This window comes from Erithacus rubecula (assembly GCF_903797595.1).
Source record: "Erithacus rubecula genome assembly, chromosome: 1".
NCBI classification, from domain to species: domain Eukaryota; kingdom Metazoa; phylum Chordata; class Aves; order Passeriformes; family Muscicapidae; genus Erithacus; species Erithacus rubecula.
The window spans coordinates 108053305-108125393 of NC_136658.1; the positions used below are offsets into that span (position 1 = coordinate 108053305).

Genomic DNA, 72089 nt, shown 5'->3' on the forward strand with positions numbered 1-72089 from the left:
GAAGAGCTTGAGAAAGGTGTGGAGAAATGAGTAAAAAAATTCTGTCCTGTGGTAAGAACCACCTGCATAGCTTTAACAGGTAGTTACAGGTCAGGCACCTAGGGAAAAATGCTTTTTGTATGTTTTGTGTGGTCTCCTTATCACACATAAATTTCTTCTGCATGACTCTGCAAATCCCTTTGTCAACTAAAGCTACACATTGAGAATTTACATATGTCTGTGGTAAAAAAAAAATAGGATATATTGTGTGCAGTAATAATGTACCCTGACAGGACATGGCAAGTCATTAAGCTGTAAAATATGGCAGAAATGATAAAATACTTTAGGAAGTTTAAACTTGACATATAAGTATAGGCACAACAGGAAAACAACAACAACAAATAACAAACTACTAACTACTAAAGCCCCAAACCATTTATTGTTTGTCAGGAAAGAATGTGAGAACCTGTGCTATTTTTGGGACATGGTTACAAACTACTTTAAAACAGTTATTTATGTGTCTTCTTCTGCTTGGTAGATAAATATAATAATTTGCCAGGTTGCTGAAGAGTTCTCAGTGCAGAATGAAACCCTGCACTGAGATTGAAACAACACTTCTGTTTCAGATCCTGAACAGCTTCCACCTTCTGCTGGGAAGGAAAATGCATCAGTGCCAAATCATGTGACAAGTAATGTGACAAAAGCACTCTGTCTCCAGGTAACTCAGTCCTGGCTCACCTTAGCTTGTGTAGTACAGCTGCCTCCCCCTGGTTTTGTGATTATGAAATCTGTGAAAGGAAAGGAGGAAATTGTCTTTGCAGTGTAACACAACAGGGCAGGAATTAAACATAGGAGATTAGTTTTAGGACTAAGAATCATAGATTCATTCTTGGTTTGGGTTGGAAGGGTAAAGTTCATCTGTTTCCAACCCTCTGCCATGGGCAGGGACACCTTCCACTGGGAGAGGTTTCTGAGAGCCCCATTCAGCCTGGCCTTAGACACTTCCAGGGATGGGGAATCCACAGCTTCCCTGGGCACCCTGTGCCAGGGCTGAGCACCATCACAGCATCCTCTGCCTGCCTTGGGTGCTCCCTACCACTGGCACCAGCACATGGCAAAGCAATGGCAGGATTAGCAAAAAATTAGAAAATAAAATATAAATATAATAAATGAATAAATATAAACCCCAAACCCTGCTGGCAGCAGGGAAAACAGTTTCTCTGTGAAAAGATAGAAGGGCTGCCTTCCCTTCAGCAGGAGGAGCCACTGCTGCCAGCTCAGGGGTCAGGGACTGGGTGGCTGATGCTCAACCAGGGCATCTCCAGGTGTGCTTGGTCAGGTGTGACCTCAGGGAATGGTGTTTTATCAGCTGCCAGATTCCTGGTCTCTGCCAGTTCAAATCCCTCTGTGAATCTATTCCAAACAGCTCCTTACAAGTGTACAGCTGTGGAGGGGCTGCTTCTGGTGACTGCAGATCTTCTCCTAGCAAAGCAGAGGCCAAAGGCACCTCTGTGAGCTCCCAGGAGAGAGCTCAGGAAACTGGGGAACAGCTACAGAACATCAACTCACATGGCTGTGCTGAGTGAATTAGTCAAGGCTGTGTTGGCAGGGGAAAATGCAGGAAAACTTTCCATGAGATTTTACTTGGGCATGTTAATAATGTAAGGTTGGTTTGCAAGGGTACCACAAAGCACTTATTAACTGCAACAACTGTAATTGCAGATTTTTGTGTGCAACTAGACAGAAAACCTGAGTAAACCTGTGTCAGTAAATGTGCAGAGCATGCCTAAGGGATTCTGTCAGATGTAGGTTAGCAGGGTCCCTCTGACTCCCAGAGGGAGTGCTGAAATAGAGACAAATCTGTTTGCATCTTTGTGGAGAAAGAAAACAAACTTCAAGCAGGTGTCTTTAGAGCACAGATACAGTTTGTTCAGCTGACAGTCATTAATGCCTGTTCCTGAACAAACAAAAGCTGTACAGTCACAGAAACAATTTAAGGCCTTGTTTTATCCTTTATTCCATCTCCTGCTTCATCCATCATCTGCCAAATGCAGCAGGAATTCCAGCAAGAAGCTGCCATGAAGATTTACCTCAAATATCAGCAACTTGCACAAAGGGAGGTTGCATTTTCACTCAGCACCCCACTTTCAAAAAGCCCAGGCACCATCACATTAACTTCAAACTGTATCTCTTACTCTTAATTTTGAATTTCCTTGAAAAAGTTGAGCAGATGCCTGCACAGGCCTGAATGAAGGCTGCTGTGAGATAAATGTCACATCTTGCTCTCAGGGACAAATTCCAGAGAAAGTCACAGCAGCAGAGTGGATTTGAGTGGCACTAGGGAATTCAAAGCAGGAGGAGCAAAAATGCAGCAGACCAAGACATGGCACAAATATCAGTTACATTGATGGGAAGACACTTCTGTCTGTGCTTACAGCAAAGGAAGGCAGTGAGTCAATAGCAGAGGCACCCAGGTGTTCCTTTCCCTGGTGTGTAGGGATTTATCCCATGAAAATCCCAGTATCAGTTTAAGAAATGGAATTTTGGGAGAAGTGCTAGAAATAACAAACTTGGAAGATGCCAAGCATGTATTTTCTCAGGGAGACCACACAGCCTCCAGTCTGTACAGGGAGTACCAGAAGAGGTACACAGGAGCATAACAAGTGTGAAATCTTTGGGAGCACTGTCTCACAAGAGAAGTGCAGGACACAGGACACCCAAGATACAGGACAAAGACACAGCATGGACTTCTGGCATACTGACTTTGGCTTTCCTAGAACTCAGGTGAGAGTTAGATGTCCTTTCAGGGAAGAGACTAAACTTCACAAGATCATGCTTTTCACAGATCTTTCAGGAAACAGAGGTGCCTTTCTCCTGTTCAATAATTCCATGTCACAGCTGTAGCCAATCAAGTGAAAAGGAGGAGAAGATGTAGTCAAACAAATGCTAAGAAACTCAGGAAATTTGCAGCAGTAATCTACCATCTCCTGTGACTAAGCCAGCTGATTTTTATGTGGGCTACAAAATGTAGTCTCAAACAACTTATCAGCTGAAAATCTTTCAGGGACAATAAAAGCATGCCCAGAAGCAAACAGCATCATGTTCAGCTGTAACTCTTGATGTATTCCTTACAGACACACACAAAGGTGGGGCCTCAGAGCTGCTCTGTAAAAATGAAAGTTGGATTAAGTAAAAATGGCATTCTGAATTCATATTTTCACATATTTGGCTGAATAACCCAGTGGACAACTTTGCTCACTGGGCAGGTATGATACAGAGGATAATTCAATGTGCTGGAATAATCCTGAGAGGACTATTCATATGTAACACTCAGTAATTAGCCTCTCAAGGTTGGCACAAGAACAAACACATGACCCTTCTGTCTCCATGTACCAATAATAGCTGCATTTGTTCAAAATATTGCTGTGAATCCCTTCCTTCATCTTTTCAAATTGCCAGATGCCAAAGGCAGCTACTAAATGAGAGCACTGTTTGTGGCCAACATTCCTTATCAAAGCTGCAGACACTCTGAGAGGCAAAGCCAGACAATTTCTGAGTGGATTTGCAGTTTCAGTATTACTAAGCATAAGCCATGAAGAATCCACACTGTCAGTGGTGTTATTAGCTGCCAGCACATTCCCAAGGATGCAGTGACATTGCTTGCTGGAATAATTATACCTAAATGAAAATTCTACCCAAATGTCTCAGACAGCAAGGCAGCCTCTTCTTGGAATTCAGAGTCACCTCCACAGTCCTGAAGGCAGCAAGGTTTTTTTGGGATGGATTTGTGTCAGCCTGCTGAGGATGCAGCTCCTCATATCCCTCTGAACCATGTCTGATCTGCCTCCAAACACCAGGGAAAGCAGCTCCATAATGCCACCATACCTGGAGATCTCAAGCACTCCTCAATGCTTATATCAGTTTTTTCCTTGGATTCTCCCAAAGGTTTGATCCAGGTGAGGAAAGAGTAAAAGTCCATGCAGCAATTTGCCAAATATTCCTTGCATCAGCAATAAAGTAACTAAAGCTTGTTTTCTCTTCTCATTTTCCTTAGGTTCTGGTCCTCCTCAGAGTTACAGAATCAGACACCCAACAACTCAAAGAAAAGCAGCTGCCAAATGATTCTGTTCTTTATGGAAGAGAAATGCCACTCTCCTTTTGAAATTAGTTACTCCTGTACTAAAGCAGGAAAAGGAGAAAACCACTGTTTAAATAAAAGTTTATTATTTCACTTGTTCCTACAAATACTTGTAATTTTCCAGAAGGTATTAAATATTAATAAAGAAAATTACCTAGAAAAAAAAACATTTTTACTAATATTTCCTCTGTAAGGACAGGGACAGGAAAAGGGAAAAAGATGAGCTCAAATTGATCTCTCTGCACTGTAAAATTGCAGTATTCCTAAAAGTGCTTAGCTTTCTCTAACACACACCTAAACACACAAAAAGATAGTTGGATAAAACTAATAATATTCCTTACAGTTATGATTTCACCAAATCTAGTTTCTAGATAGAAATATTCATTTACCCTGACCATCCTAATTGTTTTAGCCTTCATCATGGAGAGGATTGAACACCAGATGATTTGAACAAAATATTGTGAGTGGATGTTTTGAGATCCACTGCAAACACTACACCAGTGTCTGATTAGTGAAACTTCCATACAGAATTTGAACTTTATTACTCTGATCTTTTCCTTGCCATCTCCAAATATTCTGGCTCTTTCTTGATTCTTCTTTTACACTTGCACTAGGATTGTTTTGAGTGTGTAAATATTTGTGTCAGGTCTCTGAAGCTTTTCCTTCTGTGGATTTCAGAGGAAAAATCATTGGGGAAAGGAGGGCACGAGAGGCAGGGAAGGGAATTTTCTGCCTGTGAATCAGGGAAGCCATTAGGAGGCTCTCTGCTCTAAGCTTAGGACTAAATCATAGTCAACATCATGGTTTTACATCAATTGCAGCCACATTTTTTCAGTTCCTTTGTTTCCTTCCGCAGCCTGCAAGAAACCTTTCCAAACAGGCATTAAAACCTGTCTTGTTTATAGATTAATGGATGAGGAAATTTTCCAGTATCTCAGATTTTTCCCAACCCCACTGGGACCAGAATTTGCCAGCATTATAATATGGGGGAAAGGAATAGTGATGAGTGTTTTGCATCAGGGGTCAGCAGTGAACAATGGGGGCATTAGACATGCACAGCACTGGCCTAAAGAAGTTCTTAGGAAAGTGAGAAGTCAAAACTAAATCTTGATTTCTATATATTTTTTCACCCATTGCTTTAAATCATTATTTAGAGGCAGTGCTTAGTTGAAAGAATAAAAAATAGGCAAAGCTAAATTTTTGTCTTTGAAAAAAGGAAAAAAAGCAATTCATGAGGCTCTTGGACACAATGAGGCTAATTTCTTAATCCAGGTGATAGTACAAAAACAGAGGAAGCATTGCTACACCTCTTACTTACCAGCATAGATAAAATAAATGTTGGGGGCTTTTTTGTTATTTATTTATATGTTTATTTATTTACATTTATGTTTTTAAATGGCAGAAATGTCAACATTGGCAGCAGCCTGGGCTGCAGTGATCATGCCCTGGTGGGTTTCACAAGCCTGAGGAATATAGGTCAGGCAAAAAGAATACTGAATTTTAGAAGACCAAACTTTCAATTGTTTAAGGAATCAGTGGATGGGACACCCTGGACAACTTCCTTCAGGGGAGAAGGAGCTGTGAAAAGCTGGCCACTCTTTAAGAACCTATTGATTCAAGCAAACAGCACTCAATTCTTCTTATGCAGCAGCTGTCAGAATTGTGCAAATTAAACACCTGGGGAGGCTGGTGTGACAGTAGTTTCAGATTGAATCAACACATTGCTGCAATAAATTGGACTGGGAATGCTGAATGCTCTTTTGGTTGTCACTGCTGAAAAGGATGAAACCAAAGTAAAGATGAAGAAAGAGACCCTGAGGAGGTACAGCTGTATAGTTGGTGGTAACTGCAGTCCACTGGGGCTTGGATAAGGTCCTGTGTCATGTTTTCTGTGATTTCTGAACATTACACTGATACTAGAACAGATCAGAATCTGCCACATCCACCAAGTGCACATCTTTAACACCTGTGACTAAATCACACAGGAAAACATAACAGTACAGAAATCAACAATAAGTTACAAGGATGCTTTTATTAAGATACCAAAATTCCTATAAACAGACTCAGTCACAAATAACAATTTCTGCCAAGCATGCAAGGTATCAAATGCAAGCTACTGATTCATATTTCATCCTGAGAAGTAGTGCTCAGCTTTTGAAAATGGCATAGCTCCACCAAAATCAACAGGCAGATCTCTAATCCTGTCCCCTCCAAGAAGTTCAGGATTGTAAGTACTAAAAACTAGAAAAGTGTTTGTAGTAAAATAGCTGATCCTGTCACCGAGTGCAGAAGAGAAACACATTTCACATTTGACAGCAAACTGAGCAAAAGTTAAGAGACTCCTGCATAGAAAAAAACTAATGGTTATATTGTTGTCCCAAGAAATTGTGGACTCCTCATGCCTGGAAGTGTCTAAGAGCAGGCTGGATGGGGCTCTGAGCAACCTGGGATAGTGGAAGGTGTCCCTGTCCAGGGCATGGACCTGGAGATAATTGGTCTTTAAGATCCTCTCCAACCCAAACCATTCTATGATTCCATGTTCATCATACTAAGACTGTGAAGATAATTTATAGTTTCACCACTTACAACTAGATGGATTTTTTTTTTTTTTTAAGATCAGGATCTGGTAACTCTTATTATTTCCATAAGGAAAAGACAAGTGAAAGTGTCTTACTCCTTACAGACTCACTTGAATCTAAAGCAGAATGCAAAGGATTACTCTGAAATTTATTGATATATTTAACAGGTATATATAAAAGCTCTAAAAATCAATCAGTACAGCCTTTTGCAAAATGTGGAAATCTTTTACCCAGTAATCTTACTACCTCATAGAAATTGGACTAGGAGGATAGAAAAGCCCCTTTCCTATGCTATTTTGTACCCAAAGATCACCACCCCAGTGCCATCCAGAACTGCTAGAAACATTCATGACTTCAAGCTAAGGACCAATTTCCACTAAAAGTGATTTATAATGGTGTCCATTGAGCTTAAGGAGGAATTTCTTTTTATAAATTACCAGATTAGATGTGACCCAGGCACAGCAGATTATCCTGTGTAGGAGGAGTGACTGCAGCAAACAGAACCAGGGGCTGGTGGGACAAGTTACTGACACCTCTTTGCCTCCCAAAACACTGACTGAGGTGAGAGATTTGGGACAGCAGAGAAGAGCAGCCCAGGAAAGAGCCCTGCAGGAGATGCTGACTGTGTGGAAGAGATTTTTGCTCCAGTTTATCCAGCTGAACAGACTGTTGTTGTATCCAATGGACTGTGTAAACTGAGCCTTTGCTGCTGCACTGATGGTCTTGCAGCCAGGCAAAATTCAGGTCAAATTTACAACTCTTCATTTGCAATTGGAGAGCTCTCACTTAGGTGGGCAGCACTGTGTGCTTGGCTGCACAATCATTAGGATCTAATTAAGCAGAATACATAGGCACCAATTGATTTATCTGGAAAAACATGGGCTGCCAGCAGCAAAAATAGTTTCTTTTTTTTTTTCTTTCTTTCTTTTCCACTGAATCCTTGTCTACTACAGAATGAATCAAATTTAAAAACTCATGCTGAAGAACAGCCTGAGTAGGTTAAACCCCAGATCCACAGTGGCCCTTCCTTAGTTGGTGGCAAATCCAATGTTTGTTCCCCAGTTTCTGTATACTTAAGGCATTGCACAATTAGGTCTTCAACGCCGTTGCAGCTCAAAGTTTCAACCTCACCCTGAGTAAACAGCAAATTACAAACTGAAAAAGAGATCTCTCTGAGGGTTTGCTGATTTACTTCCTTGAATATCAATGGAAACATGCAGCTTGTCAATATTAATGGCACAAGTGATGCTAAGATGAGCACATAGTGATATGTCACAGTGAGAAAATAGATCTTGCAACTTGAAGAGGGAGCCAGATGTCTTTGTTTTCTTCCCTTCTATTTTATCAATGGAAAAACTGTCAAAATTCACTTCAACCTGGAGCTGTTGTCACAAAGAGTTTTTAGGAAGAACCAGATTGCTAAGAAAAGGTGGAAGGGAGAAAGGGGTATAGAAGCCTTTTATATATTACATTAATTTGAAAGAGTCAGTGTTGTGTAAAGCAAGAAAAGCCAAATGTTGAGTGAAGACAACTTCAGTTCTCCATGTGATGAGATATGATCCCACTAGGAAAAGAAATATAAACCAAATTAATCAGGATTGAGCCAGGTAATCAACTCCCTTCTAAATACAGTAAATGCATAGGAAAGAAGAGCTGAGTAGTTCCAGCTCCAAAAAGGAGCTATTAACTGAGAATCCACCCTGATGTACAAGTGCTCTGAGCCTGATAGTATCCTTTATGCTACAACCTCTTTGCACAACTCCAGAATTCCCATTACAACGAGGCATTGCTCATGCAAGCAGAATGAGGAATGCAAGAGAAGCCTCTCCTTGCTCTGTGGAGACACTCAGAGATTTCATGTGTAGATTTTGATTGAATGAACCTCGATATGCCCTTTATGCTGGCTGGTGGGATTTGTGTCCCTGATGGATCTACAGCTGCTGGAGTTGTACCAAGGAGTCCTGGGTACCTTCCCTTGGGACTCCTGACACATCCAGCCCTTGGGAAGCCACCAGAGCATCACCCTCACCTGCAGCCATCTCCCAGGGGCTGCCCAGAGATGGAAAAGGTGGGATGAAAGACAGGGAAATACAGCTAAATGTGGCCACTCAAGACTTAAACGAAGGAAGCTGGGATAGTGTTGCCTGCCTTTGCCTGAGGTGTATATTGAACATTACTGTGCTCGGTGGATTGAAATTAATTATCTGCAAATGCCATCAGTGCACTTAGTGAGGCCATGGCATTGTCCTGTGGGAGGATCCCTGCCCCAGGGAAGGGTTACTGACTGACTCTGGCAATAATGGCAAATAAACCGTTTCCAGGAACAGAATTTGATCCACAGCAAACATCCTTGAGCTGTGAAGTGGTGTTAGGTGTTGTTTCTCTGCCTGCCAGCTTTCTCACTTCTCTCTCCTCCTCTTAAAAAGACAAGCACACAAATGATGCTGAGCTGCTAATTTCACAGAAAAAGTGCTGAATCTTGTGGTATCCTATGGTTAATTCTCCTCAGAGCTGTGTTTTCAGCCTCTCTGCAGGCACATGTGGGCACTCCTTATGCATTTCAATATTTCAAGCTCTTTATGTTTAACATCCTACTACTTCTCAAAAAAAAAAAAATTAAACCTGAGCTTTTGCAGAAAGGGATAACTTCTGAGGAAAATTTATAAAGAGAGTGGTAAAGTTTCTCTCCAGTATTACACTAGTCACTGGTTCAAACCTAAAAATTATATGACTTTTTTGTGGAAATGCTTATTGGTGTTTTCTAAAGTTATGTGCCATTTACTCTGAGATCAAAGCCATGAAAGAAGAGGAAGGACCAAAGCTGTCTTCCTCCTCTTATAGTTTGCATAATTTGAAAAGAGGGAAGGACAGTAGGAATTTCTTTATTACTTATATGGCCTTTACCCACAGCAGGTTCAAATAATCTCATGTAAAAGATGTCATGTACAAGTATTTCACCCTTTTATGAGGAGATAAACAGCAAAAATTTCAACTGATCATAATTCAGTACTTACTGATGGTAACCTATGAATCACTAATCATAGAACACTTGGTAGCTGAAGTTGTCAGACTTGATCCTGAGGTTGTATCTTCCTGTCTTTCTCTGGTACTGGAAAATGAGAAGGGTCACAACTCCCAGCACAAAACCAAACACAGCAAGGGCTATGAGGATGATGGATCCAATTCCCATTCCAGCTTCCTTCTGTCTCTTTGAATCAGATGCTTAAAAAAAAAAAGAAAAAAAATCAAGGAGTGAAAGAAAAAAACCTGAAATTCCTAAATCTTTTATTGGAGAGAGAAACAAGCCCTGCATATCAATTAGCCAACATGCCAGTACAGAACTGTGCTACAGAAGTGTATCAGCCTTCTGGGGAGGGTGATGCTCATGGAAAGGGTGTGAGGACAGACCATGTTCTCATTTTACATACCAGTGTAGAGGCCTTGCACACAAGAGTGTGATTTTCAGCTAAAGTAAGAATTAAAGAGTTAATACTGGTGACTTAATGCTGCCTTACTTTCAGAAATACTTAATAGGTGAAGCATTCCCCTATCTTAATCCTGCCTCAATTCATCTATGATTATAAAAATTATTTGATTGGCTTTTATCATATATGTAATTGTTCTTCAAAGACAGAGTATTTGGGGAAGGATTCTCTGTGTGTGCTGGGTCTCCAAGCTGCCAGCTGAGCCAGCAGAGACGTGGCTGGGGTGGTCAGTGGAGTGACACTGGCTTGGTCACCAGGGCTCAGGGCTGCACCTGAGCAGTCATTTAGAGCCAGCTGAGCAGCCTGAGGCTGTCTGCAATGTCTGCACAGATCTGGCAGACAGGGCACAGGACCTGCAGCACATCTGTGCTCTGCTGGAAGAGCACCCAGACTCAGAGGGCAAGGAAAGAACAAACCAAATGCCCCAGTGTGGGCATTGCCAACTGCCTCCCAAAGCACCACAGATCACAGACAGAATTATCCTGGTTCCCTTTTTGCCACTTCCATATATTTGCCCAAATCTGCAAGCAGAAACCCCTGTCCCTTTATTATTATGCCTCTCTTCATGTTTGTACAAGTTCCTATAATTCCTTCCTCCAAAGACTCCATGCACCTACAAAAACAGGCATTTGTTTGCTTACATTTTCAGCACAGCACTTGTTTTGTCAGGCACTTGTGTGGTACCTGAGGTACACAGAAGATAAATACCCCTGCACACATGCCTGCAATTAAAGACAAGATTTTTGGCCAAAGGGCACTGCTGGCAACCACAGAGGTCAGTAAGAGCAGTGTTCAAGCCACGGAACACCCAGGGCATCATTCCAAGACAGGCCAAAGCAGTGCTGTGGAATGTATTCAGTCTCATTTTTGAATTTCAGCATAAAACAAAGGAATAAAGTAGAACATGCACAGTGGAAATTGCAGCCTGTAGCCAGACACAGAGCAGGCCCTCCTGAGGACATGGAACAATGGCCTTTGCCAAAACATGTACCAATCTTTGGCAGAGCAGGTAAAGTTTTTTGTGTTTCACTGCAGCACTTATATTACCTGACATCATAATGTTATCCCCTTCAACACAGAGATGTAAATCACTTAAAATGTGGTGTAATTATCCAAACTAGAAATAAGAGACAGCATCCAAAAGTACCACCTTAGACTAGAAATCAATTTAGCACAACCCAAAGAAAGCTCCCCTCACTAGAGGCCCTTTTGGAAAATGGCAATTTTTCAAAATTAGAAATACATCAGGAACTCCAGATGTAAGAGCTAAACAAAGAAAGCTGCAATAATTGCTTCATTTTTTTTTTTTTTTAATAACTAATTCAGAAATGAGCACTATTTGAACTGACCATTTAATGGAAGAAAAATACATCTTTATTCTTCTAAGTCAGAGTCAGTTCCTAGGTCCAAAAGAAGATTATGAACTGTCTATCCATGGTAGCCACGAGTTAAGACTCTGATATTGGTGAAACAAAATACTCTCAATGAGTGTTTTATGTTAAGAAGTTATAAATATAAAGCTGGAGGGGGACAAATGACTGAAAACATGAGACCACAGGTGCCCTTGAAAGCATCATTCAGTTTAAAGACAGGAAAAGCAGGTGCATAACAAATTAGACCTTGCTCATCCCTAGTGCTGGTGTTCACCCTCAATTAAGCTGTGCTGCACCAAATTAACCAAGGGTGCTGTGCATCAGCATTCCCCTCACCATGGTAATGAAGTCAGTACCAGGAAACCAAAGGAAATACAATAAAATCTCTTACATCCTTTAATCTGGTACTTCAGAGCCCAAAATAATTGCAGACTAACAGTAGTGCAAACACTGAAAACTGATTGCAATCCAAAAGATCGATTCCACTTTCACACTTTACAATTGAAATAACTGTTTGATTTGTGGCTGTTGCACTTGTCACTCTGTGCAAACAGCCACACAAAAGCACTTTATCTTCCTTTCTACATTCCCTTGATAACTGACACAGTCCCTGCTCTGAGGAGGGCACCTGCTTCTCCACGTGGCTCCAGCAGGAACACCTGTTCCCCAGGAGTGGAGAGGGGCACAAAATCCCTGTGTGTCACAGGCCTTCAGTTCCTTTGCCAGCACAAAATAACCTTGGCATGATAATCTGTTCACAACTCACCAGCTGATTTCCACAGGGGTCCCCAGGATGTTCTGTGCAGGGCCATGGTTTCTCCAGCCTTCAGGAGCTGAGCCCTTGCTTGGCATCTCTGCAATGACCAATTCAAATTCCAACAAGTCAGGTGGATTACTAATTCAAAATACAAAGCCTTCTGATGAGCCTGTGGATGCCCAGTGCTACTCTCACCATTGGGCTTTTGTTTCTTAATGTTATGCTCTATTAAACTGAAATTAGTACCAAAAAGAAGTCCAAAAGAAATGGCATCAGTATAAAATCTGTAATTAGTCACACTGGAACACTCTGCTGTGAACAGACATTTCACACAGACACCTTTTCATTAACTTTCAGTTTATTTTAGAGAAATGTTATGGGAAAATAAGTTTATCACTAATGCCAGGGTTTTGCAAGCACTTTTGCTTGAATGTTTCTGCTGCCCATGGCAGGCAGGGCAGATACTGCAACCAGAAAAAGCAGCAGCAGCAGCTTTCAAACCCTGGTGAGTTGTGTGTCATTCTGAAGCTACCCATAACCTCAGTGACATGTGAACCACTAATCTGGGAGCTACAAGGGTGGAATCCCTGTCCTGTGGGATGCTGGGGATCAGCTGCTTTAGCTCTGTGTGAACAGTACCTGCACAGGCATTTTCTGAGCACTTCCCTTGTTTTTATTTGCTGCCTTTTTCTTTTAAGTTGCAGCCTAAAGGTCCTTGATAGGAACCAAAAGTTACTAGCATTATTCAAAGGGTACTGTGGCTGTCCTGGAAGGGCATAAAAAACCTCAGAGAAATGGCAGCATCATACCATGATCAGCAAAATCTTGTTTACACCAGAATGTCTCATCAGTGTTACCAGTTTGGCTGCACTGGAAAACCTGTACAATCTACTGCCAGCAACATTGTCTTCAGCTGGGCCAGTCCCCAGAAAAAAACCTATGTATTTATTTATGAGTTTGGTCTCAAATAGCTTTCCCAGGTGGGTGAAGCCATTAGAGAACACATTTATGTAGTTGTTCACTGGTGGCAATGAATTTTTGGTTCCACATGGCCATGGAGCAGCCACATTCCCCAAACATCTGCTCAGTGGTGGCACATCACTTCTCTTCCCATTCAAAGTAATTTTTCTTACTCATTTATTGCTACTTTTCTCCTCAGCCAGTCCATTTTTTTTTTCAGCTCTTAACTTTAGAGCACCTTACTCTTTTCCACAGAGGAAACAAGGAATAAATAGACTGAGCAAAAAGAAATAACACAAGATGCAAGTATCAAGTGTGTGGGTGAAGAGCTGAGTTAAACCTGTCCTAAAGCAAATCACTGTTGCCTAGAGTAACAGATCAGGGGGTCAGATCCCAGACCCAGAGCATTTTCCCAGCCACCTTACATTATTTACAAGTATACAAATATATTTACAAATGTATTGCTCATCTTCCTTGATCTTTGCACCTTCTGCAGCTCCTCCTCCCTTCTTTGTAAAAGCCATTGCTCACTCTGTGTAGATGTGCCTGGTACTTGTCCTTCCCATATCACAATTTAGCCTCAAATATACTGAATTCATGACTTCTCATAAGGGTAAATTTTGCATAGGAGAAAGATCAATGCATCCTATATATATTTATATTAATATCCAGCTGCAAAAACTGGAGCCATCTTTGTCAGTCATGTTTCCTGTCCCTACTGTTTTTTTATTTTTTGTTTCTTAATCTGAAGGAAGACTTATACTTTGAGAAAGGAAACAAGCATCTTCTGGCATCCTTTTTAAGTCCTTTAGGAAGAGATCATTTGCTTTATAATGGGTTTAAACTGTGTTATTTAGAGCTAAAGGAAAGTGTTAAACAATGGGGGAACACCAAACTGCTAATGAAAACATCCTTAATAGAAAAAGAGCCAGGAAGGTTGGCAGAGGAAGAGGAGAATTCCCAAGAGTCTGCTAGTAAGAAAAAAAGAAAAAATAATGTTTAACTGGTGGCTTATTTCTGTGGTGGCAATGCATTTTTAAATAAACTGTGTATCACTTACTTGCAAGTAAAAAGACAATGCAATGCTTTGTAGCATAGACAATTAAAAACTTCAGTTCTTATCAGAACATGGCTTGGTTTATTGTTTTAAAAAGCCATAATAAACTCTATTAAAATCACAGCCCTGACACTGAACTTCCCTTCCTGGCACCTAAACTCTCAGTTGAAGAAGCAAATCTGTAGGGGATAAGGAAAAAAAGGACAGAAAAATATATAAATTTACTCAGGCATTCTTCTGACACTGCCACTCTGGGAGTTCCTATTTTGTGACATATCCAGCTGAGCTTTTCTACCCAGCCTAATTTCATTGCTTTTTTAGTCATCCTTAAAATGAGTGAAAGGTCCAACTCTGGTGTGCAAGCTCCATGCTTTTTTCTAGGAGGAGGAGCAACAGAAAGAAAAGGTAACACTTCCATATGGTTGTAGTGTTTCCTCACTCCTCTCTGTTCTCAGCAGAGAACAAAGAAAACCTCAGGAGTTTTTTTTAAACCTTGTTTGGAAACATTACTCCTTCCATTCCACTGCAGGACTCCATATGGCACTGAGAAAAATACATTTTTGGGGATGGGGAAATAGGATATCAGAGCAAAACACTTACAGTCCTGCAGGTGCTTCCTGGTGACTCCAAACAAATACGAATTCTGCAGTGTAAGTAAACCACAGAGGTGTTGACAAAGGAAAAAATTTTCATCTTAAACTGAGCTTTGCTTGAATTCCCATTTTCCAGCAGCATGGTGTAAGTATTTGGGATGGGACAGCTGAAAAGGGAGACAAAAGCCACACAGAGCAGGTAAGGCTAGAGAAGGCAGGTTTTGGTTATAGCACAGAACTTGGGTTTTAAAGCTTTTTTTCCTTTAGGAAGCCACAACCAGACCCTTCATGAAGTAGCTCTGGCAGTGCAGTGGTGATAAGGGGCTGTTTGCTGCTTTATTCTCACAGTAACCAAGTAAAACAGGAGATTGAGAAGTGGGTAGAGAGTTGGAAGAGAAGGGAAAGACTAACAGAAAGAAGGATTAAAACTTGGCTTCACCAAACACAAATTGAAAAAACTCATCAAATTTAAAGGACTAGATTTTGTTACTGAGCAAAATTATTATCCTCTATTTTAAGGTGGCAGGTGAGCCTAAGAAAAATTACATTGGGGTGAGATCAGGGATCCAGACATGAACAAACCTCCTCCTTCACCAGAGGCTGCTTTAATATTGTATGTGAGGAATTAAATAACATATTTCTTTGTTGACAAGAGGTACATAAGCTCTTGATAAAGCTGAAACCACAGAGAAACCTCTGAACTGTAGAGAAGGAGGGAAAGCATCCATTTCTCAAATGCTCTTTCACTACTGACTGCCAAAATCAACTTGAAGTGATTTCTTCAGGTTAAAAGCAGAATTCCCTCACAAAACTGTAAGGAAGACAACCAAACTCAAAAAAGCTTCCACATGGCCCTTTGAAACCCCTTTTCATATCTACCTTTCTTGTTCAAAGAAGGTGTAACCAGGCCAAACAGAAAGGATGAGATGTGTTCTCATCCTGTGAATGATGAGAACACACATAAAAGGCATTTATAATATAACATATTATTTGTCAGTACTAGTGTAAGACCTAAGGTATGGCTCATGGTATTTGCAAATGGCATTGCTGTACCTGTTGCTGATAAAAACAAATGAGAGGGGATCCACTGAATTATTGGTTGGAGTGGCCCAGCAGTCAGTGAGAACCACCTTGAGCTTGTTGTCTGCCCTCTGCATCCCCACTTGGATCAGCACATCCTCACTGGCAGAGATGCTGAAATTTCTGGGGACTGGGGAGTTTCCAATGAATAGCTGCATTTCTGTTCTGAAATGTCCAGATCCATGCAAATCCTCAAAGATGGTGTAAAGTCTGAAAAATCAATTATCCTTCTTTAAAGACCACAAATTTGACTGTAAGGTTCTGCAAGCCTTAAATTAGTTCCTTTCCCCACATATTTAAACAGTGAAGGATTATCTACAGTACAGGATGGCAGGACACTGTTCAAAAGGAAAGGTGAAAATGCATTGAGTTTTCATGTGGGAAGGCAGAGAGCATGGAAACACAAGTGGGAAAATCCAAAGGGAAACATAGGTGGGAAAATCCAAAGGGTAGTCTCAGCAATTCAAACAGGGCAGAGAGAAATACCTGAGTGAAGCAGGAGGGCAACAAGACTGTGAGCTCTCTGAAAGTTCAAAATAAGGACAGTGAAAGCTTAGTGCAAAAGAGAAGAGCCAAAAAAACAAGACAGGAAAAATATGAACAGAAAGTGAAAGGCATGAGAAAATTATAGAGCTCAAACAAAAGAGGCCTGACAAGACTTTGCTGGGGAATAGAAAGGCAAATACAATCTCTAGACAGAGCTGGGAAACAGAAACTGGATTTGGTGTCAATAGTTTAAGCACAAGGATAGGAAAGAGAGGAGGTGCACTTGTATGAAGGGAGGACACTCCCCATGAGAAAAAGGCTTGTGCTGTCACATTTTCTGTCAGCACAGCCTTGATTTTCTGTGAATTGTGGCTCTGATTTCATATTTCTTGAAGGTGAGGCCTGCCAAACATAAAAAGTATTTGCATGATGTACCTTCTGGTTTTTCAAGTTGACCAAAAAAGGATTTGTGAAGGGATAAAAACTGCCAATCTCAGAAGCAACCTGCCACATAGCAATCTGCAGGTCCACATCAGCTGGAGAGATACACAACTGATATGATCCAAAAGCAGGAAAATGCTTTTAGTGCTACAAGGGATTGCCCAAGAAACAATGAGGAGAGAGGAATTCTGACTGCTGAACCAGCAGTTCTCAAAGGTTTGTTTTCACCTGTGGTTTAGCCAGGTAAAGACCAAGCAGGTTGGATCTACAGGCACATTAGTTGGAGTAGGAGAGAAGGAGATCCCTGATACCTTGGACTGGCTACCTGGAACACAGGCTGGACAGAGTTAGAGAATAAAGTGGATATTTATTAAAGGCCTTTAACAGATACACCTTGGGCAGCATAGGAGCCTGGTAGAGGCTGCAAGCCTCAAGTTTTTTGGGCAGGTATAAATTTGATCTGTTTGCATACCAGAGGTTAATTGTCCAATTACAGCTTCAGGTAATGAAGTCACATTCCCCTGGTTTGCTTCCCCATAACTTACTTTTGTTTATACTTTTCAGGCCTGAGGCTGTGATGGTGACCTTGGCTCTCAGGCCTGGCAGGATTGTTTTGTCTGATCAAACTGTGAAGAGAGCTTGCTAACACTCTATATGGAGTTCAGAGTTATACACTAATGCAGTACAAGATCTGAAAAATAGAAAAGCTAAAACTTAAGGCATCATTCTGAGCCCAAGACTCCCAGCATGGCAGACTCTGCCAGTGCTGTCACTGTACCCCTGGGGGTTTTCCCAGTGCAGCACACTCAGACACTCAGCACAATTTCAAAGCAGAGAGAGTTGTTCCTCACCTTTCTGCAGTGTACCCAGAGGAAGTCAGGACATCATTTTGAAACACACAGTGGATGAGACTGGCAACATTCAAGTGGTGGATTACTCCCTGAGCAGAAGCATCATTCCAAAGGGTGGTTTTCACCACGGTAGTAGTTGTGTTCTGCAGCACAGAAAGGAGAAAACACATCACTATTTTCAAGGTTGTACCAGAGCTTTCCAGCTTCAGGGGCTTGGGTTTCTCCTGACAGCAAAACTCAAACAGATTAAACCTCCAGCATCTTTAGTGCTGTACAGGGAAGCAAAGAAAATACACCAGTCTTCCTCCTTTTCCTTTTTGTCATAGCATAGTATCATAGAATCACAGAACAGCTTTGGCTGGAAGGGATCTTAAAAATCATTAAATTCTAAATGCCCTGCCATGGGCAAGGACACCTTCCACTAGACCAGGTTGCCCAGAGCCCCATCCAGCCTGGTCTTGAACACTTCCAGAGATGGGGCAATGATCATTCCTTAGCAGTGGTCATTGCTCCATAGGGGAGTTTCTGTTCTTTGGCATGGTCTGAACATAGCCATCAGTCTGGGATCCAAAGAGTGCTCTCTCTCTTTTTCCTCACTGCAGGTAGCTATTGAAGTATTTGTCAGCATGAGATGGTAAAAATATTTTTAATAAAAACAGCTGCAAAGGGAACCCAGAAGAGGCATGGGAAGTGACACTCAGTTTGGAGAGGCCCTTGAATTTTTCTGCCTGACCACAAAGATTCCCCTTCTCTTTGGTGTGCTTCTCATCACACACTGAGAGATAACTCAGGAAGGGGATTTCTTTCTCCAAAAGAAGTTCATCAACTAATACACTGTACACCTAGCTAAGGATCTGCCACTGCCTCTCCCCTCCTGAAAGAGAAATAAAGTGCTCCAGAGTTTGTTGGCATTTCCTTGATCAGAGGACTTACGGTCTCAACTTGGGTGCCACAGTCTCTCCAGCCCGCCTGCAGCACCACGTGGGTGCCATTGCTGGTGCTCACATTGCAGCCAGGCTGCCCCAGGAACAGGGAACTCTCTGGGATAGACTCCTGCTGCAAGAATCTCTTCTGGATGGCAAGGATGATCCTCTCAATTTCACAAAGCACACTCAGTGCCTCTTTGATGGAAACCTCTTGGGCGGGTTTGGCAAGAGGAGCTGGAGAAGCTCGAGGGGAAACATCAGGAGCTGCCATGGGATCTGTGGGGAGAGGAGTCAGCACCGTGCTGGAGAACTTGCTGTCCTCCAGAGCTTTGTGTTCAGCAGGAGAAAAGTCCAGTGAAGCAGGGGAGGAAACATGAGCAGAAGTTTGCAAAGATGTCACAGGTAAAACTGTGCTGTGCACATGTTTCTTATCCATCAGTGCTGCCTTCTGGCTGAAGGGAAATGCTGAAGAGGGACAAAAATAAAGTACTGTTGTAATTTACATGTTCAGATTGGTCTCATCAGGCAAAAGCAAACTCTTAGGGGGAAGGAAACTCACAGTTACTGGCAGGAAACCAGCTACTTTTGTGCTTTTAACCTGCTCTACGTACTGCCAAAGCTGGGGGTTTTTTAGAAAGGAGCCCATGAGGCACATGAAGTGCCCATCAGTAAAGCTCAAGTGCTTTATTTCCTGGCAGCTGCAATAATTAGTGTGTAACACATGTACATACAGCTTTTGGAAGATCAGTGCTTGCAACTGGAAGTTGCCCAACAAGTGCTTGTATGTTTTTGCCTGGAGCTGTAGGAGACTGCCCAGTTCTGGCTGGGCACATAAACAGGAGTTTGATAAAAAAAATCCACAGGTCCCATTTGTGATCAGTTACCACCCAAAAGATGGGACCTTGAGTACTCTGGAAAACTCAGTTTTGGGGATGCAAACCTCACGTGGCAGCCCCATATTGCACGTGTGCCCTGAGAGAGATGAACAAATTCATTGCAATCTGTAATGGTTCCAGGCACAAAAAAGTGGGGGAAAAGGGAAGAAAAGGTTCAGATCAAGGTGTGTTAAACACCCAACATTCAGCACAGGTCTGATGTTACACCCTGACTATTCACCCACCACTGACTGAAAGAGAATCAAGACAATAAATTCCATTTGCAGGGAAGCACAAACAATGTGTCTCATTGCACAGAACTTCTCTTAAATCATTTTAGTGGCTTAAACATAAAAATACCACCTATTTCCTGAGCAAGATATAAAATCTGTACACATGTATAAATCTTTATGGAACTGCTCAGCTTCCAGAAATGCCTCAACTGAAAAAGTCACTGATTTGCACAATAAAAGAAGGAAAATAAAAGTTGGAGCTCTTCCAGAACTGGATTTCCCAAAAGGTTATTATCACATTAATATTTCAGTTAAAACTGAACAAAGGTCGCTATCAATTGACAAATCATTGTGACTTCAGTTAAAAATGTTCCTTATCATTGTGGTTACAAAACCAAAAATAAATTACAGAAGAATAAGCCTAAGAGAATTTAGGAAATTAAAGACCCATCATACACCAGCTAACAAATGACCTGAGGAAAGAGAGAAGCCAGATGAATCAGCTCATACAAAAATGTAGTTTGTAATACCAGCATTTCCTCCCTGCTGCCTTACAGAGGTCAAGACACCTATCAAGTACTTTCTCTTATTTTCTCTGTTACCTCTTCTGTCCCCTCTACTACTGCTAGGGAAAATCACTGAGAATCTTGATAATCCTGTCTAATTTTTGTGGCAAATATGAGAGATAGAACTGTTAAAAGAACCTTACAACATTAAATATAAATATAGTACATTTCCAGTCCTAAATTGATCAACTGCCCAAGGGTCTCCTCAGTTTTTTCCCCATTTCACAATTCTGAGATGCTGAGTAAATGCCCAGCAGGCTCATGTGACTGGTTCAGACTGCAGTCTTGTTGCTGTCTTAATTTTTATCTGGCCAAAATTTTCATTTTTGAGAGAAAATACCATGCTTTTATTTCTCTTTCCGAAGTCTAAAAACTGGAGCAAACATGACCCTCAATGGGACTCAGAAAGCAGCACCAACCACCTGCTCTGTGGGGACCTGTCCCTGAAACAAATCCTTTTAGCCCAGCTTTGAGGAGGGCAGGCACTCTACAAAACATTACCACAAGGTAGCTGTGATCCTATTAATTAGCAGGATATGTAACTTTCCAGATTTACAACTGTGAGTGTAACAGGCAAAAAAACTATTCTAGAGTAGAGCATAAGTGTTTCTGAAATAATTTTGCATGAGATTCTAATTGACAGTTTATAACAACCTTCTTTGGATAAATGGATCATGTCAGGGACACATTATTTGATATTTTATTTCAGAGGTAACTTGTGAAACAGAATTCAGCTGCTCTTAGTCAGGAGGTTAATGTTTTTTGTTACTTACTTCAATTACATTTAAAAGAAGTTGTACAACCAGCCATCAAGCTGGGCTTGGCAAAGTGTGGGCTTTCACCTCAGCTCAGCCCCACAGGTGTGTGGGGAAACCAACTACTCCCAGTGAAGAACTCACATGTTCATTTATTTATTGGGATTGCTATTTCATGGGAAAATTATCAGTGAAAAGCCAAGGGTAATATGTTCTTAAAGTATTTCAAACAGTGCAAGTTATGGCTGTGTTCAGGGACACATTTCCACTGGTATAAATCCCTCAATCCATGACCTCTAACATCTCCTTACTTTTTTCTCTGTAAAACTGATTCTAGATATTGGTTTTGTCCTTTGGGATCAGTGGTACCTCACTTCCTATGTCATCTGTGGGTGTTCTCTGAAAAACTTACTGGATGGATAAGCAGGAGCAATATAAGGAGAGAGGAAGGGTTTTCATCCATGTGTTTTACAGATACTTTCAGCACAGAAGACACAGATTAATGACCACAGATTAATGATTTTATCATCTGTCTGGCTCAGAATTTTTGGGGCACAAACTGCTCCTCACCTTGTATGGAGAGGCTGCTCCTGTTGATGGTGAAGTAGGAGCTGTGTTCCAAGGCCTCACAAAAACTGGTGATGACATGGTGGACATCCACTTCTTCTGCAAGCAGCAAATTGAAACTCACCATTGTGCTCCCATTCGTAACACCCGTTACCAGCACTTTAATCAGACCAGCATCCATCTGCTGGAGCACCTCAAGGGGCAGAGATTTATGCACCTGGAACAAAAACAGAATGTACATGGGGATGGGCAGATGGAGCAATTACATTTCAGGCTGTGTGCACTGCTCAGAAATGAGTGCTGGGCTTCCTGCTCTGGAGGAAAGCAGCAGAAAATTGACCTTTTGCTTTGTAACATTTTCATTCCAGAGCAGCTGAAGGATGTGGTGTATGTTTAACCATGAATATTAAACAAGCCAAGTGATTAAGATATCTGTCATTTGGCACAAGCCCTTGCCTCTAGTAACGGAAAGGGAGGGAGGAGAGTGCAGGGAAGCTCCCATGTTCTGCCTCAAAATGCCTCTGGGGAGAGGAGCAAACCAATACAAGGAATTGCAGGTGGAAGTGAAGGTGCTCCTGAGACTCAGAGGGCTCTTTCAGCCCAGGAATGTTGCAACTTGGAGCAGGTGACCTTCAAGCTTTGATTTACAGCTGATTTCTCACCAGAGCCAAGAAAAACCCCTTTCCAAATGCCCAGACCAGGGTATTAAGGGACCAGGTAGGGGCTATACTGTGGCCACTTCCACCTGCATCTTCCTCTCCCTGATTTCTGTAGGAAATATCTGGATCAGCAGGGCTGGATTTCAGCCATGAGTTTAAGCCACAGTTTATTTCAGTGTGCAATGCTCAGGGATGCCAGCAGTGATTCCCACCAGGAAGAGCCCAGGGAAGAGGCAAGTACTGGGAGCCACCAGAAGAAGCAGCCTTGTTTGCCTTGCACCCTGCACAGAGCTGGAGTGGATGCTCACAGCTTTTGTGCCCTGCCTGCTGTGCATTACCCAATCCTGACTTCCCCACTGTCTGTCATCCAGCCCTGCAGATGGTTCCAGGATTTGCAGGTGTCCTGCAGCCCTTTCCTGAGTCACCAGAGATGATGTGCTTCTTGTGCTGTGTGCCAAGGCAACATGGCACAGAGCAGACCTTGGAGTGCCCCATGGAGCACAGGCAGAGCTGGGAGGATGGAGACAGCTGGCTGCCCTCTAAAAACCTGGGCAGGACATAAACTGTCCTTGTCAGACCCCAAAGCTCTCATTTCAAGACAGGGCCTCCTGGGTTCCTTCCAGTCTCTTTCTGTTGTTTCACAAGCAGCTACTGAAAGTTGAAGGTCAGACCTCAGTTTTCAGCATTCACAACTTTTGTCTGAACTTCTCAACATTAAACATGGACACATAAGATATCCTTTTAGCCCACCCTGATTTCATCCTCTTTCCCTATTTGAAAATTTTATTTGTTGTTCTTTTTCACAGAACCACAAAAGCACTGAGGTTGGAAAGACCTCCAAGATCATCAAGTCCAACCTGTGACCAATCCCCACCTTGTCCCCAGCCCAGAGCACTGAGTACCACATCCAGTCATTCCTTGAATACCTCCAGGGATGGGCACTCCAAACCTCCCTGGGCATCCCCTTCCAAGGCCTGATCACCTTTTCCATGGAGAAATTCCTCCTGGTGTCCAACCTGAACGTGGCCTTGAGGCCATCTGCTCTTGTCCTGTCACTTGTTCCCTGTGATCAGAGCTGACCCCCCACCTGGCTGCAGTGGTTTTTTTTGTTTTGATTCTATCCTTATTCCTATTTTTCCTCCCAAAGCAGGACACAGAGTTCGAATGATGTCAGGGCACATTCACAGTATTTGTATTTAGCCACTAGGTGACACTACAAAACCCTTTATCATAGAGACTCCAGGATTTCCCAACAGGTACCACACCCTGGGTTATCAAAACAATTCTTGATGAAGCAGGGCTGGGAAAAAAAGTAGGGGTGGGGGAATGGGACTTTTTGGAAAGAAATATTCAATATATAATACCCTTGAGTACAGGGATTTCTTACCAGAAAAATTATCTTCAGGTCTGTCATTGCATCTGCAATTTCTGTAGCACACAAAGGAAACCTAAGTAGGGAATGCACTGACAGTCTGGGAACTGGGAATAAGTAAGTGTAATGTACAGTAATCTGAACAGAATATTGTTTGAAGGCTGTTTTCTCACTCAGATTAAAAATAAACCCTTCCCCACTGTCTGAAGAAAGTACCAGAGCACCTCTGCACATCTGCCCAGTCACCATCACCAGCAGCTTCCAGGATGTGAAGGTGGATAAACTCAAATAAACAAAATGGTGAAATTGTACTGGCATAGTGAAAATTCCTTAATCCCTGTTCCTACATTCATTCCACATTCATAGAGCTTCAACTCTAATCATTTTGGGTGCATTCAGCTACACAAACACAGGCTATGTGCCTTCCAAATGAGGGGGTCACCTTCATAAGGCATTATCATTTATTGCTTTCACACTTCTTGTTACTCTGCTAAATTTAAGACACCCAAGTTCAAAACAAACTTTCCACTTGGGAATTGATTGCACCTCAGTGAATGCATTTTCACCTCAAACCTTTTGCTTTCCCAACTGATTTTCTTGAGGACAAGCCATGATATCCTTCTTGGGGTGCTGTAAAACACAAGCTGAACAAACCCCAAGACTTAAATACTTTTTTACCTTTTGCTATGTTGTTTTTTAAGTGGCATTACAAGAAAGGTGGTGGAACTGACCTGGACAATGACAGTGCAGCTTGTCACATCAAATTTTTACCTCCTTCTCATTATTTAAAGGATGATATTTCCATTTGATGTCCTGCCAATTTAGCCACATGGCACTTAAGTGCTGGGGCTAAGGAACATTATACACATTAGGATTTATAAATCCTCTGAATTGTAGATTGGGAATCCAGACAGGTTTAAAAAAAAATCTCTGGCAAACTGTATTTAACTGGAACCTGAGAGTGCTTTTAAAGCTCATAAAACTTTCCTCATTTACTTTAAAAGATCCATTTCTGGTCCTCATAGCCTGAAAAGAAAATATACAGATCCTTCTGGTCTCATAAATTTTCTCTGGCATCTAGAAATACAATATTTGTAATATTATTTACAGTAGCTATGCAATTATAGCCCATTTACAGTGGCTCAGAGGTGGAAGGAATCAACATTAACATCTCTCTAGCTGATCCACAAAACCAGAGTGCTGGGAAAAGGTTTCTTATAATCACAAGTGATAATTTTCTGCCTGAAAATCTGAGACCCAGATAAAACTGACACAAAACTTCATTTTGTTCCTTTATGCAACCATTTTACAATTTTTCCTAAATATATTAGTATCTATGATTTTCTGGACTAAGATATCTGACTGAAAGAAGAAAATACATTAATTTCAGTCCATTTCAATACTGTGCTGTTCTGAAATAGCCTCGGGCAGAGTGTGGTGCTGAATGAGAGAGAGGTCAGTGGAGAATTGCTCCCTTTTCACTTTGCTAATCACATCACTCTCGTTTTGTCACAGTTTTTCTGATGTGACAGCTTGGGGCCAAAACAGCTCCAAGGAAAGCCATGCTCTGCTAACACACCCAGAAAGGTGCAAACCAGTCGTGACACCAGTGGGAAGCTGATTTGGTGTCCAAGAAGGATAAATGGATCACCCCTTCCCTCCCTGCAGCTGTCTGTGCTCTGTGCCAGCTGTGTTCCAGTGGCACGTTGTGATTCTGTCCCCAGGAACTCTTGGGAGGCCTCTGCAGGATTTAAAAATCCATCAAATTGCCAGTGATGGATTTATCACCACACTTATCAAGGCCTCTGAAAACACAGACAGTGAAGGGGAGATAAGGGAGGCAATAAAACAGCCCAGCATAACCAGTGATTTTCCAGGCATGGGTGTGTTTGAGGAGCACCAGAAAGAACAAACTCCTGACAAATTCACTACAGTATTAGATACTGCCAAAGGCAATGCCCAAGAATCCTGAGAGGGTTAAAGGCACAGCAGATATTAATGTTGTGCTTTGATATCCTGCACTCTCATTAGAAGTAAGGGCAGAGGTGACTTTTCAAGAAACCACTCCCTTTCCAGATATGGGGCCACAAAACCCAGGATGATTACAAGAACTGTCAGCCTTGAGGCACTGCTACAAAGGATAATAACAATCATACAGCTAATTAGCATATCAGAGCACTTTGCTGCTTCCATTAACTTTCCACCACACCCCTTGAGGAGATCAATATTTCAGTATAACCAGGAATGATAAGGAGAGGCCATGGAGGTACCAGAGAATCCCAAAATCCTCTAGAATGTTCCTGTAAAGCACAGCTACACACTTATCCTGCAGCCTCAGGCAGACAGGGCAAGCCAAACCTTACAGGTGTGTCAAGGGACACACATGAGTTATAAAGGCTTTGGGGGAAAAGACCATACACAGGTTTTTATTGAGACAGATAACAGATCACGTCCTTCTTCACCACTTACTTCATCAACAAAGAGCTGTGCCAAGGTTTGATATTCCTCACTGCTTGTATTGCTGAAGCCTGGAGAGTATTCCATGTTTGTTATGTGAACTGTGCCACTAAGGTTCTGAAAGGCTGCAAGGTAAGAAAAAAGACAATTTCTATACATGTTTTATGGACAGGTGTGTCCCAGTGTCCAGCATTCCTGGCCACAATGCAACAGCTCATAGCAGCAGAAGGCCAGCTCTCTGAAATATGGCCCAAACCCCAAAAGTCTAAAAATCAATCATGCAGCATCTTAGTCTGCCCTGTCTGAGCCCCAGATAATTCTCAAGAAAGGCACTGACCTCCTGTGGGTCTCATATCTGCCAGCTCTGCCTTGGATGCTGGGGGATGTCTGGAATGTTGCTCTAGTCAGGCACTGGAATTGCTCTCCCAGGCTCAGCTGGTTGTCCCACCAGTCCCTCCAGAGAGAAACCATTTTAGCACTTAATCCTCCCTGCAGCCTCAGAGGAAGGCTGGGCAGCTGCCTGAGCTCAGACATCTACACTTTGGACAGCTGTGGTGGCATGAGATGAATCCCAAGAGGGTGTGCAGTTCCCCCCTAGCTCACATCTGCTGAATGACATTAAGGCAGACTGAAACATTTGAGTTTATTTCCTGATTTTTCTGTGTTTCCAAGGATCTCTGGGTTTAGCACTGTTATTACAGACACTGAAGTGATCAGAGAAAGGATTTCTCAAGGCATGGTTTGTGCCCCTGGCATCCATTTAATGATGATTGCAATCATCCAATGCTGTGACCATTACCAACAAATTGCCTTTATTCTAACAAACCATCACTCCTGGCACAGCAAAACTTACTGTTTCAATGGCTTATATAAATACAGTATAGTCTTCACCAAAAACTTCAAGAACTTCATCATCTGGCTAAGGATTGAGTTTAAAATTCTGAAACAAGTTACCAGTCCTTACTTTCTGGTGTAGCAACCAGCTTTCCTCCCTGCCCACACCCAACTGCACCACCACAGGATATCAGGCACCAGGTTCCAGCTCTGACACTGTCAGACTCCCATATTCAGTTTTTATCTGTAATTTTAGCTGCTTTCTTTGAAACAGAAGGGATTATAAAGTTCTGCATAAACTCTGTGGACCACTTTACATCCAAGCTGGGAAAATAATCACCTGGACTAGGACAGGTGCTGGAGGAAAAGAAGTATTAATCAGGTAAAGCTTTACAGGGGAGGGGAGAAATGCCTGCTTGAAGCAGGCCACTGAAGGAGGGCTCCTTTACCCAGCATAATTCTGATCCCAAAGGAATCCTCACCACCAGATCAAAGGATTTGGGTTTGCTTTTTGCCATTGTCCTGTCATGTGAACACAGGTATTTAGGGGATAAAGCACATACAGTTGTCTCAGGTGAGAGGGGAAAGTGTTCTGAACAATTCCCAAATAATAATAAAAAAGCCCACTGGTATTTAAAAGACCAGACTATGAAGAGTTGGCTGAGGTTGAACCTCCAGGTCAGAGATGATACCACAAGGAGGAGCTGCATATGAAACTTCAGCAAACATGGGCTTTTGCCCTCTAAATTAATTGCCCTGAGCTAGTGAGATGTCACTGTGATGGCTCCTGCTCTTTTTCCTTAGGCATAAGCTCTTTACAAGCTTCTTTCCCAGCAAAAGCACTTTGTGAAATATTTGATTCATCAGGAATAAAAAATAAATTTTTATAAACAGAACTTTTTTTTTTGTCTAGAATCCTTCTGGCTTTTTTTTTTTTTTTTTTCCAGCTGGGAACAGCCTTTATGGGGCTTTTTGTCAGTTAAAAATAGCTAATTTTATACTTTAAAAAAAATCTTTGTTTTCATTTTAAAAAAAAAGCAATCATCTTTCTAAGAAGAGAAGACAGCAGCTGAACAGGCATTGGCACAGCTGCCCAAGCCAGGCAGGAGGGGATATGTGGTGAACAGGGCTGGGGGGACAAGAGAGGCTGGAAAAACAGTAGAGCTGACCTTACATGGCTGAAAAAGGGATTTTCCAGGGAGAAAGGAATAAGGGAGCACCAGAAGTGATGGGCAGAGACAGCAGCACTCCTATCCCAAACAAAATTGTAATTTTAAGACCAACTCTGTCTCTCTGAAATATGATTCAGCTCCAACCAACAGAAAAATCCCCTAATTAGCTGCAACACATCTGGCCAAACCCAAGCAGATTAAACCTTCAGCAGCCTTGCTGCTCTCAATTACAGCTCTTGAAGCAGTGTCTCTCAGGTTTCCAGGCAGCTCCTGCCTCACAGGGGATTTGTGGAGGACTCTGACTAATCATCCTCTGCTGGGAGGAATGGCAAGGCAGGTCCTTTTCCTCCCTAAATTAACTCCATAGACAGCTGCTGCTGCCCTGTCCTGGTGCCAGAGGCTGCAGGAAAAAAATCAGGATGTGTGGGAAAAGGACAAGCAGTAAATATTGCCATGAGCCACACTCAGTGCACTCTTATCTGCTTCCTCCTCTTGGAGCTGAAGAAATGTACTATCAGTAAAAGCAACTGCTAAATTGCCAGGAAGATGAATTGCTTTCACAAGCTGATTTAGCAAAGACAATGTGCCAATTGCTGCAGAAAATAATACTGATGTAGAAAAAATTGCAGGCACCAAGAAAATCATTTTGGCATTTGGCATTTGGCATTTGCAGTTATATCAAGATGGACACAGCTAGTATCACCATCAGCCCTTTAACTGGCATCCCCACCAATCCTTTATTTGGAAAGCATGTAAAGCTATCTTCTCTTAATGAAGATCTTTAACTCTCACTCCTTCTTTCATAGACCTCTCCCAGGTAATTCTGACTCCTTTTCTTATAGGCAGCTTCACACAGTACTGATTCCTTCTCTCATTCTGCAAGACTGGCTAAACTCAAGTTGTCTCTTTCCTGGCCACATTACCCTGACTCACACAGCATCTTCTCACCATATCTGTCCCTTGCATGACTTCATGGCTCTTAGCTCATCACAGCCAGCAGACTCTGAATCTTAAGCTGCAAATGCCTGTCTCTAATAGCCAGCTATTATATCTTTTATATCCCCCAAACTCATTGGGCAGACACAGATGTTTCCATTCCTTGGGAATCAGTACAGCTGCGGGTCATTGGGGAATATTCCCTCCTGCACTGTCCTTTCAGCGTAGCTCTCCACAAACACAAACACCAAAAAAAAAAAAAAAAAAAAAAAAAAAAAAAATTTTAGGTGCCTTTTTTCCAAACTGTGAGAGAGGCTTTGCTTGTCCCAGGTGAATTCCCACCCGTGGGATGTGCACTCACTGTGTTCTGGGCTGGGGGCTGCAGAGGCCCCTGGCAGAGCTGGTGACCCCAAGGCTCCGGCGTGTCCCTCAGCCCAAGAGCTGCTCTCCATTGCCACCTCTGCACCTGCTCTGAGGGTGGCAGCAATGTCAGCCTTCCCTGTGGCCAGCAGAGCAGTGCCAGGGCCACCTCCCGAGCTGGCCTGGGGCGCAGCAGTGGCCGTGTGATTTGGAATCAGCCGCACTGAGCTGAGCTGCTCCTGCCATGGATTTGTGGCCTCCGTGCCCACGGCCAGTGCCCTGCTGGGGGTGGCCCCCGTGGCCATGGGGCTGCTCAAACCCATCTGTGGGGCCAGACTTTTTTCCCAAGGGGTTGGAGGAGCACTGGTGGGACTGTGGGAGGCTTGTTTGTCACCCAGGGCCAGCGCAGCAGGGAGCAGTGTGACAGGGCCTGGCCCGGGGCCTGTCTGGGTGGTGACAGTGACAGCAGGGCCTGCAGGGCCTCCTTCTTCCACAGCAGAGTCTGTGCTGCTTCTTATTCCAGGAGCCATGGTGCCAGTGAGAGGATCCACAACCTCACCTGCAACACAGCAAACACACCCTGAAACAGGGCCTGAAACTGGATGGGGACAGCAATGTCACATTTGTCTTTACAAACAAGCTGCGGGTCTGCTGGTAGATAAGACCAGCACTGAGAGATAAAAGAAACAGTGGGATGGGTTCCACTGATTGATGGATGGAAAAAGAGATTTGCCTTTACAAACTGTAGGTTCGCTGATAAATGAAACTGGATATTGGAAGATGAAAGAAGCAATGGGGGAAACCATGAATTCCATAAGAATTAAAAATTGAAAGGGAGGGTTATACATTAGAGGGGAATCTCAGGTATCAGGTGTTTGGGAAGTCTGTGCCTCTCAAGTACCTCAGCTAGTGGAGAAGAGAGAGGGAAATGAGGCCAGAAAATTAGGATAAAAGGAGGCTGTATCCTCCAAAATTGGAGAGATCTCAGGGGAATGCCCCATGGCCTCTCCCTTTATTTGAATAAAGCAAAAAAGACTCCTCTGTCTCCTTTTTGGACATAAACCTCTGGTGTTTGTGGGTTAATTTTCCTGACAATGGGGAGGCACCAGAGCCTGACCTGAAAATGGCAGCAAAGCCACTCAACCATCTACAGCAGCACTACAAAAAGTTCATGAACACGTAGTGGAATGTGATTTTTATGGGGTTGGATCTGGTTTGTGCTGACACAAAGAAGCAGATTTGATTCCTGGGTCTGGCAAGGCCATGGATCGACTTGGTGAAACTGGCCAGAGACATGGCAAAAGAGGGAAAAATACTCCTTGCAGTTATCAGACTCATCAAGGAGGGTCTCAGAGAGATTTCACTTGAATTAATTAATTAATTAATATATAATATAAATATATATATAGAGAGAGAGAGAGAGAGAGATACATCATATATACCCCTTCAGCCACAGACAGCAAGGGTGCAATTATACAAACAAATGCTACAAAAGCACAACTTATTCCAATGTTTCATGGCAAAAAAAAACCCAAATCACATGCCAGCCTTTTTCTCACCCTCACAGTTCCTTCCAGGTCGGGATGGATTGGTATCCATGCTTGTCTTGCACCTGCACATGTAGGAGCCCATCAGATTGATACACTCTGCAAACACAGAGCAGTCATTCTCAGCTTGGGAAGCACATTCATCCCAGTCTGTGGAACCAAAACAAGAACAAGGTTCAGAGAGCCTCTCTGCTGGCTGCTTAAGATAGAAATAATTATTAAGTAGTCCTTTTTTAATTTACTTATGTGGTTTTCCTTTTTCATCACTTATCTGTCAGCCAAGCTCTGAGTGATGCAGAACACTCTCTGTTTTGTTATTCTCTTGTTCTTGTACTCTGAAAAGTATTTTCTCTGAGTAAAGACTTTTTAAATAATTTCTTTTTGAGGTAAACACATTTAAAGTGAAAAACTACTGTAAGTTTGTACTACATTTATATCAAAATCACTCACTATACCAAGTTCTGTGTACAGCACCTCCAGATACATCAGGTAATTAATAGATCTGTTACCATTAGCTACCAGTAGTTACAACATTAAATGGAGACTTAATCCAAATAATCTTCTGCTTCAAATAAAAAGTAAATGCTAGTAACTCCCAGGGGAAGCACTATTCTGTTCTTAACAGAGGAAGTGCTAAGGGCAAAATCTCAAATCTCTTTTTATACAATTTATCTTCTCAAAAGTAATGATGTAAAACTGTGACCCTCTTTGTGGTAGCATCAGAAAAGACATCCTGATTCATCACTGCATGAAGAGGCTCTAAGGGTGTTCCTTATGTCTGATTTCAGCTGCTCTCAATCAGTTAGAGATGCCTCTTCATGCAGGTATCAACCTATTTTATTGCTGAGTCTGTTCTCTTTTGAGGCATTTGTATCTGGAGTCTTGTGTTGCCATTCACACCCTGTTCCAGCAAATCTGCAAGGGCTGAGTTAGTCCTTTGGGCAGGAATAACTCCAGTGAATCCCAGGTGAGCCCTCCCTGTGTGACTGCCTCGTGCACTCACCTTTGCTGCCTCGGCCCTGAGAGAGGAAGAGCAGTAAATGAGGCTGAAAACTGTGTCCTGTGACAAATAATTCTGATCAGAGGCTGGAAAATTGGTTTGAATAACAAATCAACCTAAGTGCTTGTTCTGCAAACCTGCAGATTAATGATGGTGATTATTTCTCTGAAACAAAGGAATGCCCCATTCCATGTGCATGCACATACATGCACTGATCTTTCTGCTTGCTTTTCCTTCCTTCTAGCTAATATTTGAATTCTTTTTACTTTTTTTTTGTCATTGGGTAATTGCTGTGTCCATGATAGTCTCCATTACACAATTTCATGTGCTATGGCCAGCAGTTGCTATTGTGTTCCAGCCTAAGCCACTTAGAGGGAATGCAGAAGTGTGCAGGATTGACTGAACACCAGAGATGAAATCTTGTTATTTCCTAACTGTGCTATGAAATAATTGTGACCCTTGGTGGCTTCCAACACCATCTGAGAGATGCTAATTGCCAAATCACTTACATTCACTGCCTCCATTGTCTCTGAGGGTTTCCTTTCTCCTCGCTTAGCACGGCTTTTTAAGCAAATTCCTTCACCTCTGATGGCCACATTCAATCATTCATCGGGTCAAAACACTGGCACTGGCTGGTGCATCACTTGTGCACGTCCACACACTACACTTTTTTCCTCTCTAAGCCATCACATCTCAGCCAAGGTCTGCTCTGAGCTCTCTTTCTGCACTCTTGGCACCTCTCTGGCCTTTCACTTTTGGCACTTCCCTACACACACCTCAACCAACTGTCCCAGTCCAAAATTTATTTAAAAGCCACCTTTGTGTTCACTCTGATTACCTATTATGCACCTGTAAGGGGTACATGCAAAGGGTCAAAATCTGTGAAATTTCTTGCCAAATGATGTTGAAGGTGCTTAAGATTTATTTGATTTAATGGGGAAGATTCATGGGGGATAAACAAACAGTAAGAAATCCCTCGGGATTCAGGGAGTCCTGGATTTGGAAATAGTTTTTGGCTAAGGGATTTTTAGTAGGAGGTGATGCCTTCTCCAGGAATTGGCTCCTGGCTGGTACTGAGGCAGTGACATTGTGCTAAAAGGATCTTGGGCCTGACTCAGCACATTTCTCTCCTCCTCTCTCCTCCTCTCCTCTCCTCTCCTCTCCTCTCCTCTCCTCTCCTCTCCTCTCCTCTCCTCTCCTCTCTCCTCCTCTCCTCTCCTCTCCTCTCCTCTCCTCTCCTCTCCTCTCCTCTCCTCTCCTCTCCTCTCCTCTCCTCCTCCTCTCCTCTCCTCTCCTCTCCTCTCCTCTCCTCTCCTCTCCTCTCCTCTCCTCTCCTCTCCTCTCCTCTCCTCTCCTCTCCTCTCCTCTCCTCTCCTCTCCTCTCCTCTCCTCTCCTCTCCTCTCCTCTCCTCTCCTCTCCTCTCCTCTCCTCTCCTCTCCTCTCCTCTCCTCTCCTCTCCTCTCCTCTCCTCTCCTCTCCTCTCCTCTCCTCTCCTCTCCTCTCCTCTCCTCTCTTCCTCTTCCCCACATAACAGATTTTATTGTCTCTGTTCATCATGGCAATAAACTTAATAATTTATGGATCTTCAAAGAGATCTGGTCCACTCCCTTCAGTTGTGCTGTCCCTTCTGACTTGTCATCCCTGCTTTTCACAGCTGAATGGACTGTCACTAAACCAAGCATAAAGCCTGATGGTGGCCAGGCTATGGGGAAGATCCAGGGGACAGGACCTGGCTGGGCTTATTGCCAAAAGTCATGTCCTGGGGCTCTCTGGGATCAGGAAGCAAAACACCCCATTATACAAATCCTTCCTTCGTGTGTTTCACTCCTTGTTTTCCACTTAGGAAACTTATGCTGAAGAAACTCTTCTTAGGGTAGAGCTAAGAAATAAACCCCTTTTCTCAGCCCCTGAGGAGGATTGGAGGTGTTGGCTGTGCCCCTGGATAAGTGTGGTGTTACTGGAAGTCTTTCTGCAGCTCAAGTGACAGTCCAGAGCTATCCCCTTTTTCTCCCTCAGTCTTTTGCTCCCAGGCTCACTAACATTTACAAAGTATTTTGGCACACATCAGCATCTTGCAATTCAGTATCAGCTGCTGCTGTGATACTTGTCTCCTGAATTTTTCCATCCTGTTCTCCTTAACTTCCATGTGCTCTGCAACTCCAAATGGAGTTTTTCCTGCTCAGAAAGGCTCAATACACCAAGAGAGAAGAATAACCCATTCTGTTGGCTTTGGCAACTTTCTGAACTCTGCTTCTCTGCCAGCTGGGAAACCTGAGGACAGAACTCAGTCCTTTGAAGATAAAAGTGGTGATTACTGAAGATCAAACAAAGGCCTAGTTTAACAAAAATTCCATGCGTGTTTCTTGAGTCCTATTCACAATAAGGACAGTTGGGAATTCTTTTGGCTGGATTTCTAGAGTGAAGATGTTAGATTTCTTAAACCTTAGCCCAAGTACAGTCCTCCAATCTTGGAGCACAAAATTGTCTAGAGGGCATGTGTATGTAGAGGCTACAGATATTCCACAGTAATCTTGTCTGCCACTCAGCTCAAGAAAGACATGGCAAACTTCCAGCTGGGGACAGAGAGGAAAGGGAGGAAAATGAATAGGGAAACCCAAGGCTCCACTTGGGTTAAACACTGTGAGGAGAAGCAGTGCCTGCAGGTACCTGGGGACAGCCAGTTCTCCTTTGTCTGACCCTTCTGGGCTAATGGATAAAACCTATGGAAGAATTCTCACATCATGGTTTTCTCTTCAACAAACCACATCCTTGGTTTCTCTATTTTATGAAGAATATTGGTGATACTACATGTGATCAAAACAAAAATGCTGCTTTCTTCTTTAAAAAATTAATAATAGAAATTACCTTGCACTGTAGTGTTTTGCTGATCCACCACAAGCACAGAGCCATTGTGCAGGTAGGAAAGCACTGGGGCAAATGTGGAGGCATCCACTGGAAACTCAGGATCCTGCATGGTGATTCTGAGCCTCACAACAATGCTTCCTGCTGCCAGGGATTCTATCTGCACTCTCAGCTTCCCAGATTTGTACATGGCAGAAATGTTGGGTGGAAATGAATTTTCAAGCTGAGCAAAGGAAGAGAAGTATTGACAATTAAGGAGCAAACATGTACCTCTTTAAATATTCATATAAGCACAAGTGTAAAAAGAAAAGTTTCAAAGTGTTTCAAAAATCTCATTTTTCAGAGATTATTGTAGCACAAAGTAATGTGATGGGTGTAGGGTGGTGCAGCCCTGCTGAGAAGGACTTGGGGGTGCTGGTGGATGAGAGGCTGGACACATCCTAGCCATGTGCACTGGGCCCAGAAACCCTCTGTGTGCTGGGCTTCACCAAAATCAGCATGGGCAGCAAGAGAGGGACAATTCTGGAGGTGAGAGCTGCCTCCAGCCTTGGGGCCCAGCACAGGAAGGATGTGGAGCTGCTGGAGCCAGTCCAGAGGAGGCAAGATCAGAGCAGCTCTGCTGTCAGGAAAGGCTGAGAGAATTGGGATTGTTCAGCCTGGAAAGCAGAAGGCTCTGGGGAGACTTAATTGTGACCTTCCAGTACCTGAAGGGAACTTACTGGAAAGACTATTTACAAGGGCCTGGAGGGACAGGACAAGGGAGAATAACTTCAAACTGACAGAGAGTAGGGTTAGATTAGATATTAGGAAAAACTTTACTGTGAGTGTGGTGAAGTCCTGGCACAGGTTGCTCAGACAAGCTGTGGATGTCCCATCCCTGGAAGTGTCCCAGGCCAGTTTGGACAGGGTTCTGAGCAGCTTGGTCTGGTGGAAGGCATCCCTGCCCATGGCAGGAGTTTGGAACTGGAGCATCTTCAAGGCCTCTTTGACCCAAACCATTCTGTGATTATATAATTCCATGATACCTTTGAAAACTGTATCCATCTGACCACTGGTCTCACAAACCAAGTTCCAAATTTTGGCTTAAGGGAGCAAAATTGCCCCTGGCTCTGTTTGCCTGCAGCAGAGCTGAACTGTCCTGGTAAGTGCAGGCAGCAGAGCCTTGATGTTATCCCTGTATGTCACACATGCATTTTGTTACACCTACAAGTGTGGGCATGGCTTTATTTCCCAGGGATCATTTGAAACTCAGTTCAAGTTCAGCCTGCAGCCGAGTCAAATAACAAAGAAACCTCAGGATGAGAGACAAGAAAAATGGGGGTGGATAGCTTCAAAAAAGTGTTTGAGACAGCCAAGCTTCAAGGCAGTATCACAATTACATCATGGTTAATTACCAAACCACTGAGCAGTCACTTCAGCTGAACAAATGGCATTGCTGTGAACATTGAAGCTGGCATGCTGCTGTCAATATTTGAGCTGTGCAGGAGCTGGCAGGTTTACCTTGCATGTCTAGAAGGCAGCTCCTTGCTTGAACCTTTTGTTCCTGCATACACCTCAAAGCGTGCCTTTGAGCACAAATAGCAGAGCCATAAATCAGCACAGCTCTGTTCCCATTCAGGCAGAGCTTGCTTGAAAAGATTCCTACAAACAAGCAGGTTAGCTGGTCTAAGCTCACACCAGGGTAGAGAGGCAAGAAAATGAGGAGAGAAGAAATGAGAGGGGAATGTTGTGCTCACAAACACCCAAGGAGGCAGAAGCAACACAGATGGGCCATGCTCCTTTTTCTTCCCAACCCATTGAAGACAATCAGATCTGCATTAATCTCAGAGAAGACTCACTCCCCAAAATCTTCCTGCACAACAAAAGTGAACAATTTGCAACTGTGGGAAATAAAACCATGTGAGGAGGTTCAACTAGCAATTTCTGTTGAGCAAATGCCTCTTCTCTGCTGCCCTTGAGCATATAGCTCCATTATTGTTTTGGGTTTTTCTCTGGCATTTAAATTCACACGTGATTATGAGTCACCCTTTGTTTTGGGGAAGCCTTGTTTTGGATGGAGATCCCAATTCCTCTCTATGGGCCCTGTTCTGTGCAGCAAAACTGTAGGAGATTGCTCCTGAAACCTCCCACTTTTTTGGGAAGCTGAGAGCTGACACCAGAACTTTGTGACTCAAGTTTTGTTTCTGGCTGATGACACCTGACTGTGAACAGTGACAAGGAATGGGGCTGAAGAAGAAAGCCTGATCCAGCTACTTTTCCTGAAAGAAGAAAGAGCTTTGAGAGGATAAGACATTTATTGAGCAGACTGTGCTGAAATGAATGCCAGGAATGCCATTTCAATAATCCATTAAAAAGCCTCAAGTTAATTTACTGTGAGTTTATTGCCAAATTAAACATCCAAGGAAAGGAGCACCTGTTGCATGCCTGCATTTATAATTCCTTCACTCTTTCTGTAGAAAATTCTCACTGGCTTCATTTCTAACAAGGCCAAGGGCTTGATCTGTCTAGGCAGTTGAATCTTGTTGTAACTATAAATAGTTAATAGGAAATAGTATGCTGGTTTTGAAGGAATATTTCATTCAGGCCTAAAATCCTCTATTAGATTAAATAAATTTTACATTGAAACAAATATAAGTTACTCAGAGATATGGTCATTTTACCTCTGTAAGCAACAGTCTTGAAAATTCCTCATATGCTGAGCTGCTGGAATTATGGAAATCATCAGTGAAGTTGTAGTTGAGAATCCTCATAGTAACATCAAATATCTTGGCCTCTGTAGGACACAACATTAAAGCACATTGACAAAGTAGGAAAGATTCAGTTAAAACTGATGAACCTGGGCCAAAATCTCAGCTGATGGAAGAAAGGAGAACAAGATTGAGAGAGTTTTGTATTAAATAAAAACAAATAAAGCAAATAGGCTCCTACAAGTTTCTGATACATTGAGAAGATGCACTTATATCAGGTCTAAAGAGATATTTTGTTATTTTTATATTTTGATATTTTGATAATTGCAACTGCATGAGAACTGGGTGTGCACATACTTTATGTGTGGGTTTATACCTGAGCCTGGTCCTACATAACTCCTGCCTCAAAGTTACACCCAGGGTTGAATTGCCTGTGGGCTCATCTCTGGCCCACCAGTCAGAGTTTTTATTTATTTATTTTCCTGATCTTGGTAGTGGGGATAGTAAATATATTCTTCAACTGAAAATACAACAAAAAGCTGTGCATGTGTGTGTGGTGAGCCCTGACAGATACTGTACAGAGCACAGGAGCCAAAACCAAGAGCCAAGGAATCTCTAACTGCTTTGTCCTGTATAAACACTTTGAGGCTGTTACTCCTTGAACTGATCCTTGGAAAACTTCTTTTTTTCTCAAGGACTCCAACTTCATATTCTGAAGTTCAGCCCTCTGTTTTCATAACCACTAGACCTCCTACTTTCCCTCCACAAAGGGAGTCATTTCCTTCTGACCCAAACTGGAGTCATCCCTCATCTCATCAAAGGGAAGGCTCTTAGGGATAAACATGAACAGCAGCATTCCCACTGTGGTCAGTAATAAATAGTTCACTGCCTGCTCTTTGGAAAAAGGGAGATTTATTTCTTTATTTGCATCGAGGCTTAGGAAATAATTTAAGACTAGAGAAAAAGAAAAATTATGTTTGATCAACACACTAGGGCCTCAGGAAGCTCCTACCACCAGTTAATTGAACAGAACTGGGCAGGTAGTCTGCAGCTTTATTACTCAGTCCTTGTAATTCCCTTTAATCCTTTCTTCAGCAGAATCTGCCCTTCCTCTGGGCACTCTTGTTTGCTCAGCTTAGCCCTTGACAAACCAGTTGCCTGCATTTCCCACTGGCCACAGCCTTCAACCAGGAAAAAACGAGGCCTGCTGGGGGATGGGTGGCAGCAGAAAGCAGTGCCAGGCACCAAATAAATAAATTTGAAAAAAATAATTACAGCTTAGCCTGATATCTGTAATAGTCTAATCAGCTCCAACACTGCTTTATCAACTAAAGCCAAACTTATATCAGTCTGCTGCCTGATATTCTGGGTTAGATAAATACTGGAGTAGATGAGATAAAAAGTGCTGAACAAAGTGGGAAGTGTTGTTCAGCAGGGATCAAAGGATCATTGCTGAACTGCAAGTGAGTGGGGAAGGAAGGAGGAGAAGGGAGGAGATAGAGATATCCTATATCATATATATGTATTTCAAAGTGTTTCTTTACCTGTTTTCACATTCTGACTGGAGGTGATGGTTTTTCCACACGTTTCATAGCTGATCTCTACTGAATACAACACACCTGCTTCCAGGTGAGACACATCCATTTGCATTTCCTCTGTCTTCAGGTTTTGCACAGTTTCATTGCCCTTGGACACTCGAACTTGGAAAGTGTGGTTCAGAGTGGAGCTGACAGCCCAGGACATTTCAAAGCTGCTGCTGGTAACGCTGAGGATTCGATGGTTTGTGACTGCAGAAGGATCTGCTGCAGTCCCAGGAAGAGTCAGCATAGAAAAAGCAACATTTCACTTTTAAACCCTTGTGCTGTTCTAAATTCACTATGGACAAGCACTCTGACAGGCAATAGGGTAAGGTGCTCTCTACATCAGGACAGAATCTGCCCCTCTCACACCAGCAGATCCCCTCATCCATGAAACCATCCCACTAGAGTGACTGATTTAGTGTTTAACCTTTTTATTTCCTTTTACTATATGCATTTCTGTTGAAACATAGAATCACAAAATACTTTGGGCTGGAAAGAACCTTAAAGCTCATCCAGTTCCACCCCTTGCCATGGGTAGGGACACCTTCCACTAGACCAGATTGGTCAGAGCCCCATCCAACCTGGCCCTGAACACTTCCAGGGATGAGACAGCCACAATTCCTCTGGACAATTAATCTCCAGTCACATAAACAATCAGCCAGTGAGCTACAGATGCAAACAACATGAATAGGTTTGGAAAAATAACTCTGGGTACTCTACATGTGCTGACACTTGCTTCACCTCCTGTCACTTTAATCACCAAAATGCACCCATTCAGGCAAGGGTTGCATGGATTTATCCTGGAAAACCCTCCCCAAAGCCCAGCTAGCAGAGGCTGGGGAGAGTGGCATGCAGCACTTCACCTGTTATTCCACTCTAGTCCAGTGCAATCATTGTCATGTTAATGGGAAAAGCCAGGGCCCTGAGGGATGATTCCTGTGCTGGGAGGAGGAGCTGTTTAAATTGGGTAGGACGAGTTGCCCTGCAGCAGAGCCAGTCTGTCTGGCAAGAGAGGGAGACAGAGCCCAGCCAAGACACCTCTGCTGGGAGAACTGGGGCCAGGTGAGATGAGCATCACAGCCCATGCTAGCTCAGAGACCATGGCATGCTGCTGCCAAAGCTTCAAATCTTCCATGCTAATGGTTAGATTAAGGAAAAAAGGTTGTTTTCATACATTTCTTCAGTAGAACACAATTGTTTCCAGCACTCTGAGCCAGGTGGCTGCCAAACACCCCCAAACCACTCCCCCTGCACTAGAGGGGCCTCAGTTTAATCCTCTGGCTTCAGCTTCAATCAGGCTGTGGAGGAAGATCAAGAATCTCCAGCCTGTCTCTCTGAACTCTCAAAGAACATCTTAAATCTATTTCCTCCCACAGAAGAACAGGGTGTTGTTATAAGGATTGTAGTAACACTTGCCTGAAAGGGCTGGATCACCCATATAAACACAAATTTACTGAGCTTTGTTCCCATCACAAATCAAGAAAACATTTCTTAAAATCCAAGGTTACTTACAGCACCCAGCATTTGTAGATTGGTTGGTTATGGACAAGAGACTTGATTTCCTTATAGGAGGAGAGCTACTGCCAGTGTTAACAGCATTTATTGAACTTGGAGTAGATGCTACAATGTCTAGGGAAAAATCATATTATCAAACAATTAGAGTATTTCTAAGAAAGCAAATCCAAAATAATACCACTCATGTTTTCCACATGAAAAGCATCAATAGAAGTAGTAGTAATAGAAAATGAAAGTATTATCATATCACAAAAGCACAAAGTAATACATTATCCTAACTTTTGGGATTAAGGGATTGTAGAATTGTTTTCTAACTAAAGCATTGAATCTGCAAACAGTTATTCATCTCATTATCTTAAAGCCTATTAGCAGGCCCATTGATGTCTGTGGGCTGTAAGTATATTTTGCTGAACTGGTACCACAAGGAATTATTTCAGCCAGTGCCAAACTCCAGCTGCTTGCAGCAGAGGGCTCAGCAGCAGTGCAGCAGCTCAGGGTGGGATCATACAACCACTGAGTCCAGGCAAAAGAGGAAAAAAGAAAATTGTAGAAATAATGCAATTGTTTCTCAAGAGGCTGAGGAGATGCACTGATGGCAAGTGATTTACTCTGAGGAGCTGTAGGGTCTGAAGTTTTAGGTTTTGGCAGGTGAGTGAGGACAGCTGAGGGTGAAATTGAGGAAACAGCAAGGGACTGTGAAATAAATACTCTGCATTTCCATCAGAAAGAGGTAACAGGTTTATGTGGCTTTTTGTCCCAACAGGAGGAGAAGGGGCACTCATGCTCCAGAAATTCCTGCAGGTGACTCCTGCAAAGGAGCACAAAGCCCTGCAGGAACATCCTCAGCACTTCCCAAGGTGAGCCCTGCATTTCTTACCTTCCTTCCTTGGGCTCAGCCAGGGAGGGATGACAGTGGCATGTTCATGCTGAGGCTGGCAGCTGTAAGAACCCTCCAGGTTTACACAGCTGCTTTCCTCAGGGCAAGCATTGAGCTCAGCATAGGAGCATTCATTGACATCTAGGAAAAACAACACACCTTGCACAGATATTGGAGGCAGCATCAAGATTGATCTCACTGTGTGACCAGGCTCTGGCTATGATAAATTCAGTGTAAATCTGCAGTAATGCTGTTCAAGCCATTCTGGATGCTATTACCTGTTGGAACCCTGAACACTGATAATTTTAAACTTTCTATGCTGACAGGCACTGACCCCCAAGAAAACACTGCATTTGACCTAAAGCTGTAAGAAGGTTTCCAAAATTAAATTATAGAACCAGGATTATAGGTGTGTAGGTTGAATAAAATTATGTAAAACCACAAGGTTTTATAATACAGTAATATATATAAAGCAAAATGGAAGTTTTTTGGGTGGATATTTGTCTTTCTTCTTCACCTTCTTCTTCATAGGTTTGAGTGATCTTGTTTAATTGAATAGACAAGTCCACATTGAGGGCCACGAGTAATTAATTATTAGCTGAAAAGTAAAAATAATTTAGGTGCCATTTCTTAATTAGACAATTGGCCCTTAAAAACCTTGTAGAAAGAAAGATACAACTCCATTTTTAACTTGTTAGCTTGAAGTGCTGTAGAACTTGAAGTGCTGAGACTGTAATATAAATAAGAATTAATAAACATCTAATCAAAAAATACTGTCTCATACATTTAATTCCAACCTAAACAAAAAAAAATTTAAAACACAATTATCACCCTATCAATTTTTACCCCAATTCTTTGGATTTATGGGGCAATTAGGGGCAGCTCCAGCTTACACCTGTAGGTGCCATCCAAACCTGAGATGTCAGCACAGGAGAAGGAGAACTATCCAGTTATTTCACTGAAAGCTGGACTGAGTAAACACAAAATAAGGAGCATTGAAAATACTGCTTATGATTCATAACTGCAGAGCAATAAGTAGGTTGGCATAACTTAAAATTAATATAATAAAATGTTTATGTAGCATTTAGAAAGTGTACAGTAATATGCTATAATAATTAACACTATAAATATTAGTTGTTTCATCCAAGCTACTGGAAGTAACATGGCAACAGAATATATCTATTTCTCAAGAAAACAGGTTTTTTAACAGTTTGTTTAATACAGCTAATCATTGTGGTACAAATAGGCACATATTTGCTTTTTCATCTGAAAAACTACATTATTGGGAGAAAATAAATTTGAGGGTTCAGAAGCATTCCCTTCCAAACTATTCACTCCAAAATAACCATTAACTCTCCATCCTCTTACAGAAAGGTCAGGGCTGCATTTGCAAAGTTCACAAGATCCTCTGTGCTATGCTTGAAAGCAAATTAATGGTTATATAAATGAGACCCCACTTGAGGAAGGGTGAAACCCCCTAAAATGTGGATTGCAAACCTTGCACTTGTGTGTCAATCACTTGATACACACGCTTCCCCATGGCCTCCAGGGAGGAGGAGACCTCTGCCAGGGCAGCTGGCTGGTGCAGCCCGAGGAGAAGCTGGGATGCCACTGTCCCTGTGTGAATGTCCCCACGGCTGCTCTGGATGGGGTGCACGGAGGCATTCAGGGGCTGCAGTGCACCAGAGATCTGGAAAACAGGGCAGCAAACACTGGAGCACCTTGGGCATTTCCCAGCAGGTGAATTATGCAATGGTTGTTATCATCATCTGAGTGCAGATTTCAGAAATTCAGAAATTCAGAAAGCATGGCAAAGTGGTAACATTTAGATCTATATTTATGCAAGGTGAGTTCTTATTTTCACATTTCATGACAGATTTATGTTACAGAAATGCCAGGTTAAGAGGGTGTGGAGCTGAACTCAAAATGCTTTGGCAGAAGGAATAACCCAGGAAGAGGTGAGAAAAGTCCTGTTTTGCAAAGTCTCAGTGGATTACAATGCATTTCACAGGCCATGACAATTCAGCTGCAATAAAGCTGTCCAGCACTTCTTACTCTGAACAGTAAATGGGCTGCTGGCAAAGGGAATAGGAAGGAAAAGAGGAAAAGCAATAGACTCGGGATGAAGGGAGGGATTAAGAGCCACAGAGAGACCCCAGAGACACCAAACCATCCCAACTGAGAGTCAGGAATGGGAGAAGGGATCTGCTGGTGGGCTGAGCATTAGGAGTCAGTGGAACAGAGAGCAGGACACTGAGTAGCAGCTCATTGAACAGCTTCACCTCAACTGCCCATTTCTTGATGTTTGACTTTCACACAGCTTGTTCTGCACCAAGATATAAAAGCCTTGGTGGATCCCTGCCCCTACTCCTTACTACACAGCAACAGGACCAGGGTTTCTTTTTTTTTTAGGATATGAGAAGGGGAAATCTGATAGGAGGAAGAATTACACCCATGCTGTTGTTATCATTTCTAGTCTCCTGTCCATCAGTGCCAGCAGATTATGGCAGATAGGTTTGTCTTGGGAAGGTTTAACTTAAAATTCTGTATCAGCAAACATCAGGCTTTGAAGGTCTTGAAGTCTGGTCCTAGTCTGTCATAGGCCCAAAATTGAATTGAGACAGAGCTGGAGCAACCACTACTCAAGCAGGAAAACCCCCTTTTTTTCAGTATGTCTTTAAATTGCCCTTGGAAGAGACCTGAAAAATGTGCTAAAGAATTGATAAATCAATGTTACTTGAATTGCTTCAGAAATACAGAAATAATCAGATATAGGACCAAAAAAAAATAAAAAAAAAATCAGAACACAGGGGGAGCAAAGAGTAGCCTTTGAGTAAGAGAATCATGGGCACAAGGAGGGAAGAGTTCAGGTTTGTACATACCATGGAGTGCAAGAGGCGGGAGTGATTCAGAAGGTGGGAATCCACCCGGATTAATTCATTAAAATCCATTTTCAGAAGCACTGTCACATTGTACCAGAACATCCTCCCTGCAGCACAGGAAATAAAACAGCCAAGTCATCTGAGGTCTGGTGCTACAGAAGGCAACAGAGCTTCAGGGAGGCTCTGAGGAAACAAAGCAAGATTTAACTTGGCAAATGTGAGGGGCTGGGGCCCCGTTGGCCATATGGCACAGGCAGAGGAGGCAGCCAAGGAGAAGGAGCCAAGGAAGGTTTGCTGGACCCACAGCACCCACACAGCACTCAGTGCTCAAGCACTGAAGCTGAATATCCTGGAATCCACCCAAGGCAAATTCCCATATTTGTTTTAGGAAGAGCTATGGTAACAGTCTTCCTGCCCACTCCCACCCTCAGGAGGGAAAATTAAGGATGTTTCTATTAGAAGCAGTGTTGAATTTATCAGTACCATACCCTCTGGCATGGGATCCACACAGCCTGCTCCTTTGGATGAGCTGCAGCATTTTTTCAGCCCTGGACATTCAGTATCGAACGTGCAAGGATAATCAAATGTTTCCATATCCTTCACTGGACAAATACCAGGTCTTGAGGCAAATACACTGGATCTGTTGAGTGCTAAATAACAAAAACATTTCTGAGAACAAGAATATAGACAGTCATTCCATAAAATGGTGATATTTAATTTATACCAAACACCTCCTCCTCATTTTAGAAGCGTGTCTGTTCTGAGTTTTTAATGGGAAGAAAACAGCAGCCTAAAATATCATTATTTCATTTCAAGGGTGTAAATATTCTCAGATCTTTCTCTTGTCCATGACATTTCTGTCACAGAAATTTTGAGTTTCTAACTTTCCATTAATAATTATGGATGGATGGGCTCATAGTGAAGTTTCTAAACGTAGAGACACTGAAGCATTGAGGAACAGAAAATGTGCCTGATGTCAGCTGTGACTAATCCAAATGATACACAGTGATCAAAGAAAGCAGGTACTGTGTAAGACAGAAATTGAGAACTTTAATTTAACATTTTGTGGCACAAGTACAACCTTAGTTGCAGTAATTCTGTTCCAGCTGGCCACTCCAGGAGGTTGGTAGCCCATGCCAGAGAGCCCTGCAGAGAGGGCAGCTGAGGCAGGAGCCTCCTGCTTCCCAAGCCAAGGGCAGACAGTGGTTCTGGGTCAGTGCCAGCTCAAAATCTCTTCTATGGAGGAAAAGAGAAAATATTTCCAAGCCCTACAAACTCATTTCTTTACCCACACTTTCAAACACAGCTCCAAGCAATGCTCAGCTCTGGTCTTTCTAAGCAACCCAAAAGAAATCTCTTTTCCATTTGTTTTGCACTCCAGGTTTTTGATCCTTTACTGGGCAATTCAAGTCAGCCAGGAGAAAAATGAACCTGATTGTTGCAATAGAAACAGTTGTGGTGCAGGAAAACCACGTTTGACGTAATAAAGCCCATAGCAAGTGGAAGGTCCACAGCAAATTATAAATCTATTATGAACAGTCAGTTTTTCTGTGGGTTTACAATTTCTGTTATCCCAAGGCTCTGGGTGAGATTAAATGTGAGGTTTCTGAGAAGCAGGAGGGGATATTGAATCTAGCACTCAGCAAAGTAACCTTCTTAGCCAGGGAAATTATCTTGATTAACCAAGATTTAAACTCAATCTATGTAACTTGCTGCCACATGCACATTCCAGTCCTCCTCTCTATGGGGCTGCCACTACAGGTGGCTCCCCCAAACAGGTCCTTTCCCTAGAAATATCTCTCTTGATGTTCAAAGCCACATTAAGGTGGGATACAGCCTTGGTTGCCCTTAACTGAGTCTCACACACATTCCCAGCTTCAAGTGATTGCTCCTTCTCAGCCCCCTGTGCAGGGAGCTAAGCAGCCTTTCACACTGGATTTTGCACAATCACCAAGGGATCTCCCTGTGTTGGAAAATTCCCTATTCACCAGTTGCTCCTTACTGTTCAAACCAGGTGGATCATGGCCAGCTGGACCCTGGCATGGAAATTCCTCCAGCTCTGAGATTCAGGTGCAGTTCAAGCAGGTTTGAGGTTCAAAGTAAAAAAAAAAAAAAGAGAGATCCCACCTGGACCTTTTTTTTTTTTTTTTTTTTTTTTTTTTTTTTTGTGTGTGTGTTTAACTGCAGTGTAAATGGTTTAATGAGTCACATGCAATCTCAAAAAACACTATTGAATCCTGGCTGGGTGCCACAGTGGCCATTTATCTGAAATCAAAAGGTCATCGTTTTCAGCTCAGCGGAAACCGAGATGGATTCACTTCACATTTCTGCCTAATTGTACCAGATGCACTTTGGAAATTCAATTTATGCCCTCCTCTTCAATCATGCTGGGGATAGTCACCTACCAAGCAAGCAGTGAGGAGCAAGCCAGCCAACTCCTCTGTCATTTGGATGAAGTACAGGCTTTTCTCCTCTGTTATTTACATCAATGTATGGAAGCAGAACTGCAGCTTAGCAACCAAAGGTCACTTTGCCAATCTGCCTCTGGACAGCTGCTGGACCTGCTGTGACTGCAGGATGGGGCATCTCCCAGGAGATTGATGCTGAGGGACAGCATTAGCTCAGCCATAATCCCCTTCCTCTCCCTCCTTCCTTCCTTCTGGAAGGGATGCTTTCTTCCAGAGGGTGTGGCAGAGCCAGGGATCAGCACCCTGCATTTGTCTCAGGTATCAGAAGGTGGAGACAAATCTATGAAATTACACAGAAAGCTCCTGGGAAAGTCTGTTCCAAAGGCAGGCTGGCAATTTTCATCACACAGCCCTGGGTTTGGGGTCTTTGAGTTTGGTAGGCTTTATTTGCTCAGGTGGACATTTTCCTGATTGCTTCTCCAGGGGTTTAATTGGGATTTGTGCTGATTTGCAGCATCTGACAAATATTTAACACCCTTCCTGGGTGCTGCCTTTGTCTTGGAGGGGAGAAGGCTGATGGGGGTGTGATGGAGGTTTGCAAAATCTCAAAGGCAAGGTGAAGGTGGAGCTGGTTTTCACCAGAGCCCACAATAATAAAATGGGTGAAAGAACTCAGTTCTTTACCCAAACAGGAGGGAACTTCTGCAGCTTGTAAGCACTGGGGGTGTGGAGGCAGACAGCTTCAGTGGGCTCAAAAGGGACAAAGCAATTCCCAGACAGGATTCCCATCAGCAGACACTGCAGGGAACAGGCAGGGATGGCAATAATCCCATTTCTGCAGCTGCTGGGGGCACACCAGGGACACAAACTGCAGGGCAGCCAGAGCCACTTGCTGCTGGGTGAAGTCCCACAGGACATTCTGGCACCTTCCCACCCCAGGCTGATGCTGCAGTGCTGCCCATGTGTGACAGCACTGTGCCCTGGCTTTCCTGTGACAGCCAGGCAGCTCCTGTGCTCTGGTTACAGCATGGGAACATCTGCATGCCAGCTCTGAAAGGTTCCAGCCCTGCTCAGAGCTGCCTGGACACCTACAATGAACATTTTTTTACTTTGTAGTTGTTTTTCTGAACACCTTCAGAAGTGGTGCACACGAGGCACGCTGATTAAAGCTTGACTTCAACATTGCAAATCAAGTGCTCTTAAGAAACTCCACAATTAAAGTTGTCTTGGGACTTCTTATTTCAAGGTATTTTTGTACATGAGTGCTTAAAAGCCAGCTTTCATCATGTGCTGATGGACTCTCCCTCTCCCTAGCTGGGGATCAGGCAGGGTTGGATGGCAGATAAGGAGCTCTCTGGTTTCATCTTGTGCTGGAAAGTGGGCAGCAAGCCAGTAACCAGGAGAAACAACCATACCACCCATTCGGGCAGCTGGAAACAAGCCTGGAGAACTGGATCCTGTCTCTATCTAGAAGACAAGATGATGGGAGAAGTTCTGGATGGTGAAACAACCTTTCAGAGCTGTGGGTTTCACAGGTCCATGAGTTTGACCTGCAGCCCTGTGCCCCAACCATACAAGTTGTTAAAAGCAGCACTAAGCACCATGAAAATCAGAATAAATTTATGGGGAAAAAAAAAAAAAAAAAGAAAACTGACAAGCAGGTCTGAAACCAACACAGAATGGTTTGATCTCAGTTTCTCTGCAGCTCATTTGCCCATCTGTGAAAGACACAGAAGCTCCCTCACTTCCCACAGCCTCTGTGAAGACAAGTTGCTGCCTGTGAATCCCCCAGGATTCACCTTAAGAGGTGATAAATAATTCTCTACTCAGTGAGAGGCTGGGCAGAGCATTGAATGTGGAGGCCAGGATGGCACACTCTAGGGGCTCCATCATCCCTGGGCACTGGAAAAAGCTGGATCAGGTCATTAAAAGAGTTCACTGATCTGTATACATGGCCAAAAAGAGAAAAAACAAAGGTTGGTTTATTTAATTCTGCCTTAAGAATTAATTCCAGCATCTCCTAGCTTTTAGATATTTAGCTTTTCAGCTGCTATTTTAAAATATTACAGTGTGTGCACCTGTAACATTATCCCAATGGACAAACACACAAGTAGTGAGAACTACCAGAGCACCTTGACCAGTGATCTAGACATTTTTTTTCCAACAGTAAAGAAATAAGAAAAGCAAGGCCTGCCATATCCCAGGCAGGAGTAATTGTTTCCTTCCAGAAAGAGAAGGTGAGGAGTGGCCAGCAACAGGCTGCTGTGAAAGGTCATGGAGACCTTTCCACTCCTGGCAGGATGGGGAGCAGCCAGCATGGATAACGTCAAGAAGAAAATAACAGTAGCTCAACAGTGCGCTGTGCAGTAATTTCTGCAGTTCCAGTTTCTCTTCTCATCATTTATTTAAGACTGTGTCTAGACAGTGCATTACCATTCACAGAATTTATGACTAATGCCCTGAAAAGCAAAGATACCAGAATAATGTAAACATGGAAATCACCTAGAAGCCACACAAATCCTTAAAATATTCCCAAATTAACTTTGACAGGAAAAAGTGTCAGGGTGACCACAGTATTTCTTGGACAAACTTGCCCAGAATGCCCATCAGCAACATGGCAAGGGCAGGGTGGAAATTCTGAAGCTAAACTTTACAAGAGATTTACAGATTTGTTCATGTTAGATGAAACAGAATCATCAACAGCTCTCAAGCCTAAAATATCCCTAGAGATGCTTTTAAGAGACAGAATTATACTGGGAAAAAAATATATTTCAAGCATTACCAGGATGCTTTTTTTTTTTTTCAATACAAGATTGTCTTGATTTTCAGAGGTTCAGAAACACCTGAATTTCTCATGCAAACAGTGACAACCATTTTTTCACATTTAGCTGGTACAGCTCTTTCCTTGTACTGCAGAATTTTAAAAGCCATTTTCTCTGATTGCCACTTGATACTTACAGGCACACATGTATGCACATGTCTGTATATCCCAAAGACTTCACTGAAGTTGCTTTTCAAGCATAATTACATGTACTGGAGATGATGCTTGGAAAATAGAGATGATCCTTTGCCTGTCTGACAAATCTGCTTGGGCACACAGTAACCTGCAGCTCAAATTCTGCTTTGCTGGGACTCCACAGCCTTGGAGCCAAACAATAGCAGGATACAGTAAATTAGGAATTATGCTTTAATTTCTCTTCTCTAGCAAATCATTTTAGGAACAAGTAAAACACATCGACCATTTTTGTGTTCCCATCCTTCTGTTAAAATCCTCCTAGACACAATATTCTACCTGTGACCGTGGAGAAAACTCCTGGTGGGAAAAAAAGTTTGGAAGTTCTTTTTCCAATGCTCTGAAGCAACTTAAATGTGGGATGAGCACATTGTTCTTGACAGATCCCATGACAGGACATATGGCTCATCCCCCTCATGCCACGTTATATGATCCAGGAGCAGGTTTGGGGACATTCCCACAGATCTGAGTCACCCAAGTCTTATGACCCAAAACAAGGGCCAGGGCTGCAACAGAACCTTTCCTCTCAAGCTGCTGTTCCTGTGAGTGATTATGTACATACTGAAAAGTGGAAATAGAGAAAATGCAATGTCATACTGAAAATCAGAGACAAAACTATGTCCTGCAGAACTTTTCTGGATGACAGAACAGTTCAATGCTGATTTAGATCATTCAAGATGCCTGTTCAGCTTAAAAGCATATAAATTTATCCATGGGAAAAAGAAAGTTCATTTTCCCTAATGAATCCTCCCCATCTATGTCTCAAGTTCTGATAAAACTGTGAATTTCTGACTGACAACTGGTAACCCTGATATGGAAAGGGGGAAAAGCTTCCATCTTGAGACAAAGGTGATTAATTCTTCCTGAGTAGAGTTTTATTAACACTCAGATGTTAGATCAGATCCACCAAAAAGTTCCTCAGACCTCCCACACAGTCAAAGGTAACCAAGGAAATGGGTCCTAGTGTAGTTTTGGTTGGAAAGCATCTGGCATCAAGTTGTCCTGAGGTCACAGGCTGTTTTAAATGTGAAGCAAAATTGGGTTTGCATTCTGGGAACAGACCCTGCTCCACATCAGGGGAGATGTTATCCCAAGTGCATCCTGAATTACTTTTGAGGAGGAAGCTCCTGGTGTAAATGCAGGCAGGCTCAGAGCAGACACTGCACCAGGCAGTGAATTATTGCTCTTGGCCAGGGATATTGGCCTGAACCTGGCCAGGTAATGAGCCCTTGAGGGCTAACAGGCAGGTGCCTTCCTCAGGCTCCCCTGGAAGTTTGGTGAATTTGTGACTAGAGGTGGCAAAGAGCAAGAATTAAGAGCTTTCATCTATTATATCTACTCCTTGCCATGCTGGACAAAGTTTACTGTACACTATTTTAAACACATTTATTTCAGTGAAGATGAACCTATGGCCCAGAACTGAATTAAACCTTTACACACCCCAGCTGAGGTGAATCTTCTTCCATAAGAAGCATTTATTTCCTCTCTTAATCTGATTAAAACTTACCTAGAGAGCAGTAGAGTCCAACTTGTTCATATCCTTCACAGCAATCTGTGAGAGTGATGGTTTCAGGGACCTCAGTGCTGTGAAACTCTGTTCTGTAGAGTGTTTGGGGACACACCATCCACGGGATCCACCCTCCACAGGATGTCTTCTTCTCATAGGACTTTTGGTAGGCAACCACTTTAAACACACTTTTGGTCAGGGTGTAGTTGCAGAGATGGTACCCTAGCAAAGAGAGGCCTTTTTCTAGGAAATAGAAACAGGAAAGAAAGGGATCAGCATTAACTTGTCACCCCAGAGCAGAAGTGCCCTGCACATCCAGTGAAAAACAGTGTTATAAGAAAGCAGTGACAGAACCAACATAGATGAATGATTTCCAGGAAGGCTGAAGTTGGGAATAGCATCACTTCAAAAAACAGACACAAGAAAGAATTGGTAGTGAGTGCTTTTCATAGGCATCACTTTGGTCATGAAAGGAGGAAGACTGGCAGAAAATTCAGAATTCCTGGTGCCTTCAGGTGTGAGGTGGAAAAAGGGCAATTTAACTCAAGTGGCTGTTAAGGAAATTTACATATGTTAATATAAATGAACAGTAGAGCACAATAGGCACTTGCAGGGCAGAGTCATCCAAAGCCCACTCCAGCCTCCTGCTGCCAAAGCCTTCATCACTCTCCACTGACTACACAGGGAACAAAGGGTGAGGAGCCCATGGGCAGATGAGTCACAGTAGATGTCTGGAATAAGACATCCTTCAGACATCACCCCAGGCTAAAACTGGGCACTCATACATCACTGGGAAGCACTGCAGGTATCTGACACAAAAGGTGCTCCTGGAGATCCTGTGCTGCCTCTCCAAATTTGTAGCAGACCTTGTTGATCACTCCACTGGAAACCTGCAGAGGTTCATTGACTTTGAGTATAAAATATAAACAAAGTCAGTGATAAGGTCATTAAGTGCATCATTTCACACAGGTCTGGGGATGCAGATCTGTCTCTCTCTCTTCAAGGCCTTTTAAGGGTAAACTGCCCAATTATGAAATGCCACTTAAATTATTTTTTACTTTTAACCCAATAACCAACCACCCATGGCCTGCAATGAGGACTTTTCTACCCAATTACAAAAGATCACCCAAACCCATGAAGAAGAAGATGGACAAGCCCCCACCCTAAAACCTTAATTTTGCTTTATATTTACTACTATATTCTGAAACCTTCAATTCTAAGTTTTTCACAATCTGGTATTACACACTTCTATTCAAATTACACACCCATGATCCCAGTTCTATCACTCAATTTTGGAAGCCTTCTCCACAGCCTCAGGTCAAATGCAGAGTTCTGGGGGTCAGTGCCTGACAACACAGAAAATCTGAAATTCTCAGTGACCAGGGCTCCAACATCACTGAGCTCCCAGATTTCTGAAACCATTTCTGATGAGGAGCAAACTTGTTACGTGCTTTACTTAAAACTGAAATACTTCAGCAAGGGTAGGGGGGGAAATCAAACATCAAACAACACAAAGAAACCCCAAGAACAGCAACAAAAGCAGATGGAGTTTAAGAATTAGCAGCAAGCAACCCAGAGTCATGTCACAGACATCAGGCTGGCTCCTAATGAGATGTTAGAGAAGCCAGAGGGGCTGAGTCACCCTGTGTCCCATTTGGGAAGCAGATTGGATGGAATTAAAATGCCTGTATCATCCTCTAGCCAAAGCAGAAGTAACTTTAATAAGGATAAATATGAATTAGCTGCAGAGATTCAAATATAGCAGGACTGATTTTTGTTTTCTGAGAGCTCTGAGGGCACCAGGGCCAGCCAACAGGCAGACTGAAGCTAACACAATATACACAACAGGCACAGAATTAAAACATTTACAACTTATCTTACTTGTACAACTTATCTCCTGCCTGAAAACATGAAACATGTTAAAACAATTAAAGAAAAGAGGGAAAAAAATTGTCAGGCTTTCAGGAATCCTGTTCTTTTATCACATTTAGCTTCCCAGCTAAACAAAAGGCATTTGTGCAATTTGAGCAGGACTGGGAAAAGAGCTTTGGAGAGGAGGATCCATTTGTAGTGCAGGGACAGTCCAGAAGAAAACCTGGAATAGACTTGGTGTCTAGAAATGGCTTCTGGAAGCTCTGGAAGCCCATCCCTGCTCCCTGAAGCTCTGGGACGGGCTGGGAGGTCTCCACACCCCTGAACGGCACCAGGGCTGCTCTCTGTCCCTGAGCAGGGGGGGAAGGAGGTGACCAGGGGCACAGGAGGAGCCCAGCCTGGCTCAAAGCCTGGCTCAAAGCCTGGCTCAAGCCCAGACCCTGCCTGAGTCAGGAGAGGATCCCAAAGGCTGGGATGGAGCTCTGACCTGGACCTGGCTGTGCAGGAGGAAATGGAAGGAGAGGTGAGCCAGAGAGAGCAAGGTGACCTCTCCCTCTGGCTGACTTTGGGAAAGGAAAACCACCGTGGGCTCTGGAGCAGGAGCCAGAGATCAAGGGCTGCTTTTTATGCAGTGGGTTTGATCCATTAACACCTCACATGAGGCACAAGTGCCTGACAAGAAGCAGGCAGCTGTCATTGCATTTTGGAAAGCATTTCCCCTGCCATGTGTTAAGACTGCTCCAAGAATACCTTTCTCTGCAAATGCTTCTAGGCATGTAGGTGTAGGGGGGAAAATAATCTTGCTTCTGTTTTTTTATTTGTTGATTTGGGGTTTTTAAAAATTAGTTTGTAACCTGAATGGCTAAATAACCAGAGTGGAACAGAATTAATACCTAAATAATTTTGGTTATAGCCTTTCCCTGGAGAAAGTGCACAAACATCTCTTGTAACCAGGGAAGGAGGCAGAAGCAGGACAAATATTGCTCCTTGAAAACAAGAAAGGGAAACTCCTGTATTAAGGAATGAGACTGTTACAGTATAAAATCAGGTTAGAAGGGAGTAGAGCAGGTAAAAAGCAAAAACTCAGCCTTGTTCCTCATCGCTGTGATCCCTCCTTTTCTCCAGAACTCATGTAAAGCCTGGCAAGAGCAAAGCAGGGACTGGAAGGGAAAATCTGAGTAAGGAGAGCACTGAGGATTCGTGTTGTCCGTGCAGAGCTGAGGCTGCAGGGAGGACGTAGCACTGGAAAGCCAAAAATTCCAGTGTCAGCTGAGCTGGCTCAGTCTCTACAGCAATGTGCAACATAAATACAGGTATGAAACTGAGAATAAGATGGTGTAGAATTAGACACAGTTTATAATTGGAAGCTACAGCTGTCAGAGCAGATATGAAGTCATATTTCATACTTAAACATTGATACTATGTACATATATATATATTTATATATATATACACACAGTAGGTATAGAATGAGGCTGCCAAAGCCTAAAGAGAAGCTCTGAGATAAGGCTGTGGTGGTGCAAAAAGATGCCCTCAGTGCAAGAAGTTGGGCAGAAAGTGTCAGGGAAAGGTGCAGCAGCACCAACCTTTGTCCATCCATCTCTTCCATAACATCCAAAACAAGCTTTGACACTCAGAGTTCAATTATTTTGCTGACAGCAGTTTGCTGCTGAGCAATGTGGCTTGGATCAATCAGGGCTCTTTAGCAAATTGGCTTTCTGTTCTCATTACTCCCATCCATGGGATTATGGCACAATCAAATGGAATTAAAATGCACTGGCTGTTGTTCTCAAAGCGACTCAAAGCTGAAGTCAATGGCACAGCAGAAGGCAGTCACCTGCCATTGCAATGGATATGTTACACCTATCATTTCTGGATTTGAGAATTTTGTCTCAGAAACCACCAGCTTTCAGCATCATTAGTGAAATTTTTTTTAATTTTTTTTTTTTATGTCAAGCAAGAGCATAAACAACTAAAGTAAACCCTTTATTGACACTGAAAGCTTGGGAGCAAAGGCTGCATAGGAACAGGCTCCTTGGAACCCAAGGTTAAATCCAGATCAGAACTGAGAGCATGACCAAAAAACAGCAATAAAAAATTATTTGTAGAATTTATGCCACAGGCAGAGCTGCAATTCTGGAAACTTCACCACTCAGGTGCCACAGAAACCACTGTGACCTCGGGTCTGCAAAATCTTTTCTCACTGGAGAGCAGTAACACTGCAAGATAAGCCCCTTTCTTGTCTTGACATAACCTTAAAAATAAACTGCTGGAACAGGTTCATGGAGGGCAGATTCAAGCTCAGTTTTGAAATGCAAATGCTCAAAAACATAAAAAAAAAAAATGGATCACAGACTTGATTTTTCTACAAATTCCAAATTTTAAAGTCCACACCATTTATTTTAAATGGCACTAGGATGGGAATTCTATTGCCCCTAATCTCTGCAAACCTCTTTTCAGCTTTGACAGAATAACTGAAAAGTTTTCAAGGTTCTAAGAAATATGGTTTATATTTAATTGAGACTGACAAAACCACAAAACTCACAAAATCATATTTTCTCATCTAAATGAATCAAACCAGAAATAAAGAGGAAATTAGAGGTTCATTTAGCAGTTACAGCTGGGTTAGGGTTTTTCAGAATTACAGCCCATACCACAGATGAAATTTAAGCACGTCTCCTACAGCTTCATCTTATGCACCCCTAGGAATTTGCCAGGCACATTACTACATCATTTCCTGCTAAACTTTATTTTAAAGACAATTTTCATAAAAGTTTGCATAACAGTGAAGACAAAGCAGAAATTCTGCTTGTTCATTCCTGGCACAAAGGAAATGACAAGGATTTTGCCTGGGGATGAAAGGTTGGGGACAAAGGTTTTGTTTTCGCTTGCTTAGATTTTCTCTGTTCAATTATCAACAGAGGATCCTTAAATGCTCACTGGGACATTGCCAGTTCTCCAGAGAGTGGCCACCTTGGCTGGTTTATTTCAGAGAAATACCTACCCAACATCCCAACTAAGCTGTCCTGTGGCCAGGTTTGCATCACTCACCTGTAATTTCATCTCCCCTTCCCTGCTGCGTGGCTGCCCAGAGGATGAGAACAGAAATGAGAGTGATCCTGGCCATTGTAGGGCCCATCCTGGAAAAACCTTTCTTATCCCTTTGTCTCCAAGGTGGCAGAGCTTGGCTGTCCTTACAGAGGCTTTTGGATTAGCAGAAAAGGTGCTCTGAGTTTTTTACCTTTTGCAGGGAGGTGATAACAGCTGGCAACAGAAACAAAGATGCTCCACTGGGAATTTTGGTCTCCATGTTCTCTCTGGGGAATCTGCCTCTTCTGCCTGTTCCACCTGGCTCCTCTGGCCTGACTTTGAGAAAAAGGCATTTTACAATTGCTGGTTTAAGTCCCTGTTTATCCTTCAGAGCACTTATTCCCTCTCACACCTTAAACACTCAACATCTGGGAGCCAGACTTACACATCTCAAATACCAAGTACAGAAATCTTGAATTCAATTCCTGTCCACACATCAGGTGGTGCTACTTTGAAGGTCTTTAATTCTGTACTTAAGATAAAATGTGAATGTTTATTCCTGAGTTTAGTCTGTCCAGTTGCTGTCCCTGTGCTGCTCATTTCAATTCCAGCATCCTCTAAGACACAGCAATGCCAGGCAATCAAGAACCTTGTTAAGCAGGGCATGAATCAGGTCTGAGAAACCAAAAATCTCTTTTTTTCGTTGTCTAAACAATCAAGGCACATTCCCAAGATAGATGTGCCTGCAGCTTTACAAGACATGACAATAACTTCAGTGCAATGTCACTTGGCTCAGGCAAAGACAAGGAGTGAACACAGGATGATATTTTATGAGCTGACACTAAAGGATGGAAAATCACAGGTACAGCTCTTGGAGCTGAGGCAATATGTCCAGAGAAGCATTTAAATACATATCCCAGTGCTGCAGACAATTTCATGTGGGTAAAAGGGATCTGGAACCACTCTCATTTGGGTCTGTTCAGGTAGCAGAGCTGGGGCCTTGTGTAGCATTTTCTTCTGGCTTGGAAGACTAAATATCAAGCTCATCAAGGGGAAAAGAAAATTGAAAGGAAGAAAAACAAAAGAAAATTAAAGCTTGCCTAGGCAAAAAAAAAAAAAAAAAAAAAAAAAATCTATATTGCAGAATGCTTCAATAATACCTTTTTTTAAAAATTAAAAAAAAAAAAGAATTGATGTGGAAACATTTCTGCTCCAAGGAGAATGTGCACCTTAGCACCAGGATGTCTTGCCAGATGTATCCACAGGTGCACCACTTACATCTCCTGTCAGGAAGGCAACAAGAAGCCTCTGGCTGTAGGCTGGGCAGAGTATTCCATCTGAGTTAAAAACCACTCTAATAAATAAATTAATAAATAATCATAAGAAAGAGGCCTTAAGTCTGTGAAATTCAATGTTCAAATATAAATATTTCTCTTCATGAGCTGTATTTTTTTATAACTATCAAAATTTTCAGGAAAAATATCTTGGTTGAAATTTTTTTGCTAGCATTTACCAAAAACAGATTTTAGCCCTTAAAAATTACTTGGTCATTCCTATAAAGAAGTATATGTTTTGTCCAATTTCAAATATAGGTAATGCCAGACTGACATTTGAATTGGATTGCATCTGAGTTGGAACTCCATTGCAGTAGTGAATTAAATGGTTCCTAAATGCAGAGTGTACAGAACCTCCTTTCCAAATAAAAATTTGAGAAAAGTCACTGGGCAATTAATCAAAACAAGAAATGGATACAGAAATCACACATATTTCAGGATTTACCCCACAATTTGCAAATTCTTTGAGGTTCTGTTTTATATCAGCATTATTTCTTCAGTTACCATCAGTTAGGCTCACAGCAATTTACTTTTTTAGAAATGCACTGGAAAAGACCACTCAGGCAATTGAGGATGCATTCTGTGTCCTGTCCAGGCCTTTTCACATCTCCCAGCCACATCCTTGTCATGTATTAATTGCAGCAATCTGAAGATTATGTCCTGCACCCCCTGCAGCAGCACATGCTCTGTGTGATGGGCTGCACTTGCTCAGCACAAGCCAACACAGTCTCCTGCAGGGAAAATACAGATTCATCAATGTTTTAGAAAACTGAACATCTGTACATGCCTGAATGACTGCATATTACTACATTTTTACCATTATTGTATTTTACAGACAAATTGTTGGTCTTTTCTCCCTTATCCCTTTTAAGTTAATGCTGTTTGTTTCCCAGGGAAGTGACAGAATAAGAAGAAACAGCTCCAGGAGAGGTTCAGCTTGGACATCAGGAGGAATTTCTTCACTGAAAGAGTTGTCAACATTGGAAGGGGCTGCCCAGGGAGGTTTGGAGTTCCCATCTCTGGAGGTGTCCAAGGAACCCCTGGATTGGCACTCAGTGCTCTGGGCTGGGGACAAGGTGGGCATCAGTCAAAGTTGGACTGGATGATCTTGGAGGTCTTTTCCAGCCTCAGTAACTCTGTGATTCTATCTTAGGACTCCAGCAGATGATTTGCCCACTCTCTCTTCAGTGGTGAGGAAGTGGAGAGAGGAACAGAGAAGGAAAGAGATGCTCAGAATAAAAGCCCTGGCTGTATGATGAAGGAAGTGAGCTGGGCTCCAGTCTGGCAGCTCATCCCAGTCCTCCTGGCACAGTCATCTGGAGCTGATCAGTTCTCCCAGCTCTGTTGTTTATACTTTCTGCAGTTACATTTCTAATGTCTAAACTGATCTAAAGTTTGCCATTTATACAAGGAAGGGCTAAAAGCCACATCGAAATCCATTTGTGGATAATGTTACAGGATCAAGAAGCAGATTTTTGGTGATGGGATTTGACTCTCCTAGACTGTACTATCAGTAATTGAAATATTGTGGCTGACAGCAGACTTTCTCATCATACTTTTTTGGCATTTATTGCTTCAGACAGATTCACTTCTGATTTAATTAGCCACTTAGAAGATCCTGATCTTCTTTAGGCAAGGGGTTTGACACAGAAAGGTCATTGCTGGAACATTTCTTTCTTGCTTTGTATTATTTTGTCTATAAAGCAATCATTATTTCAGATGTAGAAAATGGTCATGACATTTCAAGACAGACTGATATGCATGAGGGGAACAGGACTATGGGCTCACTGGGCATTTATATTTGAGGAACAGATCATTGGGAATATAACAAAAACTGCTCTGTGCTTCAGAAGCCAGCACATCTTCCTGTGGATGAATAGCATCTAAAAGCTTGAGAACTATTAAATCATTGAACCTAGAATCATGGAATCCCAGACTGGCTTGGGCTGAAGGAACCTTAAAGCTCATCCTGTTCCAAATCCCATGAGCAGGGACACTTTCCACTATCCCAGGCTGCTCCAAGTCTCATCCAACCTGTCCTTGAACACTCCCAGGGATCCAGGGGCATCCACAGCTTCTCTGGGCAGCCTGTGCCAGGGCCTGCCCACCCTCACAGTATAGAATGTCTTCCATATATCTAATTTAAACGTGCCCTCATTCTGTTTAAAAGCATTTCCTTTTTCCCCCTCACTATTTGGCCATGTAAAATATCTCCTTCATTTTCACAAGCCCCCTTTTGCCACTAAGTTCTCCCCAAAGCCTTCTTTCCTGCAGATGAACACCCCAGCTCTCTCAGAGCCTTCAGAGCAGAGGTGTTCCAGCCTTCTGATCACCTTGGTGGCCTCCTCTGGGTACACCCTGAAAAATTCACATCCTTCTTATGTGGTGTTGGAATCTTGAAGCCTGGGAGTTTTAAACTTTCTCTGCTTTCAGACATTGACCCTCAAAATAACACTGCTTTTGACTTGAGGCCTTGGAGAAGCTTCCAAATTTGAGTAATAAAGTTAGAATCATGGGTGTGTAGTTAGAATAGAAGTGTGTGATTTCACATGGTGAAGGGTTTGGAATTTGGGGGTTTAGAATATAGTAATAGGTATGGGACAAGACAGAGGTTCTTAAGCATTGTCTCTTTCCTTCTGTTCCTTCTTCTTCATGATTTCAAGCAGTAGTTTCTGCATTGGATAGTTAGTACCACACTGCAGGCCACAGGAGTTTGGTTATTTTGTCAAAAGTATGAATAATATAAATGTTAGCTATTAATTAAAGAGTTAGACTTTAAAATACCTTGTAACTGGCTAGATTCACCTCCACTTTCTCACTTTTAGCTTGTTAGCTAGAAATATTACAGAACTCTCTGTACTATAAATATAATTCAATAAACAACTAAGTCCTAACAAAATAATCCATTTCTTGAGTTTCAATCCTGACTCTGAGTGAAAGCAAAAAAATAAAAACAGAAGCCAGCCACTAATATGTAGCACCACTATCAATGTGGTGGACCCCAGAGCTGGGTGCAGAATTCCAGGTAGGGCAGAGAAGAGGGGCAGAACCACCTCCCTCCAACTTCTGGCCACACAAAAACCTCTCAAAATCAGCTTCCAGTAAATACTCAGAGACCTCACCAGGCTCACACAGCTTCAGCCTGATTCCAGCCTGTCATTGATTCACCAGTCCTGAAGATCTCACTGTGAAAATGAACAAATCCAGGACAGGAAGGAAAAGGCAAAACCAGGCTGCCAATGAAGTGACAAGCAGTTCAGATGAGACAGGATTTCCATCTGATTTCTGCACCATGACTGCATTTTCTGGTGCCCAGTGGATTTTGTCTCATCATCAGGGCAGTCTTAAAATTGCTGCTGCTGTGGCATTTCAAATGTTCAGCAAGAGTTGAGCTCAAGTCTTTCCCTTAGTGGGGCAGTGCCAAGGTTTCTTCCCTCTTCTACATTCCTAAACTTCACAAAAACCACAGAAACTTAATTGTCTTTGAACCTGCAGCTGATCTGTCAAAACTGGCTTAAATCAATCAGCAAGACCAATGGGTCTTAGAAGAGAGGAACAGGCTTACTTAGCCAGAAATAAACTTTGTGCAGCCAAATACAAAAAAACCCCCAAATAATTCCTGCCATCAGAATATAAATTTATTCCTGCTCCTGAAAATGAATCCATACAATCAACACCTTAATGTCTACTCCCTACAGAGAAAATAATTTCTCAGGAACTAGTCAGCTCTCAGAGTTAAAATGCTTGTCTGTGATTCCAAGGACTTGAATTAATTCCCTGCCACTGCCACAGAGTTCTTGGGCTCTGAGTCACACAGGTCAAATTTGCCACTGCAAGGAACCCATGGGGATGGGAGGGGGCAGAAATCCCAATATTTCAGGCTTTTTGAGAGTCACAGCTACAATATTATAAATTTGCTTTTGTTTATGTTCCCTGAGAAGAAAGTGGAAGAGAACAAGTACAGTGTTGCCATATTTTAGGTCTGTGTTAGGATGGGCACAGCTAAACTGTCAAGTTTTTGAAGAGGTCATTGTTTCCCTGAGCTTCAGGAATTCAAAGAGTGGAAGAGTAGCACTTGTGTTTTTCACTGTTGCATTTCAGAGAAGAAAACATTAAAATGAAGGGACATACACAAATGACAGTAAAAAGAAAAAAAATCTCTGACAGCCCTAGGAGCTCATTAACTGAACCGTGTAGGCAGAACAGTCCCTGACAGTACCCAGTGATTTGTTCTGTCTCACCAACAAACTGTTCCTCAGGAAAATCTTTGGGTTTTGTTGCTTTTTTTTTCCCTCTGAACACACACAAACTGTTTCAAAGTGACTCATGAGGAAAAAGTTCCTATTGGTAACAGGAGGCAAAAACATGAGTCAGGCAGAGGTCACACTGAACCTCTGCCTGGCCCCACTGCTCTGACAGGGGAGGTTGTGCAATCCCAGCACAGGGATGTTCTTGTTCCCTCCAGCACTTCCAGGGCAGAATCCCATCCCCAACAGGAGCTGAGATGTGATCACACCTCATCCATGACTTGGTGATGCTGCAGGGGAATAAATCCCATCCCAGACATTACATAGCCCTGCTTCTTGTTTTTAGCTCTAAACCCAGGAGGTTTGGCAGCCTGGGAAGGGGAATTTCCCTTTGCTAGGGAGGTTTATTGGGAGAAGAGCCAGAGAGTGTCCTGCTCAGCATCCCCCAGTGCTGCAAGGGCCAATCCACCTGGAGTCCATTCAGGAGGGGCTCTGTGTCAGCAGCTGCTGCTGGGACTGATCCCCTCCTTGCTCTGCCTCTCTGGCTGAGCCATCAGATCCCTGCAGGAAAGGTCAGGGAATGGGCACCAACACCAATCCCACATCCTGCTCACCCCATGCCACAGGGCTCACAGCAAACCCCAGTGACCAGCCCAAAGGTTTGGTCCTGCTTCACTGGCTTGTGCCCTGCTGCTGCCTGGAACCTGGTTTTGACTGACTTGCTGCTCCTCTGGAAAAAGGATGAGTTCACCTTTTTTATCCATCCAGTGCTGTCTGACATACAGCTGAGATGCACAGGGGATTGTGCACACAACTGGAAATTCCACTTGTGAATCCGTTTCCTGCACACAGATGCAAAACCTGCCTCTGTTCAGCAGAATAAACCAACCAGAACACACAATTTGCTTTTTGCTGCTGGTCAACATGAGCTCTAACCCTCACTGCCAGCTAAGAGTTACAGACACATAGACACAGACCTAAACACATGTTTCTGATGAGAGATTTTCCTTAATTTTTCAGAGGTGAATCTATAGTCTAAACCCCAGAACTGGCTTCACAATTTGTGCCAGAGCTTCTATTGATGCATTAAATTTAAAAGTTTATAGGAAGCTTCTCATTTTGAAGGGCCTATTGTTGTGTGTGCTCCTGAGCCAGCTGAACTAAAAGCAGAGCAGGAGGAGGAGCCCTTCAAGGCAGAAATGCTGGATTTAGGGATCCTTAGATATTGACAAGGTATGGGATAGCATCCTGCTCCCACTGTGTGAACACTGAGGAAGGAATTCAGTCAGGTTTGCAAAAAAACAGCACATTTTTGAATACTGAGGAAGGAATTCAGTCAGGTTTGCAAAAAAACAGCACATTTTTGAATACTGAGGAAGGAATTCAGTCAGGTTTGCAAAAAACCAGCACATTTTAACTTGGTTTGAAGATAGTAACATTTAAATATATTTGTTTAGAAGAAGGAACAAAGCCAGTTGTTCGAGGGAGGTGTATTGTTTCTTTTTTCCTCCCTGTTCATACCTGTAATTGTGACTAACCCAGAACAAATACTGGATTACTCAGTACAAAGGAAGTGAAGAGCTTTTAAAGTGGGCAGAAAAGCACCAGATGACTGAAACAACAAATGATTAAAACCAATATGAAATGAAAGCTTGAGGTACAGGGAAACTTGGGCTGCAAGGATAAGAATATATGTTTTAATATTTCTGCTCAAAATGTAATGGCCAGGCAAATTATGAACCCAAATCCGTGTCTCTGAGGGGATTCTGAACAAACAGAAAATTCACTGGTGGCTTCACAGATCTCACTGTACACAGTGAGGAAATGCTTTCTTTTTTCTTCTCTCTTTAAAAAAAAAAAAAAAAAAAATCCTGGCTAGCTGTCAAGTGTTAATGTTGCTTTGAATTTTTTTTTTTTTTTCAGATTGATACTAAATCATCCATGCAATGAAAATCAAAGCATCTCTGTGTTTTCCATGGCCTTGCTCATACCCTTCCCCCAGATAAAGACTGCAAACTCCTTGTAAGAACCCCTGCACCAGGTGTCTGCCAGGAACAAGCCAAGGCTGCACAGAAATCCAGCCTTGCCCAGAAGGCAGTGCTGGGCTAACCCACCCTGGGGATGGCCCTGCAGCAGGAGGCTCCTGCTGCTGCTCTGACTCTGCATTTTGACACTTTTCTTATGGAAATGTGGGCATGGTTTGGCTCTGAAGCATCTGCTGAGCTGAAGCTGCTGCAGGAGCAGAGGGCAGAGCTCCAGCTTGCCCAGGGCTGGAGCAGGGTCAGCTCCATCAGCAGCTCAGCAGAAGAGTGGAAGCCCAGCCCCAGCCCAGCTGGGCACTCCAGGATGTGCAGCCCCATCCTCGGAGCAGCAGTTCCACACCAGAGCCTTTGTCTCCCAGCAGTTTCTGCTCAGCACTGATATTTCCACTTCTGATGCCAAGATCTGCTCACTCCACACCTTCTCCAAAGTGCCTCAGTCAGACAGCTCTCTTGGATTTTCCAGGTACTCAGGAGAAGAAAGTCATTCCTACCTCCTAATGGCATCACAAACTTTGGCAGTTCCTTTATGATACCAGACTGCTGAAAGGAGAAGCAGAGATGCAAATGCTTCAGGAATGTGCTGGTTATGTATTGAAGGCATTTAGGAAGAGGGCACACTTAGAGGGTATTCTTTTGAGAATTTTTTTTTTCATTTATAGGATAAATTAAAGGCTGGTTTGGTTGTTGATAGCTTGAGAAATTAATTGGAGAAGTTAGTTTGATTTGTGATTTATATTTTGAAGCAAGCAAACTTTGGAAAAAAACACTTTTTAAAAATTTTTTTGGCTTTTTAGGAGGTAACAAACTAAACCAAACAAGAATGAAGATCATATATTGCATCACTGGTTTGGTAACCCATAAAAGAAACCATTGATCACCTCTTTTTGCAAAGCTAATCAGGAAAAAGAAGAGATGCCTGGCAAGGAAGTTCCACATTTGGAATGTCAAGAGACTTCACACTAGGTTTTGGCATTCTCAGGTGAAGAGAAATATGTGGTCATGTACTGTAAAATGGAAGGAAAATAATTTTTGTGATTTTTCTTTCCCCAAAAACACCAACTAAAATTGTTTCACTCTGTTTAACTATAAGAAAAAAAATCCACAACAAAACCTATTTTGTCAGATATTGAGAGCTGATATTTAAAGCTCTCAAGGAGATGATTTTCAAAATGTTTATTGGCTTGGGAAAGCAGTGGGTTATTTACTGAATCTGTTCTGCACCCTTAATTAGCACAAATGCCAGTAGGGGAACTTCCTGCATGCTTTCTCCCATGCTGACCTTCTGCATGAGAAAAAATCCCAAGTGAAAATAGATTTTAATTCCCTCCTTGAAATCAAACATCTGGCCTTGGTTAAGGAGGCACACAACCCTGTCCTTTGTGATATTTGGAGTGCAAGAGCTCTGAGGCAGGAAGGATTTTCTTTGTTGCTTGCTGCTGAAAATGACAGGAATTTCAGATTATGGATACAGTAATGCTAATGCTGCCACTGAAAGATGACGAGAGCATGACTGTTGCTGTGATTAACATTCATTTATCACTAAAATGCCAAGTGTAAATATCAGCACACATATTTCATCGCTCTCCATCTTTGCAATTAGTTTCTATCATATTCTGAAAACTACTCAGTACTGTCCAATGTGAGACAAACTGATCTAAGGCCTCAAATTCTTATGGAAAGGTGGAAGCTAAGGGTGTGCCAGCCTCTTCCAAAAGACAACACTGCTGATTTAATCACCTGAATCAATGAAATCAGCTTAATGAGAGATGAGAGATAAGAGATGTGCATGCCTTGAAAAGTGGGAGGCAAATGAAATAAGCTTGCATCTACCACATTTTTGTTTGGTTCACTGCTCTTCTTAGAGATCTGATGGGATGGATGGACTGGGACCCACTGGCAAAGTCACAAAAGGCTTTAGGATAGTCCAGGAAACTTCCACGACTTTGCTGCAATTTATTTCTTAATTAAGCATGCAAAAGCTTGGCTGATGATGAGAATAAATGAACACTTTGCCTAAATACTCCTGTTTCTAACCAAAAGGAAAAACATTGAGGGTCAACATCATTCCCTGCTTGCAAAAGATCTGGTTTTGATAGACCTTTTCCTTACAGAAGCAAAAGGGACAAAAATACTTCAGACAATTTTAGGCACTGAAAAAGTTCACAGGATGAGCCCTGAGGGCTTATAAACAGCAGCAGATGGGTAAAACCTTAATCATCAGTCTGAGAAAATCATCCTGATGTCAGTGCTGGTATTTGATGCTTCCTCAGGATGTGGTGAAGGTGTTTCCTTACCAGCAAGGTGGAAACCTCACACTGTGGAAGGACACAGAAAAGTATCCTCATGGTAACAAGGAGTTTTTATGGATAACAAGAGTCCAGTAAGAAAGGATTTCTCATATGATCCACAACTAAAGCAACATTTCCATGTCAAACCTGGCATGGCTGAGGCAGATTTGCACTCTGAAGAGCTGCAGCAAGTGCCAGGAAGCAGCCAAAAACTCAGCAAATTACCTGGAGTTTAATGCACATCAAAGGATGATGAACACCTGGAAAAATGTGTGTAATTCTCTGCTCCTTGAGGCAGAGAAAAGAAGGATTAGTCAGAACATTTTTGCTTGTCAGATGCTGCTGGAACACACTCCAAGGCAGACATGATCAAGAGTAGGCAAAGTCAAATTCCACTAATACTTGTATTCCCCGACCATGAGAAGCACAGCTTCATTTTTTTTGAAAGCAAACATCCACATTTTGAAGAATCATTATGCAACTACCTTGTCCCTAACAAAATAGGCTGGTTTTCTATCTAGGCTTGTCTAAAAATAAATTTGAGAGGACTGTTTTCCCAAAAGGCCAAGGGTTAAGCACATAACTCAGTGTCCACTTGGAAAATCTCTTCCGCATTCCCATGAGCAGCACTAATGATTATCTAAACAGAAAGGTCTTTTTCATCTCATTTACTTTTAGCCCCACTTCTGTCTTCCACCTTTTTACATTTCTATCAGTCTGAATATTAAATGCAGAATAATGTTTTGCTCAGGTTTGTTCCTTTACATGCCTCTGCCATAATACACATTTATTTTTATATACATGCATATATACATACACAAAAATATATTTGCTTTGTACATTTAAACAAATACATATAGGCACAAAAAAGCATATATAAGTGGATAAACATATTTATGCAAAGATACAACCCTTGCTAGAGGAATTGTGTTTGATTCAACACTGTTAATATTTAAATTTAATATGATGGAACTGCATCAACCTGTTGAAACCTGATCTTGCAAACTCCACTTTTCAACCACGATTATTACTTTCTTTAAGCATCACAGTTTTTTACTGAAAGCAAATGTGATAAGGATGAAAAAAAAAATAAATGGAAACAGTGGGTTGTAACTGTGTGCAATCCATGCTCCCTGCACGTTGGGTGCTAGAGGTTGTAAACACCCTGCAGAAGCTTTTATCAGTTTACTTTAAGCCTCTATCCTTAACAAGTCTTTACATGTGCATCATAAAGGCAAGTCCCACAGCACCTTATTAAGTTGTTTATTCTTTCCAGCTCTCTGCATTCAAGCTAAATCACATTATGCAATTAGCTGCTATGAAAACAAATGAAACTTCTGTTTTCCTGTGTTGAAGGAGCAGTTCAAAATCCATCCTCCTCAAAAAGTATTTAGCAGACTGAGTTAGGATCAGTTTGATGTCTGAATTATTTTTCCTGTACCTGAATTATTTTTTCTTTTCCTGAAAAGAAGCTGCTGCTGAGGCTATGCTTAAAGCAATCACAATCCTGCAAAAGACTCTTGTGATTTGAACAGTGAATTTTGATGACTTAGATAACTTCATCACCTTTCCCACAAGAAGAAAAGAATTAATTATTTTTAAGATGTAGGAGTGACAGGGTGGTCTTGACATGCCATTTAGTTCAACTGGTTGCATATTGATATTTTTTTTCCTTTGAAAAGTCTTGCCTCTGAATTCCAGCGTTCCAGTGATTCAATTATTAGAAATTTCTGCTGGCAAGCAAAGGGCAGCACATCTCTGCTGTGCTACATGACATTCACTGTATGGCAGGAGGAAAGAGACAGTTGCCATGTAAACAAAAGGAAAACAAGAACAAAATCTCACTGGCTCTGTTGAGCTCATCACCAGCCAAGCCTAATTTTGATCAGCTCTCCCTCCACCAGCAGGATCCTCTCCAATGGAATTGACCGTAAAAGGAGATTTGGGGGTTACAGTTATCACAGGGATTGACCAAATGTTAAAATACCAATGGAGACAAGAAATCTAGAGTATTTAAACTGTTGATTTTAGCAGGCATTTGCTTTCTAAATGTGCAATAGGTGACTGTCATCAGAACAGCTCTGGATGATTTATTTCACAATCTTCTTTGTGGAGTCAGTCCATACAAGCCTCTTTCCAGTGTTAATGTATTCCCCCAAAAATGCAGGCTGGGTCCATCCCAGGTCATAGGAAAATAATATTCCAGCCCAAGAAACCAATGGAAGTTTCTGTCCCCCTCTTAGCAGTATACTCCAGTAGGAAAAAAACAAAAAAAAAAATCAACAACAGCAATGAAACACTCAATTTATCTTTTTTGTTGCTGGAGTTTAATTCAGTCACAAAAATATCTCAGTTCTACAAGTGATAGTAAATACTCCTGTTTGGGGGGGATATAGCAGCTTACTTGCCTGAAGGTTATTATGAAATTTGGGTCTTCAGATTCTTCTATCATGCATAGGACATCATGGGTGAATAACATTCCCTTTAAACCATATCAAATATATTGTATGGTTAATGAAATGTCATCTATAAATACATTAGAAAATTCCTTATTCCTCCATGAAGAAAATGGGAAAAGATTTTTGCTTGCCATGTGAAGACAGGATTATTTAAAAAGGAGTACATAAAAATCAACTAAAATGTAAATTGTGCTATAAAAAGCTGTTCAGAGTAGTTTCAAACTAATTCCCACTGAAAATAAGTGGGATGAATTGAGACAACACAAGTCTCTGCATAAATATTTCTGGAAATACAGAAGGAGGAATGGAAACTTGGTCATAAATTTGCCAAGATGAATAGAAGGTGTCATTAATGTTTGCTCTCTCTGTATGAGCCATGGGTTCTTCCTCTTGGGGGAATCACAGTGGAAAACTGTAAACAAATTTTTCTGCACAGCATCATAAAATAAACTCCCAGCTCTGTATTTGGTGCCAGAGACATTGCCAGGCAACAGAAAATTATTGCTCTATCTTGAAAGAATGCCCTGAATTTATTATTTTTAGGTCATTGTTAGTGACACAACTCAACGTTTTGCCCAGGTTTTGTTCCAGTGAGCCCAATCTTGAAACTAAACAGATGTGCAGAAATTCCAGCAGTTTAGGAAACTCCAATCTCCTTAGTTCACCAAACTCTGCAGCTGCTCAGTGACAACCATCAGCAGGAATCAAGGGTTTGGCTGTGCCCACTCAACATTACCTGGAAATGTTACCTGAGCATGAAGGGCTGGCCCCATTTGGAGCTTCAAGGGGATCTGTGGGGGAAAAATTCCCTGCTGGAATTTTCCCACAGGCTCTGGACACACTACCACACCTGGGGAACACACTGAGCACAACTTCCACAGGAATCCAGCCTTGGTGACAAGGAAGTCACCACATCCCTCAGCAAATTTTTCCAGTGCTTAATAATCCTCACTGTTAAAATAACCCTCCTTTTCCTTCTTTTTTGAATTTATAGCTCCCAGTCCTGGAAACTTTAGCATTGATTACCTTTCTTTGCTTAAAATATTTTGAGAGCAAATGCTCCTTCTTTCCTAAGTTTTAACTGGAGAGAAGGTGACTCTGAAAGGTTCAAGTCTTTCAAGCAAGCAGAAAAGGCACAGCTGTACCAGAAGCTACACATTTAGTGCAGGGTTAATGAGGATTATTTACATGCAGAGGTGTATTACATGATTGTAATTAATTGTCCTCTTTAACTTCAGGATTTTAAAATCCCAAACAGAAAGTTTCTCTGTGAATAGCAATGACAAATTAGTTCCTTTTCAAATGCTGTGAATGCACACAGCACCTTTGAACACAAATCTAAGAACAATTAAGCCTCATGGATGGCACCTTTAAATATTAAACGCTCTTCTTAGTATCTTATTTTGTTCACCACTGGCTGAAAACATGTTTCCAGCCAGATTTTTCAGTTTAGGTGGCCAGTGATAATGTGTTAAGCTCTGGTTAACTCCAGCACTTGCCATGGTGTCTCCACACCCAGCAGCTGCACCCTGCTGACATATGGAGGTGCAATTAGGTTAAGCCCAGCTCTTAATCACTGTACACAGAAGCAAGTGCTGGCAGACACTCAGGTGGGGGCTGTTCTTGGTGTCTGCAGGCACCTGGGTGGGAAAAGGTGGGAAGAAAAGCAACCATAACATCCTCTGTGTGCTGGGACCTGTTGCTGAAAATGAGAATGACTCCTGATGTAGTATCTGAAATAATCAGTAAATGTGCTGGTTCAGGGCATCTCCTGACCTTTACCTGCAAGGATTTTTGTGCAGACCTGGCTGTACCTTAAAACAGCATCAAGAGTCATTTGTGGTTAAAGAAAATGAGTCACCTGTCAGCAGGAGAGTAAGTGAAATCTAGCTCTGAAACCATCCCTGAAAAGCTGGGGTGCAGCAGAGACAGGAGGAAAGAAACCACCTGGGACTGAGGAAGGTGAGGAGGGGGCATCAGGGAAAGCAGAGAAGGGAAAGGAGGAAGAGAAGAATCACAGAATGGTTTGGATTGGAAGGGACCTAAAAGGTCATCTAATTCCAACATCCCCTGCCATGGAAGGGAGGAATGAAGGGAAGGAAGAAATCTGTATATTGTTAGAAATAGCATTGACAATCCTATACAGACTGTAATGACTCTGAAAGACCCAATTAAGGCAATGGAAATGCAGAACCAGTAATGCAGAGATGAATCATCTGACCTAAAATAGAGGGAATGATGAAACACACGAGGGAACAAAGTGTGTCATTTTAGCTTTTACAGCAAAACAATTCCAGACAGAATCTCTCAGAAATATTTGGCCAACAGAAACTGTAAGACAGTGTTGGTTACTGCAGCTCTGTGCAGGTACAGTGGAGAATTTATCTTCTAAAAGCTAACATGGACAGGGTCTGCCCTTCTGCAGATCTCAGACACAAAGGCCAGGCAACATCCAGAGTACCACACATGCCAGCCCATCTCCAAGAGTGACACTGCTAGCTAAAGATATAAAAGAAATAAAAAAAAAAAAAAAATCTGTTTATCATTTTTTTTTAAATAGGATGTCAAATACACCATGAATTACCAGGTCCCACTCTCACCTTCTCTCTTCCAGTGTAGTCCTAATAAATAAAATGAGACCAGAGCAGCTCTCAGGTCTGCAGCATTTGGGAAGCAACAGGGAAAAAGTTCCAAATGAGGAGACTTTAAATATTCACAGAACTTTTATAGTCTTAATTTAAATGAAAAATATCTCCTGCTTAAGAGGGAAAAATCCCATATCCAGGCAGCTGAGCAGCCTGACAGAGGGGAGAGGAGAGAATTTCTGTTGTACATCACACATTTCTGCAGATTCCTGAGAAAAATATGTCCCTTCATTAACTGGAGAGTCCATTGACAAGACTGCAGGGTCAGATTCCTCAGATACTCTAGATTAGCCTGGAAAATGCAAATCTCTCCTGTGAGTGTGTCAGGTTCCAGCTGCAATTCCCCTCAATGCCATCCTTGCAGCACGACACCCTCTGACTTTTCCCACTTCATCGCCCACATGCAAAGGGAAATTTGTATTTTCACCACGTCCTCTCAAACAGGGAACTTCCCTTCTGTATTTAAAGACAACTGTACTAATATTTTATACTAGTCTGGAAATAGGAGGAGACCTTAAAGAGGAGAAAGAACAGCCACATACACTGAAATGCCACAGCTGAGGCCTTCTATGACACTTTGAGACTCTCAGTATTTTCTGTGCTTTAATTAGCCATTTAAAGGCCAGATAAATGCCATAATCTTTTAGCCCAGCACCAAAATGCACCTGCATAAACTTGAAGGCAATTTCAACCCAGGCCCAATGTCAACACAAGTTTGTCCTAGTCCTGAGTAATCAGCTCTCACAGCTAGTGAAATGTGCAGTACAGTCAATAATGCTTTAGACACACAAACATCACAAAG

General features: G+C 42.4%; 1 protein-coding gene across 1 annotated transcript; it reads right to left on the bottom strand.

The window, feature by feature from the left end:
* Positions 1-436: 436 nt before the first annotated feature.
* On the bottom strand, positions 437-51503 carry UMODL1 (uromodulin like 1). Its single transcript, XM_079298183.1, has 21 exons — positions 51371-51503; positions 44931-45092; positions 44443-44549; positions 43058-43250; positions 41561-41701; positions 40681-40797; positions 39133-39387; positions 37562-37674; positions 34905-35124; positions 31051-31188; positions 29474-30050; positions 26202-26340; positions 21705-21918; positions 18713-19170; positions 17780-17922; positions 15975-16211; positions 14929-15088; positions 12321-12408; positions 9711-9918; positions 718-767; positions 437-626 (listed from the first exon to the last, which is right to left on the bottom strand). The coding sequence occupies exons 1-19, from the start codon at positions 51486-51488 to the stop codon at positions 9731-9733; spliced, it is 3768 nt and encodes a 1255-aa protein (XP_079154309.1). The 5' UTR covers positions 51489-51503; the 3' UTR covers positions 437-626; positions 718-767; positions 9711-9730.
* Between the last annotated feature and the right edge of the window lie 20586 nt (positions 51504-72089).

Bases quoted from the DNA above. Each gene is read 5' to 3' on its own strand.
- UMODL1 (XM_079298183.1), bottom strand. From the start codon at position 51,488: ATGGTGTGTCCCCAAACACTCTACAGAACAGAGTTTCACAGCACTGAG. The intron at 17,923-18,712 runs GTAAGTCCTCTG...TCTGTGCTGCAG, and splicing joins GTGGCACCCAAGTTGAGACC to AACACAACTACTACCGTGGT. The intron at 12,409-14,928 runs GTAAGTGTTTTG...TGGTCATTGCAG, and splicing joins CAGGAAGCACCTGCAGGACT to AGATGCCAAGCAAGGGCTCA.